This window comes from Lupinus angustifolius, chromosome LG06 (assembly GCF_001865875.1).
Source record: "Lupinus angustifolius cultivar Tanjil chromosome LG06, LupAngTanjil_v1.0, whole genome shotgun sequence".
Lineage (NCBI taxonomy): Eukaryota > Viridiplantae > Streptophyta > Magnoliopsida > Fabales > Fabaceae > Lupinus > Lupinus angustifolius.
In genome coordinates this window covers 1772339-1842090 of record NC_032014.1, presented here as the reverse complement: position 1 = coordinate 1842090, position 69752 = coordinate 1772339, and the positions used below count along the sequence as shown (strand labels likewise).

General features: G+C 32.8%; 14 protein-coding genes across 23 annotated transcripts; 8 read left to right on the top strand and 6 right to left on the bottom strand.

Moving 5' to 3' along the window:
* Positions 1451 to 7660, bottom strand: LOC109348788 (ubiquitin domain-containing protein DSK2b-like). Of its 2 annotated transcripts, none has more exons than XM_019589346.1 (9): positions 7313 to 7660; positions 5892 to 6626; positions 5521 to 5732; positions 5331 to 5441; positions 4896 to 4954; positions 3030 to 3058; positions 2354 to 2443; positions 2119 to 2279; positions 1451 to 1642 (listed from the first exon to the last, which is right to left on the bottom strand). In XM_019589346.1, the coding sequence occupies exons 1-8, from the start codon at positions 7542 to 7544 to the stop codon at positions 2125 to 2127; spliced, it is 1623 nt and encodes a 540-aa protein (XP_019444891.1). In that variant the 5' UTR covers positions 7545 to 7660; the 3' UTR covers positions 1451 to 1642; positions 2119 to 2124. The 2 variants fall into 2 exon arrangements, with proteins under 2 accessions (XP_019444891.1, XP_019444893.1); XM_019589348.1 differs by having other exon boundaries at positions 1451 to 1639; positions 7313 to 7544.
* LOC109348787 (G2/mitotic-specific cyclin-1-like) lies at positions 13899 to 16970 on the top strand. 6 transcript variants are annotated; one of them, XM_019589341.1, is made up of 12 exons: positions 13903 to 14201; positions 14301 to 14418; positions 14535 to 14591; positions 14804 to 14849; positions 14945 to 15112; positions 15219 to 15344; positions 15571 to 15660; positions 15796 to 16017; positions 16110 to 16208; positions 16329 to 16507; positions 16639 to 16809; positions 16843 to 16970. In XM_019589341.1, the coding sequence occupies exons 1-11, from the start codon at positions 14141 to 14143 to the stop codon at positions 16784 to 16786; spliced, it is 1314 nt and encodes a 437-aa protein (XP_019444886.1). In that variant the 5' UTR covers positions 13903 to 14140; the 3' UTR covers positions 16787 to 16809; positions 16843 to 16970. The 6 variants fall into 6 exon arrangements, with proteins under 6 accessions (XP_019444890.1, XP_019444886.1, XP_019444885.1 ...); XM_019589340.1 differs by having other exon boundaries at positions 13905 to 14201; positions 16639 to 16970; XM_019589343.1 differs by having other exon boundaries at positions 13907 to 14201; positions 14972 to 15112; positions 16639 to 16970.
* On the top strand, positions 19627 to 21296 carry LOC109348786 (phosphoserine aminotransferase 2, chloroplastic-like). The gene has a single exon (XM_019589339.1). It carries the CDS (start codon positions 19726 to 19728, stop codon positions 20998 to 21000), a length of 1275 nt encoding a protein of 424 aa, XP_019444884.1. The 5' UTR covers positions 19627 to 19725; the 3' UTR covers positions 21001 to 21296.
* LOC109348785 (protein GRIP-like) lies at positions 22000 to 33195 on the bottom strand. Of its 3 annotated transcripts, none has more exons than XM_019589338.1 (22): positions 32951 to 33195; positions 31692 to 32238; positions 31263 to 31378; positions 30582 to 30751; positions 29805 to 29898; positions 29104 to 29190; positions 28826 to 28906; positions 28058 to 28183; positions 27201 to 27309; positions 27047 to 27126; positions 26166 to 26294; positions 25977 to 26077; positions 25596 to 25729; positions 25388 to 25485; positions 25179 to 25298; positions 25031 to 25058; positions 24658 to 24716; positions 23951 to 24022; positions 23825 to 23872; positions 22905 to 23010; positions 22750 to 22808; positions 22000 to 22490 (listed from the first exon to the last, which is right to left on the bottom strand). In XM_019589338.1, exons 2-22 carry the CDS (start codon positions 32170 to 32172, stop codon positions 22383 to 22385), a joined length of 2406 nt encoding a protein of 801 aa, XP_019444883.1. In that variant the 5' UTR covers positions 32173 to 32238; positions 32951 to 33195; the 3' UTR covers positions 22000 to 22382. The 3 variants fall into 3 exon arrangements, with proteins under 3 accessions (XP_019444883.1, XP_019444880.1, XP_019444881.1); XM_019589335.1 differs by having other exon boundaries at positions 31692 to 32235; XM_019589336.1 differs by having other exon boundaries at positions 31692 to 32206.
* Positions 34683 to 38928, bottom strand: LOC109348784 (serine acetyltransferase 2-like). The gene is made up of 10 exons (XM_019589334.1): positions 38504 to 38928; positions 37886 to 38083; positions 37700 to 37759; positions 37115 to 37210; positions 36991 to 37015; positions 36504 to 36598; positions 35863 to 36029; positions 35677 to 35750; positions 35262 to 35321; positions 34683 to 35100 (listed from the first exon to the last, which is right to left on the bottom strand). The coding sequence occupies exons 1-10, from the start codon at positions 38786 to 38788 to the stop codon at positions 35063 to 35065; spliced, it is 1098 nt and encodes a 365-aa protein (XP_019444879.1). The 5' UTR covers positions 38789 to 38928; the 3' UTR covers positions 34683 to 35062.
* Positions 43278 to 46948, top strand: LOC109348783 (isocitrate dehydrogenase [NAD] regulatory subunit 1, mitochondrial-like). Of its 2 annotated transcripts, none has more exons than XM_019589333.1 (4): positions 43278 to 43893; positions 44984 to 45211; positions 45945 to 46023; positions 46408 to 46948. In XM_019589333.1, the coding sequence occupies exons 1-4, from the start codon at positions 43384 to 43386 to the stop codon at positions 46680 to 46682; spliced, it is 1092 nt and encodes a 363-aa protein (XP_019444878.1). In that variant the 5' UTR covers positions 43278 to 43383; the 3' UTR covers positions 46683 to 46948. The 2 variants fall into 2 exon arrangements, with proteins under 2 accessions (XP_019444878.1, XP_019444877.1); XM_019589332.1 differs by having other exon boundaries at positions 44972 to 45211.
* On the top strand, positions 48747 to 67393 carry LOC109348782 (peroxisomal and mitochondrial division factor 1-like). The gene is made up of 3 exons (XM_019589331.1): positions 48747 to 49566; positions 61611 to 61616; positions 67381 to 67393. Exon 1 carries the CDS (start codon positions 48925 to 48927, stop codon positions 49546 to 49548), a length of 624 nt encoding a protein of 207 aa, XP_019444876.1. The 5' UTR covers positions 48747 to 48924; the 3' UTR covers positions 49549 to 49566; positions 61611 to 61616; positions 67381 to 67393.
* Positions 51645 to 52523, top strand: LOC109350386. The gene has a single exon (XM_019591626.1). The coding sequence runs from the start codon at positions 51645 to 51647 to the stop codon at positions 52521 to 52523; it is 879 nt and encodes a 292-aa protein (XP_019447171.1).
* Positions 54449 to 55502, top strand: LOC109348776. Its single transcript, XM_019589325.1, has one exon. It carries the CDS (start codon positions 54514 to 54516, stop codon positions 55375 to 55377), a length of 864 nt encoding a protein of 287 aa, XP_019444870.1. The 5' UTR covers positions 54449 to 54513; the 3' UTR covers positions 55378 to 55502.
* Positions 57744 to 58945, top strand: LOC109348779. Its single transcript, XM_019589327.1, has one exon. The coding sequence runs from the start codon at positions 58070 to 58072 to the stop codon at positions 58931 to 58933; it is 864 nt and encodes a 287-aa protein (XP_019444872.1). The 5' UTR covers positions 57744 to 58069; the 3' UTR covers positions 58934 to 58945.
* LOC109348781 lies at positions 59811 to 61373 on the top strand. The gene has a single exon (XM_019589330.1). The coding sequence runs from the start codon at positions 60388 to 60390 to the stop codon at positions 61237 to 61239; it is 852 nt and encodes a 283-aa protein (XP_019444875.1). The 5' UTR covers positions 59811 to 60387; the 3' UTR covers positions 61240 to 61373.
* LOC109348780 lies at positions 62493 to 63531 on the bottom strand. Its single transcript, XM_019589328.1, has one exon. It carries the CDS (start codon positions 63529 to 63531, stop codon positions 62680 to 62682), a length of 852 nt encoding a protein of 283 aa, XP_019444873.1. The 3' UTR covers positions 62493 to 62679.
* Positions 65344 to 66416, bottom strand: LOC109348778. Its single transcript, XM_019589326.1, has one exon. The coding sequence runs from the start codon at positions 66332 to 66334 to the stop codon at positions 65471 to 65473; it is 864 nt and encodes a 287-aa protein (XP_019444871.1). The 5' UTR covers positions 66335 to 66416; the 3' UTR covers positions 65344 to 65470.
* LOC109348775 lies at positions 68091 to 69443 on the bottom strand. The gene has a single exon (XM_019589324.1). The coding sequence runs from the start codon at positions 68987 to 68989 to the stop codon at positions 68126 to 68128; it is 864 nt and encodes a 287-aa protein (XP_019444869.1). The 5' UTR covers positions 68990 to 69443; the 3' UTR covers positions 68091 to 68125.

Sequence of the window (69752 nt, the reverse complement as noted above, 5' to 3'; positions counted from 1 at the left end):
ATTTTAACTTAAATTATAAAGCAACAAACTAAAAATTGTTTAATAGTTAATTTTTATATGTACCCATGAGAATTCTGACCAGCAAAAAGAAATCTCCAAACAATGTGTTGTGTTTGCTTAGTAGATTATATTGGAAAAAGTGTATAAGAATATATAGTTTTATAGGTTTTTTATTCTTTTTTAAGAGACAAAAATATATGTGTTGACAGTGTAGCTATGTAACTCATGTACTGTTAATACATTATCTATTATTTATATTTAATTATTATTAATTCTTTAAAAAATAATATAAATGATCGTTAAATGATGATTGTGTATTAATCTTTAGACTGACAGAATATTAATATTTTATACTCTTTTCATGTTTTGGTTCTTTAATAATCAATTAAAATGAAGAAAATCACTACATACGTAAAACCTTTGGTGTTTACTTCCTTGCATGAATATATAAATAAAGAGCATTTTTGCATTCTAGTAATATATCCACCTACCTTCTAATATTTAATGAAAAGATAAATATTCCACTATTTTTGAAACATAAAAAAAACGTTTAACTCTTTATTAATTAAAATATATTTAAGCATATTTATTAAGTGTTCAACATTTATCCGTAAAGGAATATATTTTTCAATTTTAGATATATAAAAATATCATTAGTAACAAAAAAGATATATTTAACATACATCTTTTGTATGGGTATTGTATGGCAAATATCACTGTTGTGTAACACACTAATATGAGGGCGTTTAGGGGACGAAGAGAACAGTGTAAGGATTGTATGGCCACTCATATAGCATTTTCTTTTAAGTAATGATATTTGAGCTTAGCTATACAAACTATTCGAATCTTTTAGTGGGATGGGGATAACATGTTCTAAACGGTGTTTCATTCTCTATTATAAATGTATCATATATTAATACGTGAATAAAATAAAAAATTTAAAAACAAAATATAATAACATGGAGCATTCTGATTAGCTTAGGACATAGAGTACGACACTGTTGGACATGTGATCTTCATCTTTTTAGTCACCAACCATAAATTCAAACAACACGTTAAGGAAGAAGGGAAAGGGCACCAGCGTCCTCTGTAGCCACTTTTAGTCACGAACCCATGTGATATATACTCTATAGCCAGGTTCAAAAGAATATATAACCATATGTTCAATTTATGAGCTAAAAACATCATTTGAACCAAACAAATGAAAATAAATTATTTTCTTTCTCTTCCCCTTCATTAAAATACTCTTGCCCCTTCCCTCACCTCATTTGAACCAAACACACTACAAGTAAAGACTCATCCGTCACTTGAGTAGTTATAAAGAAATTTACAACTCTATTAACGATTCAAATGGTCAAAAAAATCTTCATAATTTAATTCATCTTCCAAGTCAGGCTATCCTTTTAATGTTGTCTATGAAGCTAATCATTAATATTGTACAAAATGACACTCTTGAAGCTGAATGTATGATAAAATAATTGGAGTGCTGGCTGCACTACTAAATTCTAAATATCATGTAAAAAATTCAGCATTTTTTTTAAAATAATTCGCATGATGTAAATAAAAGCTAAATCAATCCATATCTGGCACCATGTTCTAGCAATTGGGGTCTAATTCTGAGTCTTCTGCTCCTTCCCACCTGCCAAAAAAAATGGAGTTATTAAAATATTAATGCATGTATGACAAAAAACTATAGTCTAGGTGAAATTTTTCAAGTTCTCTTGGCACTTGCCTATAACTAGTTTTAATACCGTACAAGAAGAATTTAAGATTCCATTAGAACAATCAAAGGTTCAATCAAATCAAATGTATGACCTATGCCAACATGGCAGTCATGATGACAGATTCCTGATTTTATTTAAGAGGAATGCTAACAAGTGCCCTAGAGAATCCATGATATATAGGATCTTGCATGAAAAATAGTGTATTCAAATGCATTAAGAGTTTAAAAGCTGCAGTTTACAATACAGTTTCTGTTTTTATTCCAAAACCAGTGCTAGTTAACACTTAACAGGACCCTTTGTCTATTTTTATTCTTGATTAATAAAGTTTTCATTGCTGATAAAAAAAAACAGGACCCTTAGTTAAAATACCCAACATGAAATCATCCAACATTACCTGTTGCTACTGTCCTCCACCAGAGTTCCCTAGAAGCCGCTCAACAGCTGCATGAACATTCCCTGAGGTAGCAATAAGAGCCCTAATGTTCTCTTGTGTGTCAAAGAACCCCATCTCTTGAAGCTGTGAAAGTTGGGTGGCATACAATTGCTCTGGTGGCTCTGACAAGACAAAGAAACTAGTTAGGGCATTATAAATTCTACTCGGAAAAGTAAAAGATAGCAACAATGCTAACCATTTGATCTGTTTGGAACAGCTAAGTTGCCAGTTCCAAGTCCACCAAACATGCTTGATAACATCTCCAGCCCCATGTTATTCAATGGTCCTACACATAGAAAAAATTGAAAGCAATAATAAAAAATGCTTAAAATGTTTGCTAGGAAAACAAATGGCAATTGCAACATCCAACAGCCACCTTCAAAATTCGAACTTTCCCTTTAAATGCTAGAGATAATATAACCAAGTTGGATATGCTTAATGCATGGGACCGTTCAAAAGGTCACACACGTATAAAAGAATAGTCATATGGATTCGCTTTGGAGCAACTTAAATCTAGTTAGGGTCCACATGAACCACGTCTCTTAAACACCTTTGAGCAAAGATCTCGGAGCACAGTAGACAAATTTTCATTTTTAGTAGTAAAATCGGAACCACAACTGATCTAGAATTCATCATGCATATACAAATAACGACAAGAGGATAATCAGTCTCATTATTAAATGTTCAATTGGTCCACAAAATAATAAGTCATACTTTCACACTAACTTAGGTATAGATGGTTTATCTTGAGATTTGGTCAAGCAATTTGAATTGCCAATGCAAAACCAAAGCAACAAATATTTCAAACAGACTTAAAGAACATAGTTTCTACGAACAGAAGCCAAAAAAAGAAACAAGGTTGTCTTGCATACCAGTGCCAGCACCAGTTTGACCAGGTTCCCTGCAAAAAGCATACCAGGTTAATAGAAAATCAAGCCAGCAACAAATAGCAAACAAAATAAATTATGGTTGACTATTAATTAACAATATATTTAAAATATTTTATTTTAATTTTCTTTGATTTAATTCTATATTTTAGTTGGATCATTTATAATCTAATAATTTGTTTATTTTCACTTGAGCATATTTTTTATTAATAAAAACTAAATGAATGAATCAATTTATTTTTTTAGAAAAAAATAATTCAATATTTTGTAAAGAAATAATTTCATTTAAATTGAACCCATTAAATTTGGGTTATCTAAGTAAGCTCAATACCGTAAACCCAATACTACCCAAAACCTAATTTGACTCAAACCCTAGCCTCCATATTCTTGATTCAAACACTAGCCTTCTTATTCTTGTTCGTATTCGGTTGGTCACGGTTTGAGGCTCAGGATGAGAAAAATTACATCTTTAATGGTAGTTCGCTATGAACTGGATATCAATACGCGAATCGGAGCGTTTTAGGTCGTCAAAGTACCGCAAATCGGTACGTACGAACCAATTCGCAGTTCTCCAGCAAAACCAGCGAATCTGGTTTCTATGTTCTCTACATATTTAATCACCATGAAAATGTTGTGTGCCATTTTTCAAGTACAGAAACTTTTCTCGGGGTGGTGGGGCACGACACATCACCAGACTCAATGAGGTGGGATTAGATTTACAGATTGTCTGCCCACTGAAGAACCCTGGATTTGTACAGCATTAGGGATTTGATTCATTCTGTATTCTATAATTTGGAATGAAAGGGTTGCTTGCCATGGAAGTAGGGGTGAGAAAATGGGCTTGGCCCAACGGGCCAGCCCATTTGGATTTACATTTAGCAGGTCGGGCTAAGGATTTGAGCCCTTTTAGCAATAAGGGTCGGGTTGGGCCAATCCATATTTTGGCATGCCAAAGGCGGGTCGGGTTGACCCATATTATTGTGAACTTAGGAGTTAAAAACTTTATTGTGAACTAGGAGTCTAAAACTTTAAAACTATGTTGGCTTGTTGTTTAGAAGTTACAAGTTTTAAACTAAGATTATACGTCATTATGAACTTTGGTTTGTGATTTTTTTTAAAGACATCTATGAGGTATGATGATTATTTATTTTTGAAATTGTGATTGAGTTGGTTATAAATGTGTGATTTGAAAGAAAAAAATGGGTTAGCCCAGCCAAATATGAGTTGGGCTGGCATTTTGAGCCCTTTTAGCAATAAAGGTCGGTCCGAGCTGGCCCATATTTTGGTGGGCCAAAGGCGGGCCGGATCGGGTTGGCCCATATTGCCACTCCTACATGGAAGAAAACTTCAATTTCTATGTAAGCTTCTAAGATGAAGAATGCAACACCCCATATTTACTTAGGGGGGCTTAAAATGACACGAATTAATGCTTCTTTATTTCTCAATTTTCTTAAAAACCACAATAAGTTGTATTCCTAACTTAGTTCTTAGACGTTAATAAAAAAAACTCATCTTTCATTGGTTGTTACTGGACAAAAATCCGAAAACATATTATTTCTCAAGAGCATAGTACCTGATAATCATGATCAACAACAGTAAGTAAACTTTATCAATGGATAGCTTTAAAAGCTTTCAAAAGAGAAAGAGAGTGATGCAAAGTCAGATTTTTGTCTAGTTTAGTTGTGATAGATATGTTACGATCATGCACATAACTACATTACTTAGGATTGAGACATTGACCATGTCTAGACATCGATTTATCAAGAGTTAATGAAAGTTCTTGTTTCTTTTCATGGAGAAGTAACAAATGGCATGTGAGAATGGAAAAGCCAGCATTGCTTCATTACTTACCGAGTTGATTGTTGCTGACCCAGCTGAGACAGAAAAGTTTGCTGGAAAGACATAAGTTGCTGCCACCATGAATAGGACACACAGTAGTGAGAAAATAACTAAAAACATGTGTCAAAAACTCAAAATATACAGGCAAACAATAAACAATGCAATCTCTTCATTATATTAGACCGCATTTAAAATAATCCAATTTTCTAATGCAAAAAGGCATACAATCTAATCACAGAATGTCAACATCGATAACCATTTTCCCAAATGCTTATCTAGGAGGCCATTTGACCCATGCGACCCTTAGTCCAATTAGGTCTGCCAATTACTAGAATTCACCACAGAAGAAACAAAATGCAAACATTCAGAAGTCAAAACTACCATCATTCGTAATGTACATAAACATATGACTAAAGGTTGCAGATTTAGAGTTATGTATATGTCTACCTGCAGTGTCTCAGGTGAGGAAAACAGGCGAAGAAACTCTGGGTTTTGCATGACTTCTCTAAGGGAATTCATATCAGGCATGCCACGCTGCCCAGCATTGGCACCAAGAATCTAAAATTAAATAAGACGTTAGAGATATCACTTCAACATCTGCACAAATCATTGGAACAGTGATTCAGTAAATGAATACCTGATTCATAGTCTGTGGATTGGAAAGCATACTTTGCATCATTTGAGAAATAGCTGGATTTTGCATTAACTGTGTCATTAAAGCAGCATCTGGCATACCGCCGAACATGCCTTCAAGATTTGGTAGGCCAAGCCCTCCTAAACCTGTAGGTGTCTGCTGTCGAGTATCCCCACCGGTAGTTGGCCTTATTGTATTGTTTTGGGCAACTCCAGCTGTAATACACAACATCAATTAGCTTAGTATTAATCACAACTCACTAGAAATGTTGATATTAGCTTTAGAACAGACCAGAGAAGTTATTTAAAAAAATTGACAAAAAAGAAGCATTTAGTCGCTCGATTTTGGGGAAAAATTATAGTTTAAGAACTCACTTCCAGTTGAAGACCAAGGATTGGGAAGTGGGTTAGTATTGGGTACGGGGGAAGTTGCTTCAGAACTAGTAGTTGAGGGATTAGTTGATTGGTTCCTGACTTGGCCACCTTGCGTCCCCAAGATCGATGTGGTACCACTTCCTGTATTACCACCCATTGTGGTGGCATTCAAAAATGGTTCTTGAACATTTTCATACATGCGCCTCAGCATGTTAAATCCCTCAGGAGAAGATTCAATGTTGCTCATTGCTCTGTCTGTATTCCTCATCATTTCACGCATGATCTCAGGGTTCCTAGTAGCTTCAAGTGTCTGACGAAGAGTGTTGGGATCATTAAGTATGTGTGCTAACTCAGGGTTTCGATCCACGAGCTCTTGCATCTGTGGGTTATTCATTATAAGATTTCGCACTATCTCGGGATTATTTATTAAATTCTGCATAGCGGGAGTGTTCATTATTTCCCCCACTGTATTGGGATTTGAAAGAAATGGTTGTTGCATTTGTTCTAGGTCGGGAAAGCCTTCTCCAAATAAACCACTGCCCCCCAATCCGTTGATACCAAGCCCAGGAAACAGTGATGCTCCAACACCAGGCCCTCCTAAACCGTCGCCCTCATTAGCACTAGCGCCACTCGTATTATTCACTATGGTGTTGGCACTGCCGGTATTGGTCCCACCAGTTGTATTGCTAGGAGCAAAGCCGCGAACCAAGTGGATGGTATGATCTGCCTCCAAACCTATATAAATGAACAAAAAGTTTAGTTATAATCAATTGCTTCAAGAAGAGCACCACTTGTCAGTATGAAACCCTAAACATGTGGCTCACAGACTGTAAGATAAATTAATTTACTAAAATGACAAAAATAGAGTGTTGACAATAAAACATAGTTGTTTTAGCATTTCATGTGTTTTTTTAGGAAAATTAATCGTACATATTATCATTTGGAAGAAAAAAAACTCTTTGAAACACCAGAGTTTTCATGTGAATAAATCTTGGTTGTGTGCATCAATTCCATGTTATATTTTCACTCATGCGGAATAGAACCCAACACAAAAACTCACAATGTTGCCTTGTCCAATCTGTACTTATAGAACATTTCATGAATTGACGATAAACCCCATACAAATATGCAAAAAAAGGGCTATTATTATTTCACGCCCTCAAATATCTCTACGTGCGAGAAAATAAATCACAAAAATGATCAAATCATACAATATGTAGAAATCCAATAGACCAATAATAAAAAAAACACATAATTAACAAAATAACCTAAACTTTTGTTAATAAAAAATGCATAATAAATCCATGTTTTCATTTGTCATAAATCAAAATTCAAGACCACAACCAAATTAGACGAATAAAAATAAAATTAATAAGAAAGAAACTAGAAATATAAAAAGAATAAGAAGATCAGGTACATACCATAGCTTTTGAGGGTTTGATCATCCTTGAGGATGCGACCCTTGTAAATCAGACGTTGTTGTTCAGCAGGGATATCAGAGTTGCGAGCTACGATTTCCTTGAAGGATCCAACGGTGGAATCGAGATTAACCTGAACATTAAACTTGGAACCATTGGAGCATCGAATATTAATACCAACACCTTCTCCATTGGCTGCGGAATCCGTAGCCTGAACTGCACCATCACCTCCCATGGCTCTAAAAAGATCTGGGAGAGAATTCCGATCGAAAGAGAAACCCTAACGTAGAATAATTGAAGAAAGGAATTGGGGATTTGAGAGAGATAACAGAGGAAGGGAGTGAGACAAAAAAATAATTGATAAAGATAATAAATTCGCAACAAAGAGAAAGAAATGAAAAATAATAAAGATGGTAGGGTAGGGAGAGAAGTGGGGCCTACATTTCTTGACTACTACGTTTCAAAATATTTACGGAATTAATGTATTTTTAGGGAAGTCGTGGATGGGATTCACAATTTTGGAAAAGTCGTGGATCTCATCCACGACTTCCTGGACAGATCTCAAACTACACTATCAACGTAAATTTTCCCTCGCCTAAACAACCATTTCCTTAACCTAAATGTGTAAATATCACTCCATGACACATCTCATGTCCCCATTATTGTCTTCATTTTATGTTTCATTCAATAAAAATATGTCATTTAATTAAAAATAAAATTTTTAAAATATAAAATAATATTTTGATAAATATAATAGGTTGAGAGATATAGGAATATGCTTATTTTCGAACAAGAGAATCCCTTTTCTAAAAAATATACTTATATTAGCTAAAGAATTAATATAAAATATTAGTTTTTATTTTATGACTTTAATTTTTAATTAATTGACAAATTTTAATTGGAATATGGTGTAGGATATAACTGGAACATAAAGTGAAATACATGGTCTCACATTATCTAATCAAGCCTTATATCTCTATCTTCTCTTTGTGCTACCATTGTCAATACCACAACTATCAAAATGGTTCAATCCTTATTAATCTGGTTGAGATATTATTGTAAAATAAAATTTGAGCCGATTATACATCAGAAAATCTAAATTTTAATGATAATTTTGATTAAATCCTATTGTAATGATTATCTAATATTATAAAAGCACTTAACTTATATTATTCGGATCTAACTGGATTAATAAATGACTATTCATTTTTGAAATGATTTGTATATGAAGATGTATATCTTCTATGTACAACTTTATATATCATTTGATATAATTTGTTGACAAACTATAAATTTAAGTTAAAATTTAATAATTAAATATAGTTTTTTACTCCATCACATTAAGTAGAACATAAAATATACTCCAAATCGAATAAAAGATAATCGACCCACATAATCAAAAGAAATAAATAATTGGGTTTTTATGTTAATGGACACACATAACCTAAAAGAAATAAGCCATTGGATTTTTATGTTAAATTTTATAACTTATGATAGCATATATTTCACCTTACCCCCAACTTTTTTTGATCAATCCCATCCACATTATCAACGGTACTCTTTGGTAATACTCATTGTTTCTCACCAATCTAAAAACATCAATCATTATATAATTCATCATTCCCTCAAATATAGATCTTAGGTGTTTAAATGAATATATTTTTATATACTTGATTATATGCTCAATATTAAAGATGGGCTTGTATTTAGTATTTTACTAGTGATGCTTTTGAAAATGATGTGCTTGTTGATTTTTTTTTTTTTTTGTATTTCTATATCATTTAAATTATATGAAGACAACTCATCTAATCCATCTTCATGTGTGTTGATTTGAGTTTATTATGTCTTTAGCTTGTTACTAATAGTGATTTAATTGACTCAAATCCTAATTTTTAATAATCTTGGTAAGTTAACATAGGTTGATCTCAACTATTCGAACACTGAATATTACCCCAATAATAGTGTTGGAATCTACCCCACCCTCAACAACATTGTCTTGTAGCGTAATTAACCTAAGTTTTAAGTATGTTTAATCCTGCTAGATTAATGAAAATATGATATGTCAACTAAAAACTAAATATTTATTATTTTAATATTATTAGTGGAATATATGATTTGAGATAGGAAATTTTTATCACCTACTTTATCCTATGATCGGCTCTAATGTAGTTGTTACATTCAGAAATTGAATACTCAAATGACTATTGCATAAGTCATATGAATTTTCATATTGGTCTCAGATTGTTACTAATATTTATGGCGAGAAAGTGCGGTAGTTGTGAGAAATAAATTATGTGTTTTAATTATAGGCAAATCTATTAAATTTGTAGGTTATATATTTGTAAATTTGACTCTATAATTTTTTATATATTTTGTTTTAGCCCCTTTGGATTGATTTGCCTTTAATTTTTCAATTATTAGCTAAAATTCACAATGTTGACGTCACTAAGTTCAAAATGATTTTTTTTTACAAAATCACTGTTATTATCTTTAAAATGTTATCATCAAGAAATGAATTTTGCGCTATAAAACTAATATCATTAGCTTGAAAATGAAAAATAACTTAAAAGGCATATTTGAAACAAAAATAAATTATAAAATCAGTTTTAAAATATAGAATAATTTAGATATAACAATGTTATGTCATATACAATGTTGATTTCTTTTACAAGTTAAAAAAACTATTAACAATGAAATTTACAATCTGGATGTACAAAATTAAAATCTCATTACTGCGGTCTGCGGTGCTCATATCATAAAATAGTCTTCTAATTATGCTAAATATATCTATTTAACTATATTATATCAATAAAACCATGCATAGTTTCCAGTATGTATTAGATATGAATATTAAACTTAAGTTTTATTATAATTGTATATTATTTAATAATTTATTAAACTATTGTATAATTTTAGCCATCAAAAACTATGGAACAAATTGAAATTTGGTTTTAAAATTATCTTTTACAAGCAAGTGCATTTGAAAATTAGTATCACTTTGCTGTTCCAAGTGGTACATAATTGTTTCTCACTTTTAAGTTTGAGTATTATGTATAAAAAAATTCTACCAAAAAAGCAGACCCCATGAATATTTCTGAAAATTCTATAAAGGATATTTGTATCGTGGATAATAAAATACATATTATTACCGACCAACACAATAAAAGGGATATAGATTAAAAAGAAAACCAAAAAACTTATATGCCATTAATTAATATATTAGCCTTCCATATTTGGCAATGGAAAAAATCAAAATATATTTTGATTTCCTGAATTGAGGTAAAATGAATCGGTATAGACCAATCTTTAATTACATATACTTTTTATTTAGCAAATTCTTGACATATGACCCAACTAGTTTCCTTAAACAAGTCTACATCATTACGCATGACTTACATGTATATATATATAGATATCCAATAAAATTTTGACAATACATTAAATATTTAATTTTAATTAAAATTTGTTCATTAATTATAGCATAAAAAACAAAATTACATGTGTCTATAAATATGATGTGTTATATAGTTTCTATGCAAATTTTTCTCTTGAAATAATAATACTAATACTATATTTTTGAATTTAATATGTGACAACATTCACCATTTTTATATTAAAAGACATTAACTTTAAAAATCACATATTAATAACAAATGATAATCTAATAATATAAAAAAAAAATCTTACCCTGTTAATCCACAATTTGTTTTACTCAAATTGTTTACATCGCTACTTACTAGTGAATTAAACTCATATTCATCCTATCCTTTTTTGTGACATGAAAATGATCATATCTTTAACGCCATTCATTAATGGTGGTTGATTTTTTTTACCTTTTTTTAAGTGGAAGGAAATCTTCCATTAATACTGTTGAATGTTCAAAGTATTATTTTGGCAATACAACAAAATGTGCTTTCAAAGTAGAATAATGAAAACGTTGCAATAACTATAATGCATGCCAAGTTTCTTAATTTATGATAAGTCAGTCAGCAGAATCTAATTTAGTTTTTGTTTTGTTTGATACCCTTAAATCGGCATTTACTATTCAACTAAACCCTACAATTGTGTACCAAAAAACTAATACCCACCCTTTTGATTAGTGTCATTTAAAAATGAAAAATTGTATGATATTCTTAAACATGTCTTTAAGTATGTCTTGAACCAATCAAAACAAAACAAAAATAAAAAAAATTATAAATATTATTTTTTTAACTAATATATTATATTTCGATTGATTTAAGACAGATTTGATTTTAGTATCTTTTATCATTGAAAAAGTGATCCAACAGAAATGAAAAAGCTACCATAAAGAGAGCGCTAGGAGCGCACTTCAGTAGTATACAGAGAAGAAAAATAGAAAAACATAACCTAATGAAATAATGAGTACAAATTTCAAGTTTCAAACAATGATTGGCTTCATACTTTAATTTAGAGTATTCACTTATTTAATTTATTTTACTGCTCTTGCTTAAAATTCAAACCAGAGATTAGTCTTTAGTTATATTACTTTTGATAATATAAATCAAGGGAGTTATATTATATATATCTATACTATTAATAAAACCAAAATAAGAGATAACCATCATAAATGGCATAATTTTAATATTCAATTTTTATCCTTTTTAATATTTCTCCTTAATAAGGAATAAAAACTTCCACACATTACTAATATCTAACAATCATATAATAATTTTCATTTTCTTAAATTAACATTTTTCTTTAAGTTTATATATTGCTGTAAGTTTATATATTTCTTTAAGTTTTCTTAAATCATATAATTATATATTTTTCTTTAAGTTTATATTAAAGCGGAACTCGTTAAATATAATATCTATATTAAAAGGAAATGTATCTTATCTAAATTAAAACTGTTCCAAATATTAAAAGTTTTCAATTATAAAAGCTTTCACTGTATCAAAAAGAGAGACTTAAAAAATTTCACTTACTAATAAGAGAATTTAATGTATGCACCAACATTTTCATAATTTTGTATGTTGCGCATCACTCTTCATTTACTCGCCAATCCTTATTCAACTTTAAATAAAAATAATACACAATGTCAATCTATATAAACTGATGAGATATTAAGTTTCTAAAAATATAAACATTCACATACATATTAAATGATATATATATAAAAGTTTTATACAATATCAATCTATCATCTAATATACATTTTCAATTATTATTAACTATAAAAAAATAACAAAAAATGAATGATTGATGATGTAGTGATTGTGTCTAGACATTTATAATTTATACTGATAATATATAAATATTAAACTCATATTAAATTATACATCTCTAATAAATAATATTGTAACTAATTCATACTAAATCCATATTATTTATTAATATTGTGAATAATTTATATATTCTACCAATGAATATTGTTTTTTAATAATTTAATTCATATATTTCAAAGATATTAAAGCAATTCTTATCATTAATGTGAGAAACATTTTGGTCAAACAAATATTAATTATATTGATAAAAGTTCAATTTATATCTGTAAGCATCTTGAATTTAATCCTTATTGTTGATGTGTGATTGATTGAAATATGAGGCTTACCCATGCGCAATTACCTAAACTTTAAAATTAATATTTGGTGAGAATGGAGCATACAAAATAGACAAAAATATGACATTTACACTATTCACAGCCATCCTCACTTTTTATTTATTTGTCCTGATTTATTTATGTAATACACTAAACTTCAACTAAGCATCCATATGATTTGTTTTATCCTTTTCTAATTATAATATGTTTACCAAATAATACAAAAATGACACTCAATAAAAATTCAGTATAAAAAAGACAAATAATAGTAAAATAACTTATACTGACCTATGTTTAGATTTAATTAAACTATACCAATTCTCTGTCATTTTTGTGTCTTCTGTACAAATTAACTCTAATTTATATAAATTAAACTCATTAGCTTTCAAGGAGTCAAGTATAATACATTAATTCATCATCCATTTTTGTTAAAAAATAAGAAGATTATACACACCTATGTGTTAGTGGTAATTAGTATAATGTGTTTGTGTAAATCTAGTTTTGTAAAAGTGTAATTTAATGTAATATAATAAGGGAAAATATATATTGTCATTGTATCATCTACAATTCATATTTAATTATTATTTACTTCTCGAAGTAATATAAATAAACGTTAAAAAATATAATTAGTGTATATAAATCTTTATTTTTATTTAAGTTATCAAAAATACATATACATATTATACTTTGGTACCAACGAACATTAGTTTAAGTTGATTTATCTTAAGGGGTTTAAGTCTTGTGGATGAAAAAAAATATATCCTGGAAAAGTTAATCTCACATACAATTCGGACAAGATTGTATGTAGTGTAAGAATAACAGTGGAAACCAAAAAAAATATTACATTCTAGTAATAACAATGGTAAGTTGGTTGGGCGTAGGGATAGGATGAGTGCACATGGCAAGCACGTTATTACCGTTATTACGGACTTAGGACACAACGTTATATTATTATCTTTATATAGAATATAAGAAAAAGGAGAAAAAAGAGTGATGGAAATGCCAGCGATTCAACGTTCACAATTGAACTAGCCGTTGAGTTTTCGAATTGTTGTCTCTCTACACACAACAAATACCTCTCTCAATATCACTGTCTCTATTCTCTCTCCCTCTTCCTTATATCTATCCCCTTCCACTCTCTTCTATTGCTTGGCTACTTCACTTTTTCTATTTTATTTCATGCTCTTCTTCTAGTACCAATCTTCGGTTTCTTGGATTATTTTTGTGTGGGTGCTTCAGTTATTGATTGATTAATCGATTTGTTCATCAGAATGGTGATTTCTAACGATAACATTTCTAACTCAATCAACCCCACAACTTCTTCTTTCCAAGGTACAATTTTTATGGAGTTAAGTCAATTTTTAAGATTCAATTCGATGCCAAGATTAATGGAATATAACATGGGCACTTTTGTGTTTGTGTTTGTGTTAGATCCAATGGGCACCAGAAAGATTGGGCAGAACAACAGAAGAGCCTTAGGTATTATCAATCAGAATATGGCAGTGGAAGGTCGATACCCGTGTGTCGTTAACAAGAGGGGTTTTTCAGAGTAATTTGATTTCTTTCATAAAAAATATTGCATTGTCTTTCTCCCTTGTCAATTTGTTGTCTTTTTATGTTTCTAATGTTAATTGTTTGGATTTCTTGTTTTGTTGGGGCACACAGAAAATATGAGGTTTGTGAGAAGAAACAAGCAGATCCAGTTCATAGACCAATCACTAGGTAAGGATAATGATTAATGACCCTTTTGTGTGATTGTTTGGTGGATGTGAAAAAGATAGGAAAAAAGTATTCAGATTTTGAAATTGAGATTCATTTCACTTTATATGATCCGCTGTTTTTTTTTTTTTAAATTTGGAAGAATGGTGAGATTTTATTTAATTTTCATACAAGTTTCAATGTCATGGATTTATCTTTATTTACTTTTATTTTAGGAGATTTGCTGCACAAGTTGCTAGCACAAAGCAAACTCGCGCCGAGGTAGACACACTATTCTATTTTTTTGGTGAAATTTTGCGGCATTGTATAGATCCTTAATTAACTATTCAATCTGAAACTAAGATTTTGAGTATTGGGGTAAATTTGAACATGGATCAAAGAAGTCAAACTTGGGAATCTCAAATTCAAATGAATTTGGACAGTTTATCTTTATTGATGATGATGAACCCAAGTCAACAGAAGATCAATCAGTGCCCATGTCTCTAGAGCAAACTGAAGTATTGCACAATGAACCAGATCAGATGGTAATTTATTTTATGTCTCTTTTATCTTATTTATTGCTTCTGTCCCTCAAATAAGTTTCAAGATCTAATTGGTGATGTTATTGCAATAAATGGTCTATTATATTAGGAGGAAGTTGAGATGGAGGATATAGATGAAGAGCCTCTTTTGGACATTGATAGCAGTGATGCAAATAACCCTCTTGCAGTTGTGGACTATATTGAAGATCTTTATGCACATTACAGAAAAATTGAGGTATTGAATAGCTTGAAACAGTTGTCTGGTTATTTGAAAACTCATCTTTAAATCATTGATAGTGTTTGGACTTTAGATTAACAAGGCCAATTGAACTTGAACTACGAAGAAGATCGAATACTTTTTTGAGAACTATATTCACTGGACTGAATTAGCATAAATTAATTAAGAGAAATGGAGTTTTTCCTATCAAATCTTTATAACTAATAGCATTTGCTATTTGCAGGGTACTAGCTGTGTCTCACCGAATTATATGGCAGAACAATTCGACATTAATGAAAGAATGAGAGCCATACTAATTGACTGGCTTATTGAGGTATATTAAATGTTCTCTACTGAACCATTATTGCTTATGTCAAGAAAATGCATATTGATCAAAAGTTTTATCATTGATTTTGTTTTCAATCAATCTCAGTGCCTAAATATTGATATGCTGGTTTTAAACCTTCAGGTGCACGACAAATTCGATCTCTTGCACGAGACATTGTTTCTCACAGTTAATCTCATAGATAGATTTTTGGAAAAGCAGACAGTGGTAAGAAAGAAGCTTCAGTTGGTTGGTCTGGTTGCTTTGCTTTTGGCATGCAAGTATGAGGAAGTTTCTGTTCCTGTGGTTGGAGATCTTATTCTTATATCAGACAAAGCCTATTCCAGGAAAGAAGTTCTGGAAATGGTATCATTTGTTTGCTCTTAATCTTAAGGTTTTGCATTTAGGGAGCCACTAGATATGACAAGTAACTGAGAATTTCTTTTCATACCCTTCAGGAGAAGTTGATGGTGAACACATTGCAGTTTAACATGTCTGTGCCAACATCATATGTTTTTATAAAAAGGTTCCTGAAAGCAGCTCAAGCTGACAAAAAAGTCAGTAACCATCTTTGTGCTAAATATTCCAACCATGCTTTTTATTATCATAAATCATAACTCATAACCAACAATGTCATAATAACTAACCTTATTACTCTACTCATTGCCATGGAACAGGTTGAGCTACTAGCTTTCTTCTTGGTTGAGCTATCTCTAGTTGAATATGAGATGTTGAAGTTCCCACCATCTTTGCTAGCTGCAGCTGCAGTCTACACAGCTCAATGCACTGTCTATAGTGTGAAACAGTGGAGTAAGACATGTGAATGGCATTCCAATTACTCAGAAGATCAGCTATTGTAAGGACATTAATTGGTTTCATTCAGTTCAGTGCTTTTTTAGTTTGACAGTGTTTTAAATTGCGGTCATTGCGGCTGTGAATTATTTAGTGAGTAAAAACATATTTTTGACATCGATGTTGTTTTTGCAGAGAGTGCTCGAGTTTAATGGTTGATTTCCACAAGAAGGCTGGGACAGGGAAACTTACAGGGGTATATAGGAAATATTGCTCATCTAAGTTTATCTATGCTGCAAAATATGAACCAGCAAGTTTTCTTCTAGAGAACAACACATTGTAGCAGGTCATGTACAGCTACTAACAACAACATTTGACTCACTCTCATCATATCATAATCATCATAATACACTTGAGCAACTTCATGGGTTGCACTTGGAAAGAAAGACTATGAGATTATTTCTAGGACTCTGAAATCCTTTAATGTCAAGTTGTTTTTAATGTATGTTCCATTTCCTTTCCAACAATTGCTGGTGTGTTCTTCTAACTTCTAAGTGAACAATACTTTGTCCAATTAAAATATGTATTTCTCTTGTTCCCATTGAATAAAACAATGGAGATGATGGTATAGAAACAATTTCTCAATCATTCAAGAACAGAAGTAGATGGATATTTTTTCTATTCTGGACAAACATGGCCTTTATATTTTGAATCTCACATGATACGCGGTTCTCTTCGGTATGTAGTACACGATACATTATCCTATCAAAATATTGGTACATTAAGGTATATTTAGTTAATATGTCTAATATGCTCTTTATGCTTATATTATTATGAATGACCATTAATTTAGCTGAAAGATTTATTTACATCTAAATTAAGTTACACTCAATTTCAGACATGGAAACAAATGATAGTACAAGACCAATCACAAATGATAACACAAGAAATGATAGATAGGATAACATTCTATTCTTACTTAAAACAAGCTCACATCTCATTCTTACTCCATGTAACTACGAGAAAAATGTATACAACAAAAACAAATTTTATATTATCCATATCAGGTATAACCTTTTTATTTTACCCTTATTCCACCAATACACTATTAAAGGAGTTCAAGAAGTTAACAAGAAACTTGTGAGTTCTGACTACTATATCACAGAAAAACATGGATACATTTTATTCTTACTTCCTATAAACTATGAGAAAAAATATATTCAACTCAAACAATATTTTATTGCTAAAAGCAATACTTGTTAAAAACATATCTGAAATAAATTATATGAGAAGATAGATGCTCTTAGTAATAAAAAATCATTAAATATATATAATGCAAATAAATAATATATATATTAATTGTGTATAAAATTTTATCATGCATCCTTTTTCTTATAATTTTTAACTCTTGTTGGACCTTTGGCATGGAGTACAACTGTCACATTGTTTAATAAATTTAGATCCTCTCAAATAGTGAATGTTTTGAACTCTTTTACATAATTATTATAATAATTATTATTCATATATATGTTACATTTGTTTAATAATTAATGATAATTACTGAATGAATGATAAAGAAAAACAAAAAAATGAATATGTCTACAACATATGCAAACGGGTTAGCATTTATTTTAATGTTTGTTCTTTAATAAGAGGTTAGTAAATATAAATTCCTGCAAGCAATTATTAACATATATTTATTTTATTTAAGAGTTAGAATAATTAACACATTAAAATAACTTACACATGTGCTTATATATTAAACTCTATATTTACTAGCATGTTGATAGGTACTATCGTGTCTGCCAACCCAATTTTCTATCATTTATAATTTGTAGTTTGTATGTCATAAATGTTAAATATAATATTTTGTATTAAATATTTATAATCTACAGTTGAATTTATTCGATTGGTGTAATATGCAATTTTTTAAATTGAACATTATATTATACGTTAAAAATTTGATAGTTATAATGTAAGAAAGAAGAAATAGTTAATCAATTAATATGGAACATATATTGGATGGAGAGGAACATTGAGTTATATATGATTTTTTTGGTAAAAATTAAAAAATAGTGAGGGCAAAATAGGGAGAACAAATTACATAATGGTGAGTGATTATTTTGGGTTTCCCTTTATAAGTAGTACTAGTGTATACATGCATTTCGTGTCTGCCGATGAATATTGCATGATACTATATATTCAAGTTTTATATATTTCATTTTTTAGAATTAGAATGTATTTGTTGTGTTTTGTGTACTTATATTATATTTTTTTGTGTTTATGATAATATTTAATTTAAGGTGAGATATACGGTTAATTAATGTGTTAGTGGTGATTGCTTATGATTATATGATTTTTTTTGTAAAAATTAAATAAAGTTAAGGGCAAAACAAGAAGTGAAAGTTACACCATATGAGAAAAATTATTTCAAGTTTTGGCTTTATATATAGTATAGATAGATAAATATAGATAAATTTTGTCTCAAACATAAACAAATTAATTACATTTTCATATTCCGATTATGATAGAAACAACTTCCCATGTATTAAGATAATTTATATTTATACTTCCATATTTGTACTATATATATAATTACAAATAATTGTCATTACATAATTTTTCACATTCTAAAAGTTATCTTTTGTAACTCCTTCATTAATAATCGTCATAAACTTTTAAATATATCATTATTCTTTTATGCATTTTCTTATTAATATACTTTCTTCTTTAATTCTATATTTGATTAATCTTTTTACATCTTTGGTCTGTATTCAATTTCTTTGTAACATTTCTTATATTAAATTATTTTTCTTTAAAGAATGTAACACAAAAATGATACATATAAAAAAATGTAGGTCGATAGACATGCTAGTATAATAATAACAACATGAATAACCCTAATTTTTTGGTACTACAAAGAATATCTTATTATTTTTTGGTCAATAAAGTAATTTATTTCGGAATGGATAATAATAAATATTGTTCCAAAAAAATCAAATTTTTAACATTTTATTTATATTGGAGATATATCTTACTACATTTCATCAATAATAATTTTTTAATAAGTGTTGTTCCCAAAAATTAAATTTGTAATAGTTGAATAATACGATCTAGTGAGGTATTACGACATTAGGTAACAACCTTTTCTTTTATACATATTATTAACCCTAGTTGAGACTCAGATCTCTGCTCCCTGCCAAAGAATTTCCTTTGTATTATATATATAAGAAGCCAAATTCCATTCCCTCTTCACTTTGTTTCTCTGATTCTAACTTCACCATGTCAATGTCAATGGCTTCTTCTCGTTTCTTACATCAACACTCCACTAATCTCTTCAACAATAACTACCATTTCACCAACAAACCTTCCTCCATTCGCATCACAACCCCTTCCTTCAAACCCATCTCAATCAAATGCGCCGCCACCACCACCCAAATCCAAACACCACCACCACCCACCGCCCAAGATCGTGTCTTTAACTTCGCCGCCGGTCCCGCAACCTTGCCGGAGAACGTCCTCCTCCGTGCCCAATCTGAGCTCTACAACTGGCGCGGATCTGGTATGAGCGTCATGGAGATGAGTCACAGAGGCAAAGAGTTTCTATCCATTATTCAAAAAGCTGAGTCAGATCTGCGTACCCTTTTGGATATTCCATCTGAATATTCGGTTTTGTTCCTCCAAGGCGGCGCCACCACCCAATTCGCCGCGATCCCGTTGAACCTCTGCACCGCCGAGGACACTGTGGATTTCGTGGTTACTGGGTCGTGGGGTGATAAAGCTTTCAAGGAGGCACAGAAGTTCTCTAAACCAAAGTTGATCTGGTCTGGGAAATCTGAAAAGTACACAAAGATTCCATCTTTTGATGATTTGGATCAAAGCCCAGATGCTAGATATTTGCATATTTGTGCAAATGAGACTATTCATGGGGTTGAGTTTAAGGACTACCCTACACCCAAAAATGGGAGTGGGATTTTGGTTGCTGATATGTCTTCAAATTTTTGTTCAAAGCCTGTTGATGTGTCAAAATTTGGGGTTATATATGCTGGGGCTCAGAAGAATGTAGGACCCTCTGGTGTTACAATTGTGATCATAAGAAAAGATCTCATTGGTAATGCTCAGGGTATTACTCCTGTGATGCTTGATTACAAGATCCATGATGAGAACAATTCGCTTTATAATACACCTCCTTGTTATGGTATTTACATGTGTGGTTTGGTTTTTGAGGATTTGTTGGAGCAAGGTGGTTTGAAGGAGGTTGAGAAGAAGAACAAAAATAAAGGTGAGATTTTGTATAATGCTATTGATGAAAGCAATGGTTTTTATAGATGCCCTGTTGAAAAATCTGTGAGGTCATTGATGAATGTGCCATTCACTTTGGAGAAATCTGAATTGGAGGCTGAGTTCATAAAGGAGGCTGCTAAGGAAAAAATGGTTCAGCTCAAGGGACATAGGTCAGTTGGAGGAATGAGAGCTTCAATTTACAATGCTATGCCTTTGGCTGGTGTTGAAAAGTTGGTGGCTTTCATGAAAGATTTCCAAGCTAGGCATGCTTAGAGTTAAAGGACACACTCCCTTTGTTTCAATGCTATGTTGTCTTTGTCTACACTCCAGAATGTTTCTGGCAGTTTTTGGTTTCTTTAGTTAGTTGTTATGTTCACCTTTTTTTTTGTTTCTTTTGTGTCACGTTTGATGTTCAAGTAATAGGTGAAGTGTAGTAGTTTAAGTAATAGGTTTGATTTATTGGTTTAACCTCTGATGAAATTTTGTAGGGGTTGAGTCCCATGTGGTATTTTGCTGGATGTAAGATGAAATATAATCTCAATAAATTAAGGGTGAAACTTATTGAACTATTGTGGTATATTTTCTAAATTCTACGTGCTGTAATGGTTCATGGAAGGAAAAGATGCATACAAATGATGCACACTTTCTGCAACTCATTCAGAATTTTAAGCTTACATGATGATTTTGTTAACCCTCTCCTGTATTTTTAACTAAAATTATAGCAAATTGAAAACCGAAATTTCTGCTGTTAAAATAAAAGGAAAAGAGACCACTCCACACTCAACAAACAGTAAAGTTAAAAATATGGTGCATAAGATTTTGCTATCTTGCTCCTATTTACAGTCTAATTCATAGATAGTAACATCATTGATTATTTCAATCATCTTACGAAATTTCTACCACATGTAACTTGTAAGCATTGCCCCCAAACCAACCCCAACGGTCAATTTTTTGTCACAAATGCTTCTATTTGATTGAGCTTTGTGGTCCCAACTGTTAGGTAACAACAGGCTTTCAATATTATCACTGACAATCCATATAAGCTATTTGTACTCATCTCAGCAATTTCAAATATATGATATCTAAGATTTTTATTTCAATATAGCAGAGTCTTATACTATTAGACCATCATCTTATTAATTCATCAAGTAGGTTTTATGGATAAATATATGATATCTGAGATTTTTATTTCAATTTTTTCTTAGCAAAAATTATCATGTTGTGCGCCAATGAAAAAACAAATCTTCATGGAAATTCAGAGATAAGAAAATCCTTTTAATATTATTATTACCATTATAAGCAAGCATGGAGAATCTCATTACTATGTCATAGTCAAATACTCAAATTGAAAATTCATAATCAAGATACATTATACAGTTTTCTAGTCAAACCTTTGGGTTCAAGCATATTTAATGGTAAAAAATGAATTATATTGTTGCGCCTTAAGCACCTTATCCCGTGAGTTCTTCCTGTTGTGATATTTGTTGTATACTACCCTCTTGATGTGTCTCTATACTACCCTTGTTGTAATTTACATATATCACTCTGCTTTCTCAGTAACAGTGAGTAAACAAACATTAAATACCCTCGGAGCTGGATGGCAGAACCAGTAATTTAAGAATGATTGTCCATCACTCCTATTTCTGGCATCATCACTAAAATGAGAATCTTGAAAAAAGAGAGAGGCCTGATCCTGAAGCATCATTTGCAGGACTTGGTGGAACATCTGTTGAATTTTGATATGCCTGTTGACACTTCTGCACCTGCATTTGCAATTAAATTGTAGAGAATTGCTTTCTTTTTATTCATCAACATAACTGAACTTCTGGTTTTAAAATAAATTAGAAATTCTATCAGGCACTAGAAATTGGTGCAACATGAAAACAGTTAAGAAATAACTTTTGACCCCTCCAAGACACATAATTTTAGACAATAATACATTAAGAAAAAAGAATGAGTTCATGCTGAAGCACCATTGTTCTTTTACCCTACCATATCAAATAAGAGGTAAGGTAAAATTACCTCTTCTGGACTAAACTGAAGCAGCATTCCAATAACTGGTAGCAATACCTCCACTTCACCTAGCAAACAAAATATCCATATTGATTAAACTTGCTCATCAGTACTAGTTAGAAAATGAAAGAGATAAAAAACTTCAGTTTCTTTCAAATTTGTACCTGTCTCAAGAAGCTTTAAAATGACATTTTTCAAATATGTCATATCTACACCTTCTCTTTTCTTTGCTCTTTCCATGTTGCGAAGCTCAGTTTTTAACATTGCCTCCTACAATCATATTAATCGGAAATTCTTAAGAATATTGCTCATCAGTACTCCTATTGCCACTGAGCACTCTCCCCTCATCCTTCCACGCACACCCTATGTAGTTTGCTTACCATACGTTGAAATATTTAATCAAAATCCAAGTATTTTTTACCACTTATCCAAAGATTGTGAATTTATTTTTTTTATTTTGCAGCAGTCACAAATTTAAGTAATGTAGCATGAGAACATTTTCCTACCTGAAAACTGCAGTACAAACTAGGACTAAGAGTACCAGTAGAAGATCGTTACCTCATAACAAAGATGGTAGAACAGATAAAAAATATTTTTCAGAATGTGAAATAAAAAGCACAACTTAGCTTTCAATTTAGGTTTTTCCCAAGTCTCCTTTCAACAGAACAACCAAAGGTTATAGAATTTTAGATAAATAATTAAGTGCTAGGATTGGGGTTCAGTTGTTGAAAACTGCGGATGATCAACACAAAATTAGAGTACTCAAAATCAAGTTCAAACCCACAGCCTCTTCCACCTCTCAATTTAGAAGTCAAACTATCAATTTTAGATTTTATGTTCAGGCACTGCCATTAGCAGAGTATAATGTGGTCCTTTGGTTGGTCCATAACACTCTAAATCCATGTTATGGACGCTTTACTTTGCCAAGTCTAGAAATGTAAAATCTAATTGGCACTTCAGTTTTAACAGAACCTAGAAAAGTGGGCCTCGTTTATAGAAACAATCATCGACCTCGTGGAGCAACTCATCACGTCCTTTTATCCGGAAATAGAAGAAAATCTTAAAAAATTAGGCACACATGTACCTGTTGGCTATGGAGACGATTCTCCTGTTCAAGCTCCTCGATTTCTTCCTGAATTAACAGTAATATCATATAGTATTACAGAAAGGGAGTATAAGAGATGAATATCATGAAAAGATGAAGACATACTTGAAGAGCTAAAATATGTCGTTGTGACCGTGCTAGTTCTTCCTCTCTTTGGGCTTGTTGTCTTGCCAAAATCTGAAATTATGACAAAAAAGACCGACCCTTATATTCTTTATGCTTTGTCTAACACCCTCATTTTCACTTTATTTTCCACCTCTTTCTTCCTTTCACATCACATCACCAATCATCTCTCCCTCTTTCTCCTCACCATATCTTAAATTATCTCAGAGAATATCGAGAAAGTATCTCATGTTACCATTATTATATCTTAAATTTGTTTGGAAGATACATTATTCTATCTTATGTTTGATGATTTGTTTCCTTAAGTAATTAGGAGTTTAATATTAGTATAATTAGGGGCTACTGTTATGTCTTTTTGCATCACATCATATCTTTCATTATAATATCAACACTATTTACTATTTTGAGTATCCTTTTTCTCCCTCTACCAAAACCCTATAATTTCAACAGTATCATTTTTTCAAAAAAGATATAATGATGGATTCTCCAAAATATACTAATTTAATGCACACCATATACGAAAAAAATATTCTTGGATATTTTGAATAAAAAAATATCTCTTCCACTTCCATAACCTCCCCAATAACAATGAAAGACCCACAGTCCTGTCATTGTGACAACTAAAACAATTGGTGTGTCTTCTATCTCAAATCTGATCAAATTTCTACAGGGAATGAAGAATGTTATACCAAAATTTGCTGTTCTGCTGCTGAGGGACTTAAATTTGTCGAATCCAATTTATGCAAGGCTGTACATAAAGAAAAAAGTGTCAAATAGTGCTTGAGTTGTGATCATATTTTGCAATATAATCAAGGGGAAGTTGCTCTCGGTACCCCTGAGGTTTGTTACACTGATATCCATGCCCTCTCTAGTTTCAAAAATTGACGTTGACCACTTCTCATTCCCCATCATTTTTTAAACTAAAGGAGGGTGTGTGTCATTCAACAAACTTAGGGCTATTGAGTGCAATTTTCCCCATAATCAATTATTCATAACCTTGAAGAAGTACCTAAGAAACTCAGCAAGTGGGACAACTATGTCATACTATAGATGAATTAATACCTGAGCTATAAGTACTGCTTTGATTGGCCTGAGATCATTTGCAAAGCATTGCAAACCAGTGGAATAAATATGCCAGACCAGGGAAATGATAAGTATAGGACCAATGTCTCAATTCTTACAATGATGAAAATGCAGATAAAAAACATACCAGTGATCTTGATTGAAGAGACTGACGTAGATTCTTATTATCATCTACAAGTCTAGATATCTCGTTATCTTTCTCCTCAATTGTTCTATCAGCAAGATCATGAAATGACGCATGCTCTTCCTATAGTTATTGATTCAGTAAGCATAACATTATGGGGGAAACACAAATGGGGGGGGATCCAAGCACGGGTTTAACAACTTGCAGACTACCTTCAATTTTTTATATAGTTGTTTAAGCTCTTCCAATTCCTTTTGTTTATCTTGTACAGTAGTTGCTTCATTTTCGGCCTTCATTGCCTCACATCTGACTGCAAAGTTTGATCTAAGTTAACCTTCTAATGCCAAATTCATACAGATAAGGGAATCAAAGAAGTAAGAAGTATGAGCAACTAATTAACGAAGAAGCAGAGTGTAGTACTTCGCCAGGTTTCTTCTACATTTTGAAGGCTTAGTCCCCATGTCTCTTTCTCTTTTAGGTGCTGAGCATTAGCTGAGTCAAGCCTTGTTTCTAAGCTCCTTATCTTCTGCTTAGCATTTTCAAGGGCCGTGTCTCTGAAATTCATAAAGTGAGAGATTGTCGCTGCTCCACACTAAACAGCAAAAAAGGTAACTACAGCATAGTATCCAATATTTGTGCCCAAACCATACGACAAATCAATAAAATAAAGCAAGTTTTTATCACAACATCAGTTACTTCTCATTCATCTTTTGCTTCCAACTATAGGTTTGTCATCTGTATAATATTCAATCTGACATTTGAGGTAACAAGCTCATTAAGATTTATCAATAATAATGACACCTTTCTGCAAGTTCTTTCTCATGATTAGCCATAGCAGATTGAAGGTCTTGAAGAACTTTATCCTTTCCTTCTGTTATTGTTGATATTTCATTTTCAGCCTCCTGTAGAAAATTTAGAATGTGATTATTGAATGATATATCTTCACTAATCAAACAATGTCATCTACATAAAACCATGATAAACATGTACTCTTAAAGCTTCCTCAAGAGCTTTGAGCTGTTCAGAGTCTTTAGCTGCAGCCAGTTCTGCATCCTTCTTTTGAAGAAGTGCATGTGCACGAACCTTGTATGAAGAAAATTCCCTCTCAAGATTGCTGATCTGCGTAGGCACACAAGCACACATTACAGTGTTGTAAATCGTATGTTTCATTGTTACTAATATTGAGATATGTTATGTTGCCAAGTTATTAATCAACAGCCGTCCAAGGATGTAGGTGGAATAGAAGCATAGTTCCACGAACAGTTTTCAATTAAAACCTGTACTGTTAGGGAGTAAATAAAATAATATAGATACATTCAGGCAATGGCCCTCTTGTCAACCTATAGTGCCCTTTTATATATCTATCAAAAATACCAACAAATACTTCAAACTCTACCAAGTTACTATTACAGAAGATTACAATATAAAAAAGTAGAAACATGGTTCTCTCTCAACATGAATGCCATATGACATGACATAATTCACATACAGTGCATTCTATTTTAATAAGAATATACTCCAATGTTGATGTCCGACAGGAGCACATGTAAGGTTCTTGCTTAGTGACCATGACGTTACGGCTTTAAATCATGGAAACAACCTCTCCGCTTGTATGGTATGGATGCAGACATCTATCCTCCCCAGACCCTACTCAATGAGAGCCTCATGCACTAGGGCACACTTTTTATAGTCTGGTGTACGACAGGAGCACATGTTACTAGAATCAAAGATTTCTTTCTTAAATTACATTTTATTAGCACCATCCTAATTGACCTTTATTAGATTACATTTCACGAGCAACCAATGAACACAACATATTCTCTGTTTAATTTTCTACCAGCTAATTAGAAAAGGAGAAGATCAATTAGAACCTTTTCCTTAGCAGCCAACAATTCAGCATCTCTCATACTGAGGATCCTGTGTTGTGCAGATACGTCCGATTCCAGCTGACCTGGTCAATGTCAAAAGCATAAGTATTCATCTTAATATGATTATAAGAAAGCTCCCAAAATGATAAATAAGTACTTCTTATTTTTGCTACTTCAACTTCTGCACGTATGCAATTGCCCTCTGCAATTTCAAGTTTAGATTTAAGTGCCTGACATTCAGTCTCCCAGCTTTCCATTTCCTTTTCCTGAAGATACCATAAGTTGAGATTAAAGCATCAAAAGCATGCATATGACCTCAGCATTTTCAAACATTCCAAATTCTCTGTAAATGTTTATATTTATCACCTATGCAAAACCAATTCTCCCAACAAGTTAAAAATTTTCCACATATAAAGGGTAGCCGCCCAGTGCACGAGGCTCCCAAATAATTAGTTAAGTCATTCTTCCATTTACTCAACACACGCTTTAATGCCAATTAACTAACATCAGACAAGTCAAGGCATTATGGATAATTTATTTACTGATCATACAAGTATATTTTTAAACCGATAGCTGAACCCAAATAATTAATTAAGTCATTCTTCCATTTCAACAATGTAGTGGAGAAAATGATGCATCATTAAATTTTCATAAACATGTAATAGAGAAAAGTGCTTGCTTTATCTAGATCATGAAAATTGATGAGTAGAATGACAAAAGTGCTCTTCAAGCAATTCTGTCGTTAGTTATTTAGCAAATGCAAACTTTCTATAGGAACCAAGATAAGCATAAAAGTTGCCTAACAAAATGTTACATATAATAAGATGCTGTCATTGCCTAAGGCAAGCCACATATTATGTAATACCAGTTTTACTTTATTATTTAGTTTTAAACTGGATTTATGCTTTACATAATATCACAATGAACACCCGCTTAAGGAGAAAGGAAAGGAGGAAGAGCAATCCAACAGACAATGGAATACTAATTTATATATTTTGAAAGTCAGAACCATACATGTTGCTGTTTTAGGTGAGAAATCTCTCCCTTCACACTTTCCACAGCTGCTCTAAGTCGTGCAGCTTCCCCAGTTGATGCTGCTTCCATCTCTGCAATTTTAGATTCTTTCTCTGCAACTAGAACCTAGGGACATCAGTAATTGAGCATGGTCAGGTCGTCAGCTGAAAACTTTTGCATATCTGGAAGCATGTGTGTTTATATAGAAAGTCACTGGTCACTGGACCATATAATCAATCAAGGAAAGTTTTCATTCTTTTAGTTACATTCTGTTTAATTATTTACAGCAAAAAGAGTCCATGGCGACATGACACTCAATTTAACATATTACCAGAGGCTCTGAAATTAGTTTAAATATGCAATTAGGAGAAACCAAACACTTCTTACACAAATGTATCTCGGATATTTAAGAATAAGGAACCTGTCTCAGCTGATTCAGCTCAGCTCCAAATATCTAAATGAGATTGTTTCAAGGCCTCGTGGTAGTTCCAAAATAAAACCCGAGCCCACACCCAAGTTAAACTGGACGCTCATTTTTAGCACAAGTCCACCAAAAAATGGCCTCATTACCCAGTCCTCTCAGACCTATAAATAAAACTCAATACTCACCAAAAGGGGTGAGGATGAAATTGAAAAGAAGATATTTTAAATAATCATTCAGGTCTGAATATCAATGCCCCTTCAACCGTCCATCCCCAAGAAATGGAACATAATCCCCCCTCTTGAACCATATCAAGTATGAAAAAAGCTCATAATTCTAAAACCCACCTGCAATGAAGAAATGGATTCAGTTGCCTTACTTCTATCCGACAATGCATCATTAAGTTGAGCCTCCAAACTCTCTATGTTCTGCAACAAACAAACATTGAAGTAAAGCCAAAGAAAAACTAGGTGCAAAATACACAGTATGGAAATAGAACATTTAAATTTAGTAAAACAAAAAAAATGATTAGGGAAAACGGAGGCGAGAAGGAAGAAGATACAGTATCCTCCTAAAGAGAAAGTAAGAAACAGTCAGCCTAAGATGTTAAAACATGCACATGTACCTTTTGATGTTTGGCTGAGATCTCAGTTAGTGAAGCTTGCCTTTTTTCATCAGCAACCTGAAGCAACCCTTTCATATCTTCCAACATCTGAGTTGTCAAATTTTGTTTTAGGATATCCAAACAACAGAATTTGGTATAAACATTATTAACTGATGTGCTACCATAATAACATAAATACATAAGTTTCATGGCACAGCTACTGGTGCAAAGAAAAGTTCATATCACAACAAGTGAAAAAATCCGAAATAAGTCATAAAAATTGTTTGAATCATGCGGAGAAAAACATTACAAAGCAATAACTTAAAGTTTGACAAGAGAGATTTAATTCCTAACATGTTGTCTGGTCACATAAGAGGAGGATCAAATCCATTCTCAGTTAAGGAAGGGGTTGAAATCCGGTTCAGGGAAAATATCAAATAGCAAACATTATGGCCTAAATACAAATTTGTGGTTGAGCAAAGGCAGTGTAAGCAATTTGGGTAAAATAACAAAGTTGGTAAGTGTTAGTTAGGCAAATGCAAAACATCTATTATTTATTTTTCAGCCATTAAAGTGGACCGAGTTAAGTCATATATGCAAACATCCAACGAAATAGAAGATATATTCAGTTATTGCTTATTAGTAAGAACAAACACAACAAAGATACAGGAGATCTAAGTAAATAAAAACTTCCCCAAATAAAATAAATGGATCATTTGTACCTGTTCCTTCTCCGCGAGTGACAGTTGCAATGCCTCAAGAGCACTCTCTTTAGGTTGCAATGAACGCCGTAAATCCTCAATGGTGTCTCGAAGTCTGGATAACACAGATTTTTAAACTAATCATTACAAATGGCATATGATACTCTGAATTATCCTTTGTTTCTATAAATGTAGTATTAGTAGATCCACCAAAAGAGGTTATATTGGGCTACCGGCAGACTTTGAAAGTGAACTTCTAACATGCAATTTAACATAAGAATGCTGGCCTAATGATTCCTAGATATCCCGACCAATTGAGGTGAAGGATTAATAACATACTAGATTTGGAACAAAATAACTAACTTTCACCGCAAAGAGGAAAATTTTTCTTTCATAAGTATATTAATACCAAATATGCCTAGGGAATAACTAATCATTACTACATACTGAAGTCACTCCTCACTCCTTAGGGTTATAAGATTTCTTTAGCCATTTTTTAAAAAATGGGGGGAGGGGGGTGTCTCTCATTTCATATTTAAAAAAAGGAAGTGCAACTAGCCATGAGAGCATCCATACATGAATAAAGAAAAAGGGAAGTAATGAAGAGTAGGTAGTAGTAGTAGTGAATATATCCTTGTAGTGCAAACAATTGTAAAATAAGGTTTGGTAAGCTTCTATGACATGCATAGCTTATTATTGTGTATACTCCAATATTCCTATGCTATAAAATAAATGAGACCATAGCTTGTCCTGGCACAGAAATAATGGAGTGCTCATCAATCAAATTAGTGGATTTACTTGTTGTTTGCACTTCTTAGTTGTTGCCTGTCCCCATCCATAGCTTTCAGTGCCTCATTTGCTTGCTTCCTAGTGCGCTCTAACTCTTGTTGCAGTGATGACTGTTGGGCTGATGCTCGCTCAGCAGTTTCATTTACCTTATTGAATCGAGCCTCAAGATCATCTTTTTCCTGAGAATGAAAATTTCACAAAAAGCAAATTGAACCGACTTTCTAAATTAACACGTATAAAATAATCAAGTGCCCATAAACAGTAGGTTGCCTGAGAGGTTTTGTTGAAGGACTAAATCAGAATTTCCTGACTTCTTTTGTGCTTATATATAATAACTGTGGGGCCTGAGGTCTGTCATTAAAATACAATCTGTGTGCTTGCATTACAGTCATAACAGATAGCAAGAACCCGATTTATACATATTACTAATGTAGCTACACATAAGTTTTAGAGAATAAGGAACATCTAAGTGGGTCTGCTAGATCATTAGTTTGAAAACAGTTTACAGTATAAGATTGTGTGCGTAAAATTACAACAACAATCAAGTCTTTATCTCACTAGGTGTGGTCGGCTACATAGATGAAATGACGCTATAATGCTCTATCATAAATCATGTTCATTGACAAAGCATTGATCTTTAAATCTTTCTTAATCATTTACAACCCAGCAAAAATATAAGCAAAAGTTCACCTTTTGAATCTCTTGAATACGCTGTTTTGCTCGTTTGTGGAGCCTGTTAAACTTTGAGTCAAGTTCAGAGTACTTCTCTTCATGCTCTTTAATTTGGTGGTCCAACTTTGTTTGACCTATATAAAAAAGATACAATGCATTTATGCTAAAAAAAGAGAGCATTCAAGGGTGACATTAATTTTCCTATGCCTGTATTATTTCAGCGATCACTAAACATATTATAAATATCATTCTTAAACTTAAAAATGAAAAATCATCCTAATATCTATCTGTAGCAAATGGTTTGAGGTTGACCTAAATTCCAAACAGGTAGCATAGTAGCAATACAAAGGGTAACATAACATTCATGTTTCAGTGTATGTCATATTTGCTCATTAATAATTGATGTGACTTGCACCATTTCATACATAAACGCAAATATAACCAGACCTTCTGCAAGCTTTTCAGAGAGCTCTTGGGCCTTTGCCTCTGTCTCTGAGTATAACATTTGAAGGTGCTTCAATGCCTCTTCAGATGCATGCCTTGTTTGTTTTTCTTCCTGAAGTTCCTTATTCAAGGATTGTATCCTTTCCTGGAGTTCTTTCACGATGTCAGACTCTGCATCTTCCAGGGTATCAACTCCTTTGTTTAGATTAGAGTCACTATGTACACAGTTTACATTGCTAAGTCCCTCAAACTGAGACTTCAAGAATTCATTCTGAAATCTAAGTTCAACAACCATTTGCAGAAGCTGGTCGTGACTATCATCTGAACTTTGATTGTCATCAGATATGCCATTTTCCAATGGAAGATTTCCGTTGCTTCCATTTTTGTAATGATGAATTGCATCATCCAACTGCTCCTCAGGTACAGAAGGATCTTCTGTGTGAGTTTCTATCGTTCCACCAGTATCACCTTCACCTGATGCCATCGACTTCTTGTGTCACAAGTTTGACCAGCATAAGCTGCAATTCGAAAGCCAATAGCCTTGAACCTGCTATGTCATATGAGCTACAAATTAAAATTTTCAAAATAAAACTTCTTAGCATATTGAACATTAAAATGGCAAGGCTTTAACACTTCTGAAGCACGGCGAACCAATCCAAGCCACACTACTCAAGCAACGGTAAAGTTGCTTGCCTTGTAACGTGTAAGCCACCGGTTCTCCACTTGCGACGGTAAGGTACATCTAGTCTCCCATGTTGTGTGGTCATAAATTGGGAGGGGGATAATCAATCACATTTTACTTGAAAACCAAATTGAACAATATAATTTCCTATTAACTTCAATTCAAAAACGAAATGCTCCATAGATGAAGAATTAATAAAGCATAAATATAATTAGAGAATAATGTATCTCCTCATATAAGGAGATAATTTATCTCCTCTAGCCAGTAAAAATGTGATAACATGTATGTCATTTTGTTTATTTTTAAAAATATTTTTATAGAAAATGATGAAACATGACATTATTTCAGTGGCAGGAGGAGACTTATCTCCTTATACGAGGAGATACTCCATTCCCATATAATTAATCTCACATGATTTTTTAGAATGAAAGATTAAAAAACAGATAATCAGCTGCAGAGAAGCAAAAAAACAGAGCTCAGTTTTAGTGTTATTATATTTATTCGATGATGTTCATCAAAACGTTTAAATGCAAGGAATGGAAATTGAATTCAATAGAAACACGGTGACATTAAGATTTACCGAATAAAGTATGGTTGTTCGATTTGAACGCGGGAACCGCCGTAAGAGTAGGGAAGCGGTAGATGTGAGATCGGCGGTGGCGAAATGGATCTCACGCCGCTGTGTAGAGGGAAGAGGAGAAAACGATGTCGTTTCCGAATGCCCCTGTCACTCTGTCTACACAATACGCATTTCTATTCATTCCGAACAAGTGAACAAGGAAAAGGAGGACATGGATCTGGGTCAAAATTGTAATACTTCAATTTTAAGAGTCTATTTCAGCAATTTTGCAAATAGAAAATGGGAAGCACATCTATTGCCTTTACGTCATTTCATCTACGTATACTTGATCAAAAAAATATTTAATAAATAAACTTGAACTAAAAAGTATTATTTTGTATATGACCAATCACATACCCATAGAACATGGTGTGTCACAAAATGTGGGATGTCTACACTAAAAAAGAGTATACTCTAAGTTTTTTTCTTTTGATGCAAATAGCTAAATAATACCAAAACATATTGTCGGTCAATAGTTAGATACTTATATAATGAGTGAAAGTAAATAAAATTATATTATATTATTAAAAAAAGTACTTTGTCTAAAATGTATTTGTGCACCACTGTATTTAATATAATTAAGTTAGAATAAGTACTAAATAAGTTATTAAGAAGTGATTTAAAATAATTGTGTGCTATTGGTTAATTGATTAATATAAGTATGAGGTTAAGTCTCTATAGATATTTACCTTATTTATGGTTTAAAAAAGTGTGCAACCTGGCCATAACTCTGTGGGCCGTTAGTTAAACAAGTCAACCTTAAAATTCAATTCATTGAGCACTCACATTTTTCTGTAATAAAAAAGATTTTAATTCATTTTTCAAAGGGTAAAAAAAAAGTTTAATTCATTTTTATGTAATTTTGGGTCTGTTGTTGAAATGAAACTAGGATAATACATTACTCTGTTCCTTATTTATTTATAAAAAATATGTAACCTTTTATTAAAATTTGAAAAATACATTTTTTTTGTCCAAAAAGCAACACCTACTAGTATAAGATTAGATAAATAGAACATGTTCAAATAATGATATAGGAGCATTCAGCCATCCTTTAAATTATGTCTCTCCCTTTTATGGGTAGATCTTCTTGAAGATGTAGTGTAATCACCTAATTAAATAGCATTTTAAGTCCTTAAAAAACTAAAACTAATCCATTTTTTAAAGTGTTATTCAAGAATATCTGGATAGAATAGTTAATCTCTTTTTTGAATGAGTAACATCTCTTACCCCAATTGTTCCTCACATGGATAGAACATTGACCTTTTGGCCAAAGATGTTATATTATTGCATTAATTCCTTCTTAATCATCAACATAATGTTGATCTAAGACCTCATTAAATTCCTAGATGATTAACAAGTCAATAATTCGATTCTTGTGAATGACACTTATTGGGAAGAGTAGTCACATAACCCAAAAGAATTAGTTTTTTACCCAAATGGCGAGAGATACCCTTGATGTACCAAGAAGTTCCTTCTTGATCAAATTAATGCACTGTAATCTCTATAACAGAGTATAAATATACTTTTTCGGTAATAAAAAAAGGACTAAAACAAAAAAGATCTAATTTTGAGGAATAAAAATTAAAAACAAACACTTAAACTTGTTTTTTAATCTTCATATGTTATAAAATATACGATAGCTGATCATATTAAGTTTCACATAATGGATTTCGTATTGTTTAGCATTACTTAATCAACACATAAAGGTATTGAAAGATATGTTATAACTAAAGCTGGATAGTAAAAATTATCACAAAATTTGGAAGAGGGTGTTGATTTCAACTATACATAGCAGAAATCAAAACTCTTTTTTATAGCTATTAAACACAAAATTGCACATCCTCCCCCAAGATATTACAAGTAGCATATGCTTCTAAGAATCTCAAAAGAAACTAAATTTATTGGTGCAAGAACATCAGCATCTCAGCACCTAGCAGCATAAAATCACAATTATGAAAGTTGAAAATACTAAAGAAATTTGAGACCAAGTTAACTGATTCTGATTCTAACTGTAACATCATCCTTCCTTTGAAAACAATGAATTCCAAGTGAAATCTATGCTAACAGAATCTCTCAAGTGTTCACATTGTTTCTATCAAGATTATGAGCTCCTGAAACATTTTAACATATTTGACAGAGAAAATAATAGTTAGTTAACAACTTGGACAATGTAAAACAGAAAAAAACAAATTAAGCATTGAAACAATTTAGTCCTAGTGCATTTTTTTTTCCTCAAATTCAATCAGGAGGAAAAGTCAAGAGGAAAACTAACCAGTGGGGTTATCATCTTTAGAGTTAGTGGGTACATGTGCCAAAAAATCTTTTGTAGCATCTGTACAATCAAAGTACAAAAAATGTGATGTATAAGGAAACACATATACATTGAAATATATTCCATAAGAATCTATCCAAGAAAATATTTTCAACGGGAACTAACAGATACTGAAAATAATCAACTACAACTATGGTTAAAGAGAATCTTAGCCTGCCTGTATAACACACAAATGTAATTATATATTCCATAAGAACCTATCCAAGAGAATATATTCCATAAGAATGTGACCCTACAAACATAATTTATGTCAACAACTTTTCGGCACTTCACAATAATAGTGATCAGCCTAGCACACTAGGCCACCGAATCTCAGAAATTCTCGACAATAAGGCGTGCTCCAAGTGTTGCTTACCATGCTTCATGGTTAAAGATGGGACATTATCATGTAGTCTTCCGAGAACTTTTGCTGGTATTCCTGCCACAACACTTTAAAACCAAAGACAAATAAAACAATAGAAGAAGCATTACATTTTAGAACAAAAGAAACAAGGAAGAAGCTGCTAGTAGTAAACATTTTTTGAAATATATCGATTTAAACCTGTGGGGAGGGACCTCTTTTAACACAAGGGAACCAGCAGCTATCATTACGCCCTCGCCAATTCTTATATTCCCAAGTATAGTTGCACTAGCTCCAATTAGTGCACCATCACCTACTTTGGGATGGCGATCACCTATTTCTTTCCCGGTGCCTCCTAATGTTACACCCTGTCAAATGAAATATATATTTTCAATGTCATGTAGATAGCATAATGAGTGGCTTTTGAAATAGCATATTTTTTTTAAAATAACTTTAGTCCTAACTCCAAAATCGTATAATGAACCAGTTTCTTGAGTGTTTTCTCTTCTTAGAAACAAAGAAAGATGAAATAGAGCTAAAATGTGAAATCAGCTTAGCTTTCAAAAAATTCCAGGATTGTTAAATCATTGGAAGTTTGTTCAGAGAACATCAAAAAGCTCTTTGATATTTTACTGTCATTCACTTGCGTAGAAAATATAAAGACATTGAGAAAAATTATTTCAAATCATTCATGGCTCATTTCCCCTTATGCAAGAGCCAACTTGTGAAACTTAACAATTTATGAAATTATAGAGAGCTAATTTACTTGAGATAATTGAAGTTTGTAAAAAGAATTATCGAAAAAAACAATCATAGAATAAATTATCGAGAAACACACTCACGTGCATCAATGAAACTCTGTTTCCAATAATAGCAGTTTCACCAATAACCATGCCTGTCCCATGATCTAATAAAATCCCCTCCCCAATTTTCGCAGCTATATGAAAAAACCATACAAATGTGAAGTTCAATAACAGTAATAACCAAAGAGCTTCCAATAACTTGAGTAGAGAAACAAATATCCTTCAAGATAAAACTAAAGTTATCAATTATCTTACTAAAATAACAAAAAGTAAGGAAGTCAGTTATTTACATGCTTCCAAATAATTAATGAATGAACTCTCAAGATACCTTATGCTTCATTAGAGTTTTTCTCCTTTGTTCAGAAAATTAAGTTCGCAGTCACAACATGAATCTATTTGCAACACCATATTGCATATTTTCTGGGTAGAAATTTACAATACTACAAACCAATTGGCTTCCTCGTATTTCTCAAAACATATTATCCTTTAGATTATATATTTGCAAGCAAAGATGTAACAAACATACCTGGATGAATGTCAATTCCGAAAACCTGTGGAGGAAAAGATAACGGCTTGGGTCATTAGCCACACAAGTATGAAATTTCCTTATATTTATTGCTCCTATAAAGTTTGACTGGCTAAAAAACTACCTCACTAACTCGACTTTGCAAAGCCAAGGCTAAGACCTTGCGCCCCTGGTGCCACAATGCATGGGCTATTCGATATACTTGCAAAGAGTGGTAACCCTGTTGACAGAAAATGCTTCAGATGTAAAAAAAATGCAAAGGACACATGATGGCACTGGAACACAAAATCTTGAAGAAAGTATTCTGAATGTTCCACAAAAACACCATGACATCCAAGCAAATACATTGACTGGGTTGCACAAGTTACTACGATCTGATGAAAATGAAACAAACAAACAGTAGCTAGCAGCAACTTACCTGAGGTAATATAGTTATGTTGTATCAACTAAGAGTGTCACTTCTTTCACTTAAACTTATGTATAGCTAATGAAACAAAATTAGCATCATAAAAATGTTTTCATTCCAAATCCTTACTCTCTAGTTGATTAAATTTCATCCCCGGATGCTTAACAATTTAAACACAATAACACTGAAATCATATTCATAGAAATAAAGCATTAGAACCAAAAGAAGTCAAGGCAGGGCCAGATGGATCTATCAGGACCAGTGCACACTGCTAGAAACTTGGTAGGAAACCTAAAGATTTACCTTCATATACAAAAGTGCAGAGCAATAAGACAAACAAGCAGGGTCCCGGTCTTTAAATGCCTGTCCAGAAAACGGTAGGGGCCACATAGGAATCAGATTAGGTCGTGGTATAGTCTAGACGCCGGATTGTACAAATTACATGACATATATAATCTACATAATTGTGATGTGAAGGAAATTAATTACCTGAAGATCAAGGCGAATAGATCGCTGGATACCTTTGTTATGCATGATGATGTTACAAAATATATCCATCAGCTGAGTTGCCAAAAGAGTAGGGTTTTGGAGACGGTCGGCGACAACAAACGCCAACGCTTGCTCCAAGCAATCATGTGATAAAATACTGGCATACAGAAAACTACTCAAAATTGGTTCCTTTTCTGCCTGCACAATTAACTCATCATTACAATTCGCTAAGCATAGTAGATACAGATATACACACTCTTCAACAGTAACACACAACAAACATGCGAAAGAGAAATCAAAAGTGGGAAATTGGTTAAATAATCAAAAGTGGAAAATTTGTATTTGAAAGTGGTGTGAAATTCAAAATTTGAATTTCAAAATACACACAGTTTTTATAGTTTGGTTCCGTTGTGCGAGTCTAGTTTTGGAGGGAAAGAAAGCGAAATGAAATATTTCGTAACATCTCAAAAATGTATTTCACGGGTCTAATGCCATCCAAAAACCAACTCGTAAACAAAGTCGGGAACATAAAGGAGTAATATATTGCATTCCAAATTACCTGTAGTACAGGCTGTCAACTAAGCAGTTTAAAATTGAGAGAAAATGAAGAATTGATACCTCAGATTTGGCTTCATCGGTAACCGCCGCCCAGATGGGGTCAGCCCGGTCGAGAACGGAGGCAGGATTAGGATCGATGGTGAGACCCATGATGGCATAAACAGGGAAAACTCTCTCCAAGTGAGTAGGGGAATAGATAGAAGGGCACGGTGGATCATGTTCATCGGTTTCGGCGGTGGCGGTGGCGGTGGTGGCGGTGGAGGAGAGTGATACACGTGGAGGTGGAGATGGTGATGGTGAAATCTTGTTAGGATGAATCCACGTATGTTGACTCAAACAAGCCATGAATCAAAAGTGATAGTAATGAGTAATGTGTTGATGCGGTTTGAATGGAAACAGAGGCAGGGAGTGAAGAAAATAGATATATAGAAGGGAAGTGATCAAGTTGGCACAACACAACATCATATGCAAACAACAACATTAAAAAAAAAGAGTGGCATTGTGGATGGCTCATGATTTATATGTGAGGTAGGGGTAAGGAGAGAGGGACACTACACGCTGCTACTAAGTTCACTCGACCATGATCGGATCAAAATATGTTTGGGGTATCTGATTGAGTTTGGGTTCAAAAATTACACGTAGAAAATATTTATGACCAACTGAAACAATTATGATCTAAGTGAGTCGCATCCTATGATTATTCGATATCTTTGGTGTATGAATCTTTATATTTTGATTGATTCTTTAATTTTTTATTGTATATGTATTTTTTGGTCAAAAATACAATTGATTTTCTAATTTTATCTAAATAAAATATACGTTATATTTAATCAGGCTCAGAGTCGAATTCAAGTTCAAATATTGATTCAATTAATATTTAGAAAGAGAAAATGATGTATGCATTGACAGTGTATGAGATTTATATACTGTCACTTGTATCATCCATCATTGATATTTAATTATTGTTGAATTTCAAAAAGAAAAATTCAAATGAATGTTAGATAATAATGCACATATGTATAAATTTTTACATCATCAAGTATACAGATTTGACACTCATTTAGAAATAAATTAACTTAAAATTTATAGTCGAGTAAGAAACAATCATTACCGACATATACTCACTCATACAGTGGGGCACCTTTCGGCCCTTTCTCATTTTCCACCCATCGTTCAAAAGCTAAGGTACCCCTACCCTAGGGCCCGCCCCACTATTCTCCTGTTGCTCATCAAAAACCACATATATTTATGCTGTTTTTTCATTTAATTTTAAATACAAACTAGCATGTTATCCTATTTCCTTTATGTTTATTAAATAATTCAGAAAAAATGTTTTCCCAAATTGTTAAAATAGCACATTTAAATATTATGTGGCATTTAAAATATAAATTAAATTTTTCAAAGGATATAGTAATTATTACATGATAATGAAAATGATTAGTTTACTTCTTATCAACATATTTTATTATTTATGTACCATAAAACATATTTTATTATTTATGTACCAAAAAACATATTTTATAATTTAACATTAAAATCTAAAGGATAAGCAGATTAATTGATCAGTTTTAATTAAAGAATGAGTGATTAAAAAGATTGAGATACAATATTTAAATGAAACGCTAATAATGGAAAATATAGAGCAGAATTCCTTGAAAAAATAGACTCTAAAAGTTAGCTTTCACTTCCCTTTTCATTAATTGGGTATGATGAGTAATGTTGACAATGACGTTGTCTCATCATAAAGTTGGGAGAAGCAACAAAACTCAGCAAGACTATGTAACATTGATGTTTATAGATATATTAATAATTTTTTAATTAACGTTACTATCATCATAATACAAATCAACGACAATCAATGAATGTGGAAGTTCCAATAAAGGTTACCAATACTAAAATTATTAAAGTGTAAAATCTATAGTAAAAAGACGTATACACAGTTAGTATATTATTTACCAGTCACTTATATTATTTTTCTGAAAAATCAATAATAATTAAAAATGAATGGCGAATAATAAACTATCGATATATAAAACTCCTACACTGTCAGTAAATATATATTTCTCTGAATTTTTTATCCAACAAACCAATAATTGGAAAGATTTAGACAAAATGAACTTCTTTTCCTATTCTTTTTCTTCAAGTTGTGGGCAAGCCACCGTCTACTCTCCACAACCCTGCAAGTACTTTTGTTTGATAATATATTTGATTTGATGAGAATCTTTGTGGTGATCATGTGAATTATGAAGTGGTTGCTTTTGGTGTTATTTTGACCACTTTGATTCTTTTGTCCCTTCATAGGGATATATGAATGTGATTAGGTAGATTGTATGTGGTCTTCTACTCGGCCAGAGACATTTCTGTTTTATGCCATAGTCCCTTTACTCACCACATGAGTGTCTATGGATGACAATGAGTATGGACGGATGCATGTAGTGATTTCTCGTGTCCAAACCAATAATATTTATGGGTTCCCATGTGAGTAGCAGATATTTATGAGTATCTAACGAGTTTTTAATTTTAATTATATATTTATATAATTTGTAATAATTAATATGTAAAAATAATTGTTATATGAATAACATTATATTTATATGATAAATTTATAATATAATGAAATATGTATCATTTATTATGAAATAACAACAGACTACATGAAATATAATATTAAAATAATAAGAAATATAATATTAAAATAATAAGAAATATATATAAAAGTTTAACTAAAAACTAAATACATAAATTTGCGGGTACCAGGACGGGTATCACAAACACGCTCCCATCCATAAGCTATTATAGTGGATATGCGTTGCGAATATTTTCATGGTTACCAACGAGTTGGATTTTTTGTCATCCCTGCCTAACGTCACAAACATTAGGCACACATCATACAAACCCAAAAAAGAAAAAGAAATATTTATTTACATGGAATGTGTCTTTTATGCATCATCTACCTCTACCATGTATATATATAATAAGATTAATATTTATATTCATACATGTATCATCTATAATTCATTTGTATTATTTTTATTGAAAAGTTAACAACTATTAATATGTGAATAATAGAGAAAAGCATTAACAATGTTAGTGTACATATTAATTTTGTCCTATAAAATAAATGATAAAAATGATTATGTTCAATATTAAATATCACATTCAAAGTCTGATATGCAAATGAATTAATTTGTACTTTATAAGCAAAGTGGACATCGAAAGTTGTTCATTTTTAAGTTTTTATACTAATAATAAAACTTTTAGAAGAAAAATTCAAATTAATGGTGCAAGAATTTTTTTATAATGTTATTATATTATTCACTGTTTATTTTTGATCGTTTTTAAAAATAAATAATTTAAATATAAGCTGAATAATATACTAACATATATTATTAATCCATAAATATTATAAAATAAAACTTTATCCAAAGAATACTTTTCGTACATCACTTATTCACACCATGCTCATAAAACTTTAGCTTAGACAAAAATAGAAAGCTAAGGCAATGTTATATATATATATATACGAGTTTAAAATTAGTGCAGTGACAATTTTTAAACTGTCATTACATTATCCACGATTGATTTGTATTACTTTTGTTTGAGAATCAATGATGGTTATTAAATCAATGGTGTATGACTGACTAACATATACATATTAAATCCTATATATATAAATAAATGATTTAATGTCTATATATTGATAGTATGAAGGTTTTTTAAATTGTCAGCAAATCATTTACCATTGATTTATTGACTATCGTTGACTCTCAAACAAAAGTAATACAAATCAATAGTCGATGATGTGTTGACAGTGTAAAAAACTTTGTATCATCGGTACATAGATTTTGAAATCATAAAAAATTGTGTGTTCATGTCTCTAGTCAATCAAATTATAGCAGGTAATATGAAAATATTAGTTTATATTTTTATAACTTTTATTTTAATGAAGTGTCAACTTTTAATTAATTGTTACACTAAATTAGAACACTAAATGAGACAGATAATCTCATTATGGAATCGCGATCCTGAATCCCAAAATAGTATGTCTATATCCAATAAAATTACACAAAATAATATTAAAATATTAGTTTTATTTTTATATTTTTTTTAAATGACACATATCGAGACTTGCCATATTATTTTATAACTTTTGGATACATACAAAATGTGGTTTTTATTCTCTTTTTTAATTTGGTTTTTTAGTTTAGTTTTTTCTCATGATAGAATCTTTTTACATCAGGTAAAAATACAATAAATATCTCTAGCTCTCCCTGGAAGGTTAAGACTTATGCAACTTATTTAACTGATTATATTGATGTTGTATCCATTATATCTCACATTGAACAATTGGAGAATTTTGGGCTTGTACAAAGTTTGTAGACCGTGGGCTTCAAATCATTGGAATTGTTATCTCTTATGTACATGATGTATCAGGCTTCCACTTTTGGAAAAATTGAAAATTTCTTGTTGAGAACTGTTGTCTTTTAACTAAGAAAATCTGCTTGAATTAATTTCTCATATCAGTAACCTCATCTTTTTTGGTAAAGAATTAATCCTTTTTGGAATTCAACTCACAAAAATCGAATTCTCGACATTGAATATCTAATAAAGTTTTACGCCACAAGATAAACGCCTTATTTTTTGTGTATCCAATAGGTATCCTTATACTGTACGAGTACATGTACGTGGGAACATCGACATGTACGTGAGCTAACTCTTCCAGTAACTATTTTTTCTATCCACAATACTCGAACCGAGATATTGCTTAACGAGAATCTGACATGTACCAGATAATTTTATTTAAGAATTTGGCTTCTTTATTGTTCCTCCAAGTTAAGCGGTGGGCCTTGTCCATGGCTTCTGAGATCGCATCATATTCACTATTCAATTAAAGTCAATTCTCAAACTCTTAACTCAATTTTCAGAACCCTACCATCACCATGGCGACACGAAGAACCACACCACTTCTCAAACACCTATTCGCTTCGCGTTCCCGTCTCAACCCGACCCGATTCGTCACCTACATGCCCCGTCCCGGTGACGGAACCCCACGCGCCGTCACTCTAATCCCCGGCGATGGAGTCGGACCTCTAGTTACCGGATCTGTCGAACAGGTCATGGAAGCTATGCACGCGCCGGTGTACTTCGAGAAATTCGACGTCCACGGTGACATGAGGACGGTGCCGGCGGAAGTAATCGAGTCGATCAAGAAGAACCAGGTGTGCCTGAAGGGCGGGTTGGCGACGCCGATGGGCGGTGGTGTGAGTTCGTTGAACGTGCAGTTGAGGAAGGAGCTTGACCTATACGCTTCACTGGTTAACTGTTTCAACCTCCCTGGGTTGCCCACGCGCCATGATGACGTTGATATTGTGGTGATAAGGGAGAACACTGAGGGAGAGTACGCTGGTCTTGAACACGAGGTTGTTCCCGGCGTCGTTGAAAGCCTCAAGGTATTTCATAAATCAATGTTAATTTATAGCAGTAGAGTTTTCATTTTCTATTTTTGAATTCTTAGTATTTGGAGCCATAATAACAGAGTAGTAATTGATTTGTTGGCGTTAAATTTGGTGGATGTACATAGGTTGAGATCATGTTTTTTCTTATTAAAAGAAGTTAGAGAATCCAAGATGGCAAAAATGTCTGATATATTATTTTATAATTTATTATTACAATTCTCCATGAAATCTACTTTTTTCTCACATGACAAACATCATTGTCATTCTTATTTGGATCTAACAACATCTACCTTTTTTTCCACAACATGTACCTCTCACCTCACTTTCCCTTGGCTAAGAACAACCAAGAATTGTTCTTATTCAAGAACAAAAGTTAGCAAATAAAAATGACACAATGGAGAACAAAATTCTTATTCCGTTAAGAACAATCCTAAGAACAACTATTATGATTGCTCTTAGACTACCGTATTGATGTTTAGGCATTACGCCATCTAAAGTCCTATTTAACCGATAAAAGGGCGGTCTACACAAAACTTTCACCTAATAGGGTCAATGTATACAGCCTTATCATGCAAGTGGAGAGACTATTTACATCATTTGAACCTGTAACCTTCAGGTCTCAAGGCAGCAACTACGGGTGTTGCGCTGGGATCACCCTCTTGTTTATTTATTCTGTCCTGCTTCTTTATGAAGAAAACTGATCTTTGGTTAATAAGCTTGTACTGCATCCAGCGAGTGTTTTTTATGCTTACAAAAAGAAGTAAGCAAAAAAGACTACACTAATATAAGTTATGGAGAATGGGAGTTACTGCTTATTTTTTTAATATATATTTGTTTCTGCTCTCTGTATGATTTCTTTACACAAATATTATTAACTGTGAACATGATTCAGACATTTCCTGTTTCCCCCCTATAGTACAGCTCTTCTAATGATTGAATTGACTCCCCTTATAATCTCTCTAGATTTTTACATGTAATCTTTAAATGTGTACTTATATATCTCATTAAGTTAGCAGTTGGACATTGTGAGTTATGGGTTTTATGTTTGCCCCTCATACTAATACTTTGCTAGGTGATAACAAAGTTCTGTTCGGAGCGCATTGCTAAATATGCTTTCGAGTATGCTTACCTAAATAACAGAAAGAAGGTGACTGCTGTGCACAAAGCAAACATTATGAAGCTTGCAGATGGTTTATTCTTGGAATCTTGTCGGGATGTTGCTGCAAATTATCCTGGAATCAAGTACAATGAAATTATTGTTGACAACTGTTGCATGCAGCTTGTTTCAAAGCCTGAACAGTTTGATGTTATGGTACGTAAACTTACAATTTGATCCTAGTTCCCAACTATTTATTCACTTTCATTTTACTATGAAAAATTATAATGAAAGCTAAGATGCAGATGCATATGATGAATCTTTCTCCATTTTTCTTGGCTTTTCACGGTTGGTTCAATCAAGGGGACTCTATGTCAAATAAAAAAATCGCATTGGGATAAAAGAAAGAAATAGCATTTCATTAGTACATTGCAGTGCAACAGTGATAACATCCTGAAATTATCAACATAGTTTCCTAGTTGAATCTAATTATATGAGGGGATTAGTATGGTGAATTAGTTTTTAATTTTTGTTTGTTCATGTTTGAAGAAGATTTTTTTTGGTACTACCAAGGGTATCCCCTCACCTTATGATTAGTGGGGCCTTACAATATTAGACCGACGTCTTGTTGGTATGTTTGAAGAGGATTGATGTTTTATTTATTAATTGTTGGGTGAAATGTAATTGGAGCAAGGCTTGAAATAAATATTTACTTTTACCTGTGAGCAAGGATAAAGTTTGGATTCTTAATAATAAATGGTCCACGGCCTGTTAGACGCTGAGGGGGATGTAGATTTATTGTATGAAATGTAGAAAGGATGCAAGTTTTTCCTTTTCAGTTGGTCAGGAGGTTACTGTTTGGCCTGATGTTCATTGTTCTCAATTTGCTTTTGAGTTTTAAGCAAAATGCACGGTTTTGAAGTTCATGAGTACTATTTCGATGTGCTAGGTAACCCCCAATCTTTATGGAAATCTTGTCGCAAATACAGCAGCAGGTATTGCTGGAGGCACTGGAGTCATGCCCGGAGGTATGGTTATTAGTTACTGAAGTATTGAAACTCTACTATTCTCATTTGATTATGTTGCCACTTTACTTATTACATACTGTCTTACTTCTATATCTCCATTGTTATTATGAGATATGTGATTACTGTTTAGAAGTGCAGTTTTGGTTCAAAGCTTCTTTAATTTTGTGTCTAGTTCTTCCTAACAAATTTTCAGAACATTTCAGTGTATATTCACAGAAAAGATTTGTTTTTTTAGAGATTTTATGAACTTCAAACTGGAAGGCCCTCTGTACCTCAATATCGGGTGCAATAGTGGAGGCAAAAGTGGTTATTGAGAAAATCATACTTTTATTGTGAAGTTAATTGCTTGAAAAATCATAAACCATGGATGGCATGGCTTTGCAGGTAATGTTGGGGCTGAGAATGCTGTGTTTGAGCAAGGTGCTTCTGCTGGAAATGTTGGTGATAATGAAGTAGTGGAACAAAAGATAGCCAACCCAGTGGCACTGCTTCTCTCATCAGCCATGATGCTTAGACATCTTCAGTTTCCTGCATTTGCTGACCGATTGGAATCTGCTGTCAAACGAGTCATTCGAGAGGGCCAACACCGGACCAAGGACCTTGGAGGGACAAGCACCACTCAAGAGGTTACTGATGCAGTGATAGCTGCTTTAGAATGATTAATTTATTTGCCAATCTTCCTCGTATATTTTTTGCTAACTATGGTTAGCAACATTGTTTTTGCACCCTTTGAACTTGAAATAGACAAATTTAGGTCCTGAATAATGTTTATTCAAAGCAGAAAATCTTGTGATATGAGATTTTTGGGGTCTTTTTGGTATGCACAGGCGTTGCTGTGATAAGAATTCATTTATAGAGAAAGTGATAACTGTAATATGTTGTTTCCTATTCATTTTCAAACACTAATTCGTTTTGTGCTCTTAAAGCTATTTAGTATTTGTTATTAAAATTAGGGTACACATATACTGTCCCATTCCTTGTGTTACTCCATGTGCGAGATATGATTGACCAGAGTAGCAAAGAGTAAGGTTTAGGATTTTCGTTAAATTTGCACCGTAAATATTTCCAAGAAACTAAAGCCCACAAAATTACTTGTAAATGTAATGTTGGAGTAGCTCGATATGATATTGTTAAAAAAAAGAACAAAAGATAGAAGTACATGCAACATTTTTGAGTAATTATTAATTAGTAATGGTCTTATTATGTGGCCTTTCTTTTCAATGTGTTAGTCCTTCATAAACCTCCATTATTAAGTTCTCTACATATATATTCACTTTTATATAAAGCTTGATGATATGATTCATTAATAATTATATTAATGTTTCCATCTAATTTCAAATTTCTTGACTTTTTGAGAACCTAATAAACATTTATATTTTATTTTCCAATCATAACCTCCTTATTCCTCATTTTTACAACATATTTCTTCATTTCATTTTAATTAAGTTTAAAATATAGATTAAGTATAATAATTTTAGTCAAATTTTACATCATTTATTCACTTATTAAAATATGTATATAACATTAATTAATTACGTGATGACTTATCAAGATTAATTGATTCCCCATAAATCAGAATTAAAAACAATTTAACTCAGACTAGGTCATCCAATTATAAATAGAATATATGATTACTGGTTTGCAATAAATCCTTAAGTTTAAATTAAGGAGGCGTGAATGTTTTGATATTCTCCATTACAACATGAGTTTCTAACGTTTAATATATGATTCAAAAGAAAAAAATGTGTAGAAAATTAAGAATTTGACAAATATAGGATAAAAACATAATAGAATACAAAGCATGGTAAGAATATGACATGAATGAAGATAAGCTATTCTATATATATATTACGCTCCGAACTTTTACAAGTTTAATCTAACACAAACATAAGATGTGATGTGGGCAGGCTAACATGAAGGGGAAGAAATAGGGATGATAAGGGGCGCTTTCTTGCCCAAACCTACAATATTTGTGGGTACTCATGTGGATACTGAGTATTTGCGGGTACCAAACAAGTTTTTAATTTTAATTATATATTTATATAATTTGTAATAATCAATATGTAAAAATAATCGTTACATGAACAATATGATATTTATATGATTATAGTCAAATGTGTGTAAATTATTATAAAATAATAATGAAGTATATGATATATAATCTTAAAATAATAATAAATATATATAAAAAATTAACTAAAAACTAAATATATAAATTTGCGGGTACCCGTGGGGCAGGTATCACAAAACCCACTCCCGCCTATAATGCGGGTACCCGTTGCGGGTATTTCCACGAGTAGTCACAGGTCGGGTATTTTTGCCATCCCTAGGAAGAATATGTTACCCCAAATGGTGTCCTGAAATATGTCACAGACCAATAATATTGAAGCAAAAATAGAAAAATAATAAGTATTTAATTTTTTAAATTGACATAACATATTTTTATTGGTCCAAAACATGATTTAGAATATAATTATGACAACGTATCCTTACTCCACATAACTATATTATGTATATAACATTTTTGTTTTAAATAATACATGAATTGGAGTGATTTTACTACTAATTAGTTTTTTTTTCCAACATGAGTAACTATAATTATGGGGAAGATTTGTTAAACAATCCAGATTTGGTACCCAAAACCCAATTTTGTGATTAGACACATATATGATATAACCTAAGATGAGGAATTGAGGATTAAATGATCACATAGATTCATACTCATATCAATTCAATCAACAAAACACAGAAAAATGATTACATTAATTGATAATAAAAGGGATCATCATCATCATAATCCTTTATCACATTCCCTTAACTCTCTCCCATTCTATTAATTGCATTCAATTGCTTAATTAATTTTGAATTGCATATGATAAGGAAGAGATCGAGAACCTGAAAATGGAGATTGAGGAAATGGAGAATGACGTGGCTGTGATGATGGACGTTGCGGAATTGAGGGAAGCGTTGGAGGAGAGAGAAACCATGGTTGAGTTTCTAGAGAGAGAAGTGAAGGGGATGAAGCAGGTGAACGCTGAGGTTGATATGAAGGTGAGGGATTTGGAGAGAAAGGTTGGGGTTTTGGAAGTAAAGGAAATTGAAGAGAGAAGCAAGAGGATTAGGATTGAGGAGGAATTGAAGGATAAGGTTGATGATAAAAAGAGGGAAATTGTAGGGTTCAAGGAGAAGATTAAGGAGTTAGAAAAGAAGATACTATTGGGAAAGAAATCTGAAATGGAGAAGTGGATGAATGAGAAAATGAAATTGGAGGAGGCTTTGAGAGAGTCTGAGGAGAAAGCAAGGAGTATGGAATCGATTATCGATCGGTGGTTGCGCGAGGAAGCAGGGAAGCCTGAGAGAGTAAAAAGAACAATGAAGGAGAAGGTTTTTGGAGCATTCATTCGCGCCGTGTATGGGATTCATGAGGAAGTAAAGGGTGTGGAGTTGCAGTGGCCAATGGTGGCTGCAGGATCTGCAGCAGCTATTGCTGTTGTAATCTATATGTGTTTTCGAAAACAAAGGTGACTTGTTTTCTAAGATTCTGTGAATGAGATAAGATCAAGATTAGAGGTTAGGATTTTAACAAGCTTTTTAGTCATGAACAACATGTTTCAGTTTTGTTAGTCATAAATCTATAATTGCTTTTCTGGACTTTGTTTTACATAGTTTATGAATTTTGATTCAAGTCAGAGCATGCACATGAAAAAAATAAAACAAAGGATTACAATGTCACTGCATGTTCATTCAGATAAGCTAACATTATTTGATCACAAATATACATTTTGATTTCAATTGGTTGAAATGCATTTTAACTTGATAAAATTAATTTTGATTTACAAACCAAATATGATAGGGTGAAAAAGTAGTAAGCTTGGCTTCTGTTTAATATATCCAAACCAAAATTAGATTTTTTAAACAAATGAAGAAGAGTAGAAGACATTAGATGCCCTTTTTGGTACATGTTCACCCTTTTGTAGATTTTCCATTATACCAAAGTATAAAGATTCTAACCTATGATTTGATAGTGCACTCATTAGTAATGTTTAGGTTCTCTATGATGTAGATTATAACTACAGCAATGTAAAAAAATGCTGATTTGCTGATCCAGATCAGGTTCTCCAATCTGCTAGCTGAAGCATATGGTTCAAGGAATGGGGTGGAAGATCACATGTAAGGTGTACCCAAAGTTTAACCCTTTTCTATCCCACCATTTAAATGTCATCAAATGAAAATTAAATTATACATCATTTATATAATATTAACTTCTGTCAGTTAAAACTTAAATGGCTAATGCCTTACACATCTCATTCTCTATGTTTACCATCTAACAACATCTTCATGGGATGTTTAACTTAGTTTTCATTTTCCAATATTTAAGTGGTGGGACAGATAAAGAAACAAAATTTGGAGACAGTGATGGAAAGAGTGCGCAAGAATGCAGGCGTGTATAATCCAAGTTCCATCAGAATTGTTCTTATTGTGATACCCATCTGTAATTCTCACAAACTGATTCCATTCTAAAATCTGAGTGCATATCTAACTCTGTTACTTGTAGTCTTGTACTGATTTAGATTAGTAGTAATCCCAGTCAGATTTACTTAAGAGAATGATTCTGCATAATTCCAGCAGAAATTTAAACTGCCAGAAGAATCAAATTTCATTTAGTTTTCTTCCATTTAATTTGTTTGGGATATTTAGTGGGATGGGCCTAGAAGATATGATACTTTTTAATGTGAATTATGTATGACAATTTTCTTCTTAATTTTGTAAGCTAATCATTGGAGACCACAAGTTCCTGTTTATTTGATTGTGTTGGGCATGGGTGCATGATGAAACATTGGCAATTTTATAGTATGGTACGTACTTCCAGTGAGCTATGTAAATCCTCTATATTAAGATGCATGAATAGGATATTTTGTTGTACTGTACCTTCTTTACGGAAACAGACAAAGTCTAATCCTCTAGCACATGGAAATCAAGAAGTTTATAATATACATATTTTTCAACATTACAAGATGCTTATAAATAAATACCGAAAACATGTAAATGTATTTGCATTATTAATGTATGGAATAATACTAGATTCCTAGTCTATATTTATGCTATATCCTGCCTTGTTTGTCATTTTCCTTTTACTATGACTAACTCCTCTTTCATGTGCACTATCACTTCTTCCATTATTATTAAAAATTAGACAATCATGCAGTGCCAGCTTGTTAGTTTCATGAGCAAGCCCCACTGGTTTGGTTGAATCTGTTTAGGAGATCCTGCTGCTAATGATTGGGGAGACAATAAGGAATGCTGCCCTTCCAATTAGTGCCTGTTTGGCCTTATACAGGGGTCTAAACATATTTATCATGCACCATATGTTGCCATAGGAATGACCATGAAACTAAACAAATCATTTGGTACTGAAAGTTGTTGGCCTAAATGATAATTAAGATCTTCTAGCTAGGTAGGGTGACATTCACTTGTACTATATGAACACAGACATAGTCCTTGACATGAAGGGCCCATTGTGGTCTCAACCCATGTTTATATATACATATATGAATATCAATCTTCATTAATTCAAGCATAGGTAGCTCATTTCAGTATTCAGACTTAGCAGCATAGAAAAAATGTCTAGCTCATACATAGCCACAGAAATTCATTACCATGTTAGATCCATTAGCTTGCCTTCTAGATTACAACATCCTTCATCACAAAAGATTGAAGGAGAGCTTAAGAGGCTGAAGTCATGGGATGCATCATCACTACCTTCAAGCTCTCTTCAAAGTGAGGATATGAAAGCAGGTTTGAAAGGGCTTGCAGAGTTGTACAATTCTGTACATGAACTCATTGTTTGTCCACTAACTCAGGAGGCTCTTATACATCAAAACCACCATGTAGAGAAGCCACTTGACATGTCAGTTCAATTGCTTGATGTATGTGGATCAGCAAGAGAATTGTTGCTTTTGATGAAGGAACAAGTTCTGGAACTTCAATCGGCATTGCGTAGAAAGGGTCTTGATTCAAGTATCAATAGCCAGCTTTGTGGTTACATTTGTTTCAGGAAGAAGGCAAAGAAAGACATCACTAAAAGCATTAAAGTATTGAAGACTATGGAATGCAGCATTAAATCATATTCACATTCTCTCTTAGATGTTGACCACCATCTACTAATGGTGATAAATGTGCTGAAAGAATTAAGCACCATCACCATCTCATTCTTCCAAAAACTCCTCAACTTTATGTGTGGAAAAAATACTCGTGGGTGGTCCATGTTCTCCAAAATGGTGTCCACTAATGAGATGGATGGCATTGATATTGCTCTCTGCTCCTTCCATAGATGTATTAGAAAAAATGATGCTAAGGTTGATGTGCAAATAGTGAAGAGGAGATTAGGAGAACTAGATGGAAGCATCATAGAATTGGAGTTAGGATTAGATTGCCTATTTAGGTGCTTGATACAGCACAGAGTATCACTTCTTAATCTTCTTACGTCCTCAATGTTTTGAGCTTTTGTACAATTGTAACATAAATACATAATATTAGAATGTACTTTTTAAAAGACTTCACGATTTTTATTTTCTAGTTCAGCAGAAAATTGTTTGTCATCATGGTACGTAACAATAATTAAGTATCTATCACACTAAGTGAGGTCAACAACATGGATCGAACAATATCATGATCTATCATAAATCATATTCGTTAACAAAACATTGATTTTAAGTCTTTTTTATTATTTCCACTATGATTTTTCTTGGTCCTCTCTTCCTCTCAGAATTTGACTCACTTCCATTTGATCTACTCTTTATAAGACTTCTACCGGTCTCATCCACACATGTTCGTACCTTCAAGGTGTGATTATACCATTTTTCAAACTTAACTTTTCTCCCATATTGCATTCATTTTAAATCATATCAAACACAACATTCTCATATTTGTTACATAATGTTTGTTGGGGAGGGATCCACTTACTCCAACAGTGAAAAGTAAATTTAAAAAAACTTTCTTAAAATAAGTGGATTGAATTTACATTCAATTTCGTATAGTATTGTACGTGTTATTGTTGTGCACTAAAACTCCCTTTTGTAGCAAAAATAAGTATTAAATCGATTAATTTTGAAGGCAGACCAAGCAAAACAAAAGTTAATAAAAACGGAAAAGAATTTATTAATTTACCCATGAGTTTAAAATTTATGTACTGAATAGTGTAATTTTTTTACATTATTATCATTTCATCTACCATTGATTTATAATACATTTATTTCGAAGTCAATAATAACTAACATATGAATGGTAAAGTAAAAATTTAGTGACAGTGTGAAAAATACTTACACTATTAGTTATAAATATTAAATCTTTTAGATATTTGGGCTTCAAAAATAAACGTATTGGTTCCCACATGGATGAAGGAAGCTCCCACAGCTCAAGATCGAGGCCCAAACCCAATAGAGCTGATAATTGGACTTAACGGCCTCAACAATTCAGGTCCAATGTCGAAACATTCTTGTATTGGGTGGACACTCCTTATACTTTTTTCTAATACATATTTTCCTTATCAATTCAGGTCCAATGTCGAAACATTCTTGTATTGAGTAGGCACTCCTTATACTTTTTTCTAATACATATTTTCCTTATCGAAAAAACACAAAAGTAGACATGTTGAGCATGTGAGGCAGGAAACTCTTTCGGTTCTAAGACAAGAAATTTAATGTAGTTATAGGATATGCACCGTACGTACCTCAAGATTTCTCAAGAAAATCATATAAATCAAAATGTCAAGAGGATTTAAACAGATCATAGAAAACTCAGTAGCAACCAGCAAGAAATAAAAGAATATGTAAAAACAAGGACGAGATAGACATAAAAAAAAGAATACATGCCCCTTGTGCTCACTTAAACTACTCTTAACACTACAAATTGATCCATCATTTGGTTCTGTTCATTGCAACAAAATTATCTACAATTTAAATTGTTGTCCATATTTGTCTTACCCGACAAGATATGGGTCTACAAGGGTAACGTGGCAACATATATAGAACGTTGGAGGCATATATATTAGTTGATGAGTAATGTGATAATGTGGCAGATGCAGAAACAGCAACAATATAATACTAATTGAATATGATATGATAGAGTAATGTGGCAGCATAGGAGGCAATTTAGGTGATGAGTAATGAAATTTTTTGATTGCCAACATTAGAAGGACATGCCAGTTATACACCTATTGATCACATTTCACAACTACCATATCATTTATGATAGAGCATAGTGTTGGAAGATATGTGACAATCTCACCTAAATCAAAGGAAAACACATGTGGGTACCATGTTTATTAAGACATGTGAACTGTACTGCATATTTTCTTTGGCCTATATGATTCAATAATGAATAAGGGTAGCTTGTATATAAACATGGAACCAAGGACTTTACATAAACATTGAACTTAGCTTCTTTTCAAAGAGAAAAGGAAAAAACATCAAAAACAAATCAGAACATACCATGGCAAATATGCACCATGCTCGCTCAAATAGTTTCCCTTCTGCATCTCATCCTACTACTGTTAAAGTAGAGGAGGAGTTGAGAAACCTAAAGAGTTTTGAAGCAACATCCACTTCTACATCTGAGTCAATTAACACTTCCTTGTGCTTGATTCAAGATTTGTATGTATGCTTGGATGATCTTCTAAACTTAGCATCAACCCAAAAGTTGATTTCTCAATATAAAGATGAGAAATGCATGGAAGAAGTTTTGGATGGCTCAGTGAGACTTTTAGATTTTTGTGGCATCACAAGGGACACCATTTCAGAAATTAAGGAAAATGTTCAAGCCCTTCATTCTGCTCTTCGAAGAAGAAAGGGTGATTCAAGCATTGAAAAAAGTGTTGCCGAATATATTTTCTTCACAAAAAAGATTAAGAAGAATGCCAAGAAGTTGATCACATCTTTAAAACAAATGGATAGCAAATTTGGAGTATCACTGCCCTTGAATCAAGATCAAGATATTGCTGCTTTGATTAGAGTGCTTAGGGAAGTCATTGCAATGAACATGTCTATCTTCCAATCCATTTTGTCATTCTTGGCCTCTCCTTCTTCAAAGTCAAAGATAAACAAATGGTTAATGGCTGCAAAATTGATGCAAAAGGGTGTAAAATCATGTGAAGAGAACTCCAATGAGTTGCAGTGTGTTGATGCAGCTTTAAGCACCCTTCTAAGTGATGCTACCAATGTTGAGAAGATGCAAGCAGCACGCGATAATTTGGAGGCTTTGGAGAATGCAATTGAAAGCCTTGAAAATGGTTTAGAGAATGTATTTAGGTTCTTGATTAAAACAAGAACATCCCTTTTGAACATAATGTCTCAATAGAGTTTATCACCAAATCCTTCAAGTCATCCAAGTTTTTGAAGTTGGAAGACTGAAAATTTTGATCATTGTACATATATACAATTCAATAGGTTTACAATCAAATACAAGGAAAAATTTATACTCCATATTTTGGTCTCTTTTCATTCTTTTGCAGTTAGTCATGTCTTTTTAAAAAATAGTAAATATCTTTGATTACTAATGGTGCATAATGTAGTTTCAATGTCTTCTTCCGAGTTTATATAGCCATGATTACTAATAGTAAATATCTTTAAAAATAGTAAATATCCTTGTTTCAATGTCTTCTTCCGAGTTTATATAGCCACGATTTTTAAATCTAGCGACGATATTTAAAAGATTAGACACAAATTACCGTAGTGAAACATTTGACCGTGGCTATTGAAGTGTGAGTAACAATCACGTATCGAGAACCATCACTCTAATCCAATTTTGAGGTACAAATAAAAGAAGTCTCGCATCATTGGAAAAGAATGAGAACAAGAAAGCATATGAGCGGATAATCTGATCGAGGGCTTAATCCTAATGTATTAAAACTTTGGATAAGGCATCCTGGTTTTTCACTAAGCTAGCCTTCTCATGCCATTTTATAGCCTTCATACTTTTATCTTCATCATGGGACTTGAATCGAGGGCGAGTCTTGACATAATGATAAAGTTGCTTGTTATCCTAGAAGTTATGTATTCAAATTTTGAAAATAATGTATTCGCTTGTAGAGGTAATATCATTAGTGTCTCTTATCCTAAATCATAATAGGTGGAACTGTGGAAGCCTCCCACACTAGGCTGTCCATTGGACTTGAATTATATTTAATTAATTTTAGGAATTATGGATTATATTTGTTTAACTTTTTAGTAGAGAAGCTAAAGTTAGCTTTTCTATAAATCAATATATTTTTTTTGCTAAGCGAAATGTATTAGAAACAACATAAGGGGTGCTAACCCAATACAATGAAGATTAATTAATGATCTTCTTTTTGGAATACATATTTATACAATGAGTAGGATCATTACACCAATTCACAAACATTAAAGAAGAAAGACCTATTTTAGCTAAAAACTAGCTCCAAGTTCTAGCTTGAATCAAATCTAAAATATGAGTATAACTCACCTCCTTATTGGAAAAGATGAGATTATTCCTCATAGTCCAGATAGACCACATCACAACAAACCAAATTATTCTCCAAAACTTTGGCCCTTTTGAATTTCTACCAATAGCATCATGCAGATTCAGCGATTCAATAGTTGAACTAGGTTTGAGCTCCCCAACTTGAAGCCAAGCATACACCCATTTCCAAATAGAAGAAACAAACTCACAATTAATGAACAAATGATCAATGGATTCTTCATGATTGTTACAGATTGCACACTTTATGTCCTCAATCGAAGATATAACATTCCTCTTGAATAACTCAACCCTCACCGGAAGTCTTCCTCGAATGAGTTTCCACACAAAACAACAGACTTTAGAAGGAACACAATTTAACCAAGACTTTGTTAGAGGAATACCTAATGGCAATAAGGTCTGATCGAACTGAATGAGGTAAGCCAATTTTACAGAGTAGATACCAGAAGACTCCGCACTCCAACACTATTTATCAATACTGTTCCTCTTACACGAGTGATTCTGAAGGACAACAAGCAAGTCTCTGAACCACCCCTTTTCTCTCTCAAACAACACTCTTCTGCATTTGATGTCCCAAATCCAAATATCATTAATCCATGAACCGCGATCAGCAACTAAGGCCCTTTTGTTCAAAGCTAAAGCATAAAGTCTAGGGAATAACTCTCTCAAACTTTGAGTACCCACCTAGGTATTCAATCAGAAAAGAGTATTGGTACCATCTCCAATATCCCTCCAAATGTTATCCTCAAACCAAGAACCAAGAGGCCCGAGACTTGAACCAACTGCAATATCTCTCCAGAAAGCAGTATTTAACTGAGTATAGTATAATCTGATATTTTTGGAAAAGCCTGTCTCAAGTATAGATTAGTCTGATAATGAAATATTTATTTCTGTAATTCATAATTTACAATACTTAGATAATTTACTAAATACTTACGTAGTCTACATGCCATTCGTGCACACAGTTAACAACTCCAATGCTCATTTAGTTCTATGAATTGTAATAGGCCTATCTGTCACTTGAATTATTGTCCATTTTATATGTCATGGGATCTGGATCTTAATCTTTCAAAATCCATTCTTTAATCCAATTTTGCAGCTCTAGTTCCTTGAAATTGAGACATCTCTGAAGCACAAGCAGCAGCATCAATTTAATATATGAATATGATAATAGGGTAATGTGGCATGAGAAGGGGCAATGCAGTGATGACTAATGAGGTTTTGTGAATGCCAACATTTGGAGGACATGCCAGTTATACACTTTGATCACATTTCACAACCACCATGTCCATTATAATATCTCATAATAGAGAATCATGCTGAGAAGAGATGCGACAATCTTACCAAATTTGAAGGAAATCCATGCGGGTACCACATGCTCACTTTGATTGAAGAGATGTGAGCTGTGATGCCTATTGCAGCATCAATCATGAATATGAATAACTTATATATAAATAGAGACTCAAGGACTTGGTAATAGCACATAAACATTGACCTTAGCATCCTTTGAATAGCATAAGCAAACATCTTGTAAAACATAAACAGATATAGAATGGCAAACAAGTATCATATTCGCTCAAATAGTTTCCCTTCTGCTTCTCATCCTAGCACCACTAGAATAGAGGAGGAGCTGAGCAACCTCAGAACTTTTGAAGCAACATCTACTTCCACATCTGAGTCAATTGCCACTTCCTTGTCCTTCCTTCAAGATTTGTATATTTGCTTGGATGATCTTCTCAACTTGTCATCAACCCGAAAGTTGATTTCTCAATATAAAGACGAGAAATGTGTAGAAGAGATTTTGAATGGCTCAGTGAGACTTTTAGATATTTGTGGCATCACAAGGGACACCATTTCAGAAATTAAGGGAAATGTTCAAGCCCTTCATTCTGCTCTTCGAAGAAGAAAGGGTGATTCAAGCATTGAAAGAGGTGTTGCCGAATATATTTTCTTTACAAAAAAGGCGAAGAAGAATGCCAAGAAGTTGATCACATCTTTGAAGCAAATGGATAGTAAATTTGGAGTATCACTGTTCTTGAATCAAGATCAAGATATTGCTGCTTTGATTAGAGTACTTAGGGAAGTCATTACAATGAACATGTCTATCTTCCAATCCATTTTGTCATTCTTGGCCTCTCCTTCTTCAAAGTCAAAGATAAACAAATGGTTAATGGCTGCAAAATTGATGCAAAAGGGTGTAAAATCATGTGAAGAGAACTCCAATGAGTTGCAGTGTGTTGATGCAGCTTTAAGCACCCTTCTAAGTGATGCTACTAATGTTGAGAAGATGCAAAAAACACGCAATAATTTAGAGACTTTGGAGAATTCAATTGAAAGCCTTGAAAATGGTTTAGAGAACATATTTAGGTTCTTGATTAAAACAAGAACATCCTTTCTGAACATAATGTCTCAATAGAGCATCCTCCTTCAAATCATAGATTTTGACCTTTGTACATGTACACAATTCATTAGTTTTACAATCATATACAAAGAAAAGTTCATACACCATATGTTGGTATCTTTAGCCGTTACTCATATTTTTCTATAGTAAACACCTTTCATCATACATGTTCTCTGCCCAAAAAGCTGTAATTATTGATGGTGCATAATATAGTAATCAAGTGGAGTAATATAATTAATTTTACCTTCAGGCTTCACAGATGATCCAAGTAACACTATAACAGTTCGTAACGAAAATTATTATTCCAGTTTTAGATTAGGAAAGAGTATTCAAATCTCTGCAAAAAAATTAATCTGCTACTTTGAAACCCAAATCCTAGATATATATTATATATATATATATAACCAAAGTATGATCATACTGTATCCACAATTGTATTAATCTATCAATGTTAATGGGTCAGTATCCTTCAAATGCACAATTCATTAGTTACTGCAATGTACAAGAGATATTAACTCTGACAAAAACTTCATATAGATAGGTTTATTATGAGGCTTAACTTCATATGGATAGGTTTATTTGCTATAAAATATTAAAACAAAAAACTTGCTATAAAATCCATCATTACTTCTTAAGCGGTTGCTACAGGTAAACCTTTACGGGAGCATGGTGTTAGGAGTTTCACATTAAGTAGAATAACAAACTTAATGTGGTACTTAAGACATGAGGCTCTCTCATATAATAGACTAGTCTTTTGGGTTGGACTCTCCTCATGTGCTTTAGTCCTAACACATGGCTGGTAACATTTAACTATAGACCTCCATAGAATGAAGACTTGAAGACTACATGCCATTCATGCATACACTTAACTACTAATTGGCCTATCATTTTGTTCTTTGAATTGTAATAAACCTATCTGTCACATTAAATATTGTTCATTTTCTATGTCATAGGATCTGGCTCTCTACCTTTAAAAAAACCATTCTTTAATTCATTTTGCAGATCCAGGTCCATAATAATGAGACAACTCTGAAGCAGAATTTGAATAATTGAAATATGATAATAGGGTAATGTGGCAGCAAAGGAGGCAATTTATATGATGAGTAATGAGATTCTCTGATTGCAAACATTGGGTGGACATGGCAGTTAATACAACTCATACCCCTTTTCATTATTCAATATTCACTATCATCATATCCTCTTCACAATATCACATATTATATATAACAATGTTTGGAAGATGTGTGACAAAGTTATCATATTTGATTGAAATCCATGCAGCCACCACATGCTCACATTCATTAAGAGATATGAGCTGTGTTGTCTATATATGTGCATCAATCATGAATATGCATAGCTTTATATAAATAGAGACTCAAGGACTTGGTAATTGCACATAAACATTGAGTTCATCAGCTTTCCTTTGCAAGAGAAAAGGCTAAAACATCTAAAACAGAAACACACATACCATGGCAAACATGTACCATGTTCGATCAAATAGTTTCCCTTCTGCGTCTCATCCTACTACTGTTAAAGTAGAGGAGGAGTTGAGAAACCTAAGGACTTTTGAAGCAACATCTACTTCTACATCTGAGTCAATTAGAACTTCCTTGTGCTTCCTTCAAGATTTGTATATTTGCTTGGATGGTTTTCTCAACTTAGCATCAACCCAAAAGTTGATTTCTCACCACACAGGCGAGAAATGCGTGGAAGATATTGTGGATGGATCATTGAGACTTTTAGATATTTGTGGCATTACAAGGGACACCATGTTACAGATCAAGGAAAATGTTCAAGCCCTTCACTCAGCTATTCGAAGGAGAAAGGGAGATTCAAGCATTGCTAGAAGTGTAGCCGAATACAATTCCTTTACAAAGAAGGTTAAGAAGAATGCCAAAAAGTTGATAACATCTTTGAAGCAAATGGATAGTAACTTTGGAGTATCACCATTGTTGAATCAAGATCAAGACTTGGCTGCTTTGATTAGAGTCCTTAGGGAAGTAATTGCAATGAATATGTCTATCTTCCAATCCCTTTTGACATTCTTGGTCTTTCCTTCTTCAAAGTCGAAGGTAACCAAATGGTTGATGGTTGCAAAATTGATGCAAAAGGGTGAAGAGAAATCGAATGAGTTGCAGCGTGTTGATGCAGCTTTGATCACCCTTCTAAGCGATGCTACGAATGTTGAGAAGATGCTAGCCGCACGTGAAGAATTGGAGGCTTTGGAGAATGCAATTGAAAGCCTTGAAAATGGTGTGGAGAGTGTATTTAGGCCTTTGATTAAAACAAGAGCCTCCCTTTTGAACATAATCGCTCAATAGAGCTCTCCAAAATCCTTCAAATCATCCAAATTTTTGTGTTTGGCAGAGGATTGAAAATTTTGACCTCATAACTTGTACATGTATACAATTCAATAGTTTTACAATCAAATACAAAGAACAGTTTATACTCCATATTTGATATTTTTGCAGTGACACATATTTTCCTTTTCTAAATACTATATACCTATAAATCAAACATGCTTTTTGTCTAAAACACTAAATACTGTTGGTGCATAATGTGGTATTGTGGTAAGCAAGTAGAGTAATGAATGTTAGCTTTTTAGACCTTTGAGAAGAAACCAGTATCAATGTAATAACTAATGAGCAAAGGGATTGATCCACTTAATGGATTCAAGTTTTAGGCCTGAAAGGATAGAGTATTCAGATCTTTCCAATGTATCTTCAAACAATCAACGTGCATTACGATTAAAATCAACTTTAGAAATGAATCAATGCTAATATAACATTGTCATTCATAGATATCAATATTGGTGTATCTATCAACCATAGATTTATTTTAAACTTATGTATCATTATCAACTTTAAATACAGAATTCCTTAATTACTGCAATATACACAAGAGAGATTGATTCTTACAAAATTGTAATGTTCATATCATAGATTTATTATGACTATTTGTGCTTGCCAGAACTTTTTTTAATGCAGCTGCACATTCAAGAAATTCAGAGTAAAACTTAATGCCATTGATAGTCAATGATCATGGTGCCCCTTTCAACTCGAAAATCCTTATGAAGATAGATGTTAAGAATTTTTTTAGTAAAAATGTGCCAAAAAGGAAATAGATTAGACTTTGGAGTAACTGTTTATTACTTTATTTAATCCCTTTATCTGGTATTCCTTGCCTATGTATTCAAGAAGGCATTAATCTCATGAACATGTCTTAAAGAACAGCAAATTATGAAAAGAGAGATATGGCCAACATTAAACCATAATCATAATTTGAATACATAGAACTGTTGGGTATTAACTCTAACTGGAATAATTGAAACCAAAATTTGGGATAGAGTATATTACTTTGGTTATAAGGGAGATATGTATATAGCTAGAATTTCGGTATCAAACGAGCAGGTTCAAATATTTGCAGAAATTTGAATACCCTTTCTCTCTAAGCCTAAAACTTGAATCCAATAGGTGGATTAATCGTTTTGCTCATGCTACAAATATATCCTAATGCTAAAGTTATATGTAATATGTGCCAATAGTAATTTAGTGTTTTAAGCAGTAGATATGTTTGATGTGAAGGTATTTATATTTAGAAAGAAAAAAATATGACTAACTACAAAAGGTAGCAGAATATGGAGTATAAACTTTTCTTTGTATTTGATTGTGAAACTATTGAATTGTATAAATGTACAAATTCGTATGGTCAAAATTTTCAATCCTAAGCCAAAAACAATGACTTGAGAGATTTGTGGAGCACTATTGAGTCATTGTGTTCAAAAGGGAGGCTCTTGTTTTAATCAAGTGCCTGAATAAACTCTCCAAACCATTTTCAATGATTTCAATGACATTCTCTAAAGCTTCCAACTTTTCACGTGTGGCTTGCATCTTCTCAACACTAGTACCATTGCTTAGAAGGGTGCTTAAAGCTGAATCAACAGAGTGCAACTCATTGGAATTATCTGAGTTCTCTTGCATCAATTTTGCAGCCATTAACCATTTGTTTATCTTTGACTTTGAAGAAGGAGAGGCCAAGAATGACAAAATGGATTGGAAGATAGACATGTTCATTGTAATGACTTCCCTAAGTACTCTAATCAAAGCAGCAATATCTTGATCTTGATTCAAGGGCAGTGATACTCCAAATTTACTATCCATTTGCTTCAAAGATGTGATCAACTTCTTGGCGTTCTTCTTAACCTTTTTTGCGAAGAAATTATATTCGGCAATACTTCCTTCAATGCTTGAATCACCCTTTCTTCTTCGAAGAGCAGAATGAAGGGCTTGAACATTTTCCTTAATTTGTGACACAGTGTCCCTTGTGATGCCACAAATATCTAAAAGTCTCACTGAGCCATCGAATACCTCCTCCACACATTTCTCGTCTTTATATTGAGAAATCAACTTTCGGGTTGATGACAAGTTGAGAAGATCATCCAAACAAATATACAAATCTTGAAGGAAGGACAAGGAAGTGCCAATTGACTCAGATGTGGAAGTAGATGTTGCTTCAAAAGTTCTGAGGTTGCTCAGCTCCTCCTCTATTCTAGTGGTGCTAGGATGAGAAGCAGAAGGGAAACTATTTGAGCGAATATGATACTTGTTTGCCATTCTATATCTGTTTATGTTTTACAAGATGTTTGCTTATGCTATTCAAAGGATGCTAAGGTCAATGTTTATGTGCTATTACCAAGTCCTTGAGTCTCTATTTATATATAAAGTTGTTCATGTTCATGATTGATGCTGCAATAGGCATCACAGCTCACATCTCTCCAATCAAAGTGAGCATGTGGTACCCGCATGGATTTCCTTCAAATTTGGTAAGATTGTCGCATCTCTTCTCAGCATGATTCTCTATTATGAGATATTATAATGGACATGGTGGTTGTGAAATGTGATCAAAGTGTATAACTGGCATGTCCTCCCAATGTTGGCAATCACAAAACCTCATTAGTCATCACTGCATTGCCTCTTCTCATGCCACATTACCCTATTATCATATTCATATATTAAATTGATGCTGCTGCTTGTGCTTCAGAGATGTCTCAATTTCAAGGAACTAGAGCTGCAAAATTGGATTAAAGAATGGATTTTGAAAGATTAAGATCCAGATCCCATGACATATAAAATGGACAATAATTCAAGTGACAATAGGTCTATTACAATTCATAGAACCAAATGATAGGCCAATTAGCAGCATTGGAGTAGTTAATTGTGTGCACGAGTGGTATGTAGAGTATGTAAGTATTATGAGTTATTAATACAAATATAAATATTTAATTATCAGACTGATCTATATGCTAAATAGGCTTTTCCAAAAATATCAGACTAAACTATACATGGTTGGTTAAATGATGCTTTCTGGAAAAAAATAAGTCTAGCTTGTCTACAAAAAATTTAAACATATAAGCCCTCTGAACTATACTGAAACAGTACTACAATTTGGAATTTCATGAGCTTGTCATTTTTATGTTCTTTTTTCTATAAGATGTAAATATATATACCTATATATTCAAGACACTGTCAATACTTTAAAAATGATTGTGCTCCATTCCCAAAATTAATTAACATAATTGAATTCCAATGGACAACCTATTGTACGAGCTCTCGCCTATTAGGGTATGAGGAGGATAAATAAATATAATGCCACTTTCGCATACAAATATGTTGTTTTTAGCAATCTCAAGGTCACAAGACAAACAATCTTACAGTATAGCTCTTCCCCAATTCTAATTTCAATGGATGAAGATAAAAATATGATTGCTAAAAAAGTTTATAAATGGCATGGGAAAGCTAGTTTAGCTAAAAACTAAGAGTGATGGTTCTAGATATGTGATTGTTACTCACACTTAAATAGCCACGGTCAAATGTTTAACTATGATAATTTGTGGCTAAGTATTTCAATATCGTGGCTAGATTTAAAAATCGAGGCTATATAAACACAGAAGAAGACATTGAAGGAAAGAATAGGGAACATTCGTATGAAATTCTTATTCAAATTGTTTGAGAAAAGATAACCATCAAAGCTAAACTTTAATCCTAAATCCTATTATATAATGGTAATTAAACATAGATATTTTAAGCTAGAGTGCCAATTCTAACATAATCGAAATCAAAATTGTGGAAAGAATAACCTTACTTTGGCAGCTTGGTTATATTGGAGATATGTATCAACGATTAGGGATTCAAACTTGCAAGTTTAAAATCTGCAGAGATTTTATTTCTCTTCAAGTCCAAAACATAGATCCAATAATTAACTGTTTTGCTCATTATCTCCTAGTATTACTTATATCTTCTCAGAACCCTAAAACTGAGATTGATTATTACACTTGTTTACCACATTATGCAACATTAGTAATCAAGGATAATTAGTATTTTAAAAATATATATAACTAACTGCAAAAGAATGAAAAGACACCAAAGTATGGAGTATAAATTTTTCATTGTATTTGATTGTAAACCTATTGAATTGTATATATGTACAATGATCAAAATTTTCAGTCTTCCAACTTCAAAAACTTGGATGACTTGAAGGATTTGGTGATAAACTCTATTGAGACATTATGTTCAAAAGGGATGTTCTTGTTTTAATCAAGAACCTAAATACATTCTCTAAACCATTTTCAAGGCTTTCAATTGCATTCTCCAAAGCCTCCAAATTATCGCGTGCTGCTTGCATCTTCTCAACATTGCTACCATCATTTAAAAGGGTGCTTAAAGCTGCATCAACACACTGCAACTCATTGGAGTTTTCTTCACATGATTTTACACCCTTTTGCATCAATTTTGCAACCATTAACCATTTGTTTATCTTTGACTTTGAAGAAGGAGAGGCCAAGAATGACAAAATGGATTGGAAGATAGACATGTTCATTGTAATAACTTCCCTAAGCACTCTAATCAAAGCAGCAATATCTTGATCTTGATTCAAGAACAGTGATACTCCAAATTTGCTATCCATTTGCTTCAAAGATGTGATCAACTTCTTGGCGTTCTTCTTAACCTTTTTTGTGAAGAAAATATATTCGGCAACACTTTTTTCAATGCTTGAATCACCCTTTCTTCTTCGAAGAGCAGAATGAAGGGCTTGAACATTTCCCTTAATTTCTGAAATGGTGTCCCTTGTGATGCCACAAATATCTAAAAGTCTCACTGAGCCATCCAATACCTCTTCCACACATTTCTCGTCTTTATATTGAGAAATCAACTTTCGGGTTGATGATAAGTTTAGAAGATCATCCAAGCAAATATACAAATCTTGAAGGAATGATAAGGAAGTTCCAAATGACTCAGATGTGGAAGTGGATGTTGCTTCAAAAGTCTTGAGATTGCTCAACTCCTCCTCTATTCTTGTAGTGCTAGGATGAGAAGCAGAAGGGAAACTATTTGAGCGAATATGGTACTTGTTTGCCATGGTATATAAGTTTATGTTTTAGAAGATGTTTGCTTCTGTTATTCAAAGGAAGCTAAGGTCAATGTTTATGTGCTATTACCAAGTCCTTGAGTCTCTATTTATATATAAAGTTGTTCATGTTCATGATTGATGCAGCAATAGGCATCACAGCTCACATCTCTTCAATCAAAGCGAGCATGTGGTACCCGCATGGATTTCCTTCAAACTTGGTAAGATTGTCGCATCTCTTCTCAGCATGATTCTCTATTATGAGATATTATTATGGACATGGTGGTTGTGAAATGTGATCAAAGTGTATAACTGGCATGTCCTCCCAATGTAGGCATTCACAGAACCTCATTAGTCATCACCTGCATTGCCCCTTCTCATGCCACATTACCCTATTATCTTATTCATATATTAAATTGGTGCTGCTGCTTATGCCTCAGAAATGTCTCATTTCAAGGAACTGGAGCTGCAAAGTTTGATTAAAGAATGGATTTTGAAAGATTAATATCCAGATCTTATCACATATACAATGGACAATAATTAAAGTGACAGATAGGCCTATTACAATTCCAAGCACAAAATGATAGACCAATTCAACAAATAAAAAAATTATAGGCCATTTAGTAGCATTAAAGGTCTTCAGTTTGTGCATAAGTTAGGGTGACCACAACCCTATCCAAGCACCCGTCCCTACCAAAGGAAATTGACTAGGATCAAACCCATCTCTACACATCTTCTTCTAATTTAAAAGGTATGGGTTTGACTATCATCATTTAGAGATGGGCCAGGGACATATCTTATCCGTCCAAACTCATCCCAGATACACTCCTAAAAACTCGTACATCTTACTTGTTTTACAAGAAAACAGGTAAGCTACTTTTAATTGTATTATCGTAATACAAATCTTATACGATTAATTTTAATCGTATTACACAGTGGTAATAAAAACATGACAGAATGATAATAACAGTAAATGAGGATACATATATACACAGTATTCTCTATGAACAGTAAAAGAAAAGTAATCAACAACTTGTTTCGAACAACAGCAAACTAAGGGAAGGAGAGAAACTGTAATCCTAATTTTGCATAAATAACTAATCAAAATTAAGCTCTAATCCTATATATACAATGTAGTACATAGATACCCTAACAGTCTATCAAATCTAATATAAGTGAAACCAGGATTCTGAGTAGAGTAACCTTGCTTTGGTTACATGGGAGATATATATATCGGATTTAGGATTCAAACCAGAACATTAACCATTTGCAGAATAGCTACCTGGTACAAAATCTAGTACATTTAAGAGTATCTTTTAGATATGTAGTTTGTCATTTTTTATCTTATTATTACAATGACTTTCTTTGCGACAAAGGCACATTGTATGTAATACAACGAAATCGATGCAGTACATAGGGTTAATGAGTGAACTATGTAACTACGATTTGCAGACAAAAACATAAATCCGGTTACTGGATTAATTATTCTGCTTATTAGCTGTTGCAATTTTACTTGTTTCTACTCAAAATCCTAGAGATAAAATTAATTACTCCTTGCTTAGCATGTTATGCACCATTAGTAATTTTGATTACTTTAAGCAGAGACAAGTCTGATGTAAAGGGATTTTCTATTTAGAGAAAGTATGACTAACAACAAAAGATGCCAAAATATAGAGTATGAACATTGCTTTGTATTTGATTGTAAAACTAATGAATTGTATATGTGTACAAGTTTATGAGGTCAAAATTTTCAATCCTCTGTCGAACACAAAAAATTGAACGACTTAAAGGATTTGGAGAGCTTCATTGAGCGATTATGTTCAAAAGGGAGGCTCTTGTTTTAATCAAAGGCCTAAATACACTTTCCACACCATTTTCAAGGCTTTCAATTGCATTCTCCAAAGCCTCCAATTCTTCACGTGCGGCTAGCATCTTCTCAACATTAGTAGCATCGCTTAGAAGGGTGATCAAAGCTGCATCAACGCGCTGCAACTCATTGGAGTTCTCTTCACATGATTGTACACCCTTTTGCATCAATTTCGCAACCATCAACCATTTGGTTACCTTCGACTTTGAAGAAGGAAAGACCAAGAATGACAAAAGGGATTGGAAGATAGACATATTCATTGCAATTACTTCCCTAAGGACTCTAATCAAAGCAGACAAGTCTTGATCTTGATTCAACAATGGTGATACTCCAAAATTACTATCCATTTGCTTCAAAGATGATATCAACTTTTTGGCATTCTTCTTAACCTTCTTTGTAAAGGAATTGTATTCGGCTACACTTCTAGCAATGCTTGAATCTCCCTTTCTCCTTCGAATAGCTGAGTGAAGGGCTTGAACATTTTCCTTGATCTGTAACATGGTGTCCCTTGTAATGCCACAAATATCTAAAAGTCTCAATGATCCATCCACAATATCTTCCACGCATTTCTCGCCTGTGTGGTGAGAAATCAACTTTTGGGTTGATGCTAAGTTGAGAAAACCATCCAAGCAAATATACAAATCTTGAAGGAAGCACAAGGAAGTTCTAATTGACTCAGATGTAGAAGTAGATGTTGCTTCAAAAGTCCTTAGGTTTCTCAACTCCTCCTCTACTTTAACAGTAGTAGGATGAGACGCAGAAGGGAAACTATTTGATCGAACATGGTACTTGTTTGCCATGGTATGTGTGTTTCTGTTTTAGATGTTTTAGCCTTTTCTCTTTCAAAAGAAAGCTGATGAACTCAATGTTTATATGATATTACCAAGTCCTTGAGTCTCTATTTATATAAAGCTATCTATATTCATGATTGATGCACATATATAGACAACACAGCTCATATCTCTTAATGAATGTGAGCATGTGGTGGCTGCATGGATTTCAATCAAATATGATAACTTTGTCACACATCTTCCAAACATTGTTATATATAATATGTGATATTGTGAAGAGGATATGATGATAGTGAATATTGAATAATGAAAAGGGGTATGAGTTGTATTAACTACCATGTCCACCCAATGTTTGCAATCAGAGAACCTCATTACTCATCATATAAATGGCCTCCTTTGCTGCCACATTACCCTATTATCATATTTCAATTATTCAAATTCTGCTTTAGAGTTGTCTCAGTATTATGGACCTGGATCTGCAAAATGAATTAAAGAATGGTTTTTTTAAAGGTAGAGATGTAGATCTGTAGCATTAGAATAGTTAAGTGTGTGTGCACGAGGGGCATGTAGTTTTCCAACTCTCCATTTAATTTTTGTTAACTTGTTTTTTCATTACTTTGTCAAAAAGTTGACATTTTCTTGAGGAATCAAGAAGAATTTAAAGGGACGAATTGGTGTTTGTTTTGGTAGGATCATCGTCACTGTATGCTAATATTTCTCAGATTTGTTTTTGTTTGAAAAATTATCCTGTTTTTTTTTTGGCATGTGGCTA

Excerpts from the sequence above, each read along its gene's own strand:
- LOC109348785 (XM_019589338.1), bottom strand. The coding sequence starts at position 32,172 with ATGGCATCAGGTGAAGGTGATACTGGTGGAACGATAGAAACTCACACA. Across the intron at positions 31,379-31,691 it reads CTCTGAAAAGCTTGCAGAAG|GTCAAACAAAGTTGGACCAC; the intron begins GTCTGGTTATAT and ends TTTTTTATATAG. Across the intron at positions 27,310-28,057 it reads CTCACCTAAAACAGCAACAT|GAAAAGGAAATGGAAAGCTG; the intron begins GTATGGTTCTGA and ends TGGTATCTTCAG.
- LOC109348779 (XM_019589327.1), top strand. The coding sequence starts at position 58,070 with ATGGCAAACAAGTATCATATTCGCTCAAATAGTTTCCCTTCTGCTTCT.
- LOC109348788 (XM_019589346.1), bottom strand. The coding sequence starts at position 7,544 with ATGGGAGGTGATGGTGCAGTTCAGGCTACGGATTCCGCAGCCAATGGA. Across the intron at positions 4,955-5,330 it reads CCTCACCTGAGACACTGCAG|CAACTTATGTCTTTCCAGCA; the intron begins GTAGACATATAC and ends TCATGGTGGCAG. Across the intron at positions 3,059-4,895 it reads GGTCAGCAACAATCAACTCG|GGAACCTGGTCAAACTGGTG; the intron begins GTAAGTAATGAA and ends TGCTTTTTGCAG.
- LOC109348783 (XM_019589332.1), top strand. The coding sequence starts at position 43,384 with ATGGCGACACGAAGAACCACACCACTTCTCAAACACCTATTCGCTTCG. Across the intron at positions 45,212-45,944 it reads CTGAACAGTTTGATGTTATG|GTAACCCCCAATCTTTATGG; the intron begins GTACGTAAACTT and ends TCGATGTGCTAG. Across the intron at positions 46,024-46,407 it reads CACTGGAGTCATGCCCGGAG|GTAATGTTGGGGCTGAGAAT; the intron begins GTATGGTTATTA and ends ATGGCTTTGCAG.
- LOC109348786 (XM_019589339.1), top strand. The coding sequence starts at position 19,726 with ATGTCAATGTCAATGGCTTCTTCTCGTTTCTTACATCAACACTCCACT.
- LOC109348781 (XM_019589330.1), top strand. The coding sequence starts at position 60,388 with ATGGCAAACATGTACCATGTTCGATCAAATAGTTTCCCTTCTGCGTCT.
- LOC109348782 (XM_019589331.1), top strand. The coding sequence starts at position 48,925 with ATGGAGATTGAGGAAATGGAGAATGACGTGGCTGTGATGATGGACGTT.
- LOC109348776 (XM_019589325.1), top strand. The coding sequence starts at position 54,514 with ATGGCAAATATGCACCATGCTCGCTCAAATAGTTTCCCTTCTGCATCT.
- LOC109348778 (XM_019589326.1), bottom strand. The coding sequence starts at position 66,334 with ATGGCAAACAAGTACCATATTCGCTCAAATAGTTTCCCTTCTGCTTCT.
- LOC109348787 (XM_019589341.1), top strand. The coding sequence starts at position 14,141 with ATGGTGATTTCTAACGATAACATTTCTAACTCAATCAACCCCACAACT. Across the intron at positions 14,592-14,803 it reads GTTCATAGACCAATCACTAG|GAGATTTGCTGCACAAGTTG; the intron begins GTAAGGATAATG and ends CTTTTATTTTAG. Across the intron at positions 15,113-15,218 it reads ACAATGAACCAGATCAGATG|GAGGAAGTTGAGATGGAGGA; the intron begins GTAATTTATTTT and ends CTATTATATTAG.
- LOC109350386 (XM_019591626.1), top strand. The coding sequence starts at position 51,645 with ATGTCTAGCTCATACATAGCCACAGAAATTCATTACCATGTTAGATCC.
- LOC109348784 (XM_019589334.1), bottom strand. The coding sequence starts at position 38,788 with ATGGCTTGTTTGAGTCAACATACGTGGATTCATCCTAACAAGATTTCA. Across the intron at positions 37,211-37,699 it reads CTGCACTTTTGTATATGAAG|GGTTACCACTCTTTGCAAGT; the intron begins GTAAATCTTTAG and ends TTCTGTCAACAG. Across the intron at positions 36,599-36,990 it reads CGGAATTGACATTCATCCAG|CTGCGAAAATTGGGGAGGGG; the intron begins GTATGTTTGTTA and ends TTTTTCATATAG.
- LOC109348775 (XM_019589324.1), bottom strand. The coding sequence starts at position 68,989 with ATGGCAAACAAGTACCATGTTCGATCAAATAGTTTCCCTTCTGCGTCT.
- LOC109348780 (XM_019589328.1), bottom strand. The coding sequence starts at position 63,531 with ATGGCAAACAAGTATCATATTCGCTCAAATAGTTTCCCTTCTGCTTCT.